The 72,089-nt window shown below is 43.3% G+C and overlaps 1 protein-coding gene across 1 annotated transcript; it reads left to right on the top strand.

The window, feature by feature from the left end:
* Positions 1–5,498: 5,498 nt before the first annotated feature.
* Positions 5,499–41,655, top strand: LOC311107818 (ankyrin repeat domain-containing protein 50-like). Its single transcript, XM_084150375.1, has 4 exons — positions 5,499–6,149; positions 25,548–25,783; positions 37,366–40,910; positions 41,445–41,655. Exons 1-3 carry the CDS (start codon positions 5,647–5,649, stop codon positions 40,905–40,907), a joined length of 4,281 nt encoding a protein of 1,426 aa, XP_084006501.1. The 5' UTR covers positions 5,499–5,646; the 3' UTR covers positions 40,908–40,910; positions 41,445–41,655.
* The last annotated feature ends 30,434 nt before the right edge of the window (positions 41,656–72,089 follow it).

Below are 72,089 nucleotides of genomic sequence, written 5' to 3' on the forward strand. Positions count from 1 at the left end.
GGGTCACCTAGAAATGTCCTTTATTTCCATGAAAACATACATGAAATGAGTTTGAATAGGAAATATAGCAAAATGAATAGGAAATGTAGTCATTGACAAGGTTAGAAATAATGTAATTATTGTGTCCTTCATACTTTTCTTTCATCAAAGAATCCTCCATTTGCAGCAATTACAGCCTTGCAGACCTTTGGCATTCTAGTTGTCAAGTTGTTGAGGTAATCTGAAGAGATTTCACCCCATGCTTCCTGAAGCACCTCCCACAAGTTGGATTGGCTTGATGGGCACTTCTTATGTACCATACAGTCAAGCTGCTCCCACAACAGCTCACTAGGGTTGAGATCCGGTGACTGTGCTGGCCACTCCATTATAGACAGAATACCAGCGTACTGCTTCTTCCCTAAATAGTTATTGCATAGTTTGGAGCTTTGCTTTGGGTCATTGTCCTGTTGTAGGAGGAAATTGACTCCAATCAAGTGCCGTCCACAGGGTATGGCATGGCGTTGCAAAATGGAGTGATAGCCTTCCTTCTTCAAGATCCCTTTTACCCTGTACAAATTTCCCACTTTACCACCACCAAAGCACCCCCAGACCATCACATTGCCTCCACCATGCTTGACAGATGGCATCAAGCATTCCTCCAGCATCTTTTCATTTGGTCTGCGTCTCACAAATGTTCTTCTTTGTGGTCCGAACACCTCAAACTTCGATTCGTCTGTCCATAACACTTTTTTTTTATTTTGCCCATCTTAATCTTTTATTTTTATTGGCCAGTCTGAGATATGGCTTTTCCTTTGCAACTCTGCCTAGAAGGTCAGCATCCCGGAGTCGCCTCTTCACTGTTGACATTGAGACTGGTGTTTTGCGGGTACTATTTAATGAAGCTGCCAGTTGAGGACCTGTGAGGCGTCTGTTTCTCAAACTAGACACTCTAATGTATTTGTCCTCTTGCTCAGTTGTGCACCGGGGCCTCCCACTCCTCTTTCTATTCTGGTTAGAGACAGTTTGCGCTGTTCTGTGAAGGGAGTAGTACACAGCGTTGTACGAGATCTTCAGTTTCTTGAACATTTCTCGCATGGAATAGCCTTCATTTCTCAAAACAACAATAGACTGATGAGTTTCAGAAGAAAGTTATTTGTTTCTGCCCATTTTGAGCCTGTAATCGAACCCACAATTGCTGATGCTCCAGATACTCAACTAGTCTCAAGAAGGCCAGTTGTATTGCTTCTTTAATCAGCACAACAGATTTCAGCTGTGCTAACATAATTGGAAAAGGGTTATCTAATGATCAATTAGCCTTTTAAAATGATAAACTTGGATTAGCAAACACAACGTGCCATTGGAACACAGGACAGATGGTTGCTGATAATGTCCCTCTGTACACCTATGTAGATATTCCATTATAAATCAGCAGTTTCCAGCTACAATAGCCATTTACAACATTAACAATGTCTACACTGTATTTCTGATCAATTTGATGTTATTTTAATGGAAAAAACAAGGAGATTTCTAAGTGACCCCAAACTTTTGAACGGTAGTGTATATATATATATATATATATATATATATATATATATATATATATATATATATATATATATATATATATATATATATATATATATATTTGCGAGAGAAAATAAAACATATAGGGGATTGGAAGTGATGCAGACAATTACATTGATGGAAGTTACAATCTATCTGCAATTTTAAAGCTGACACGCTCCCCCAAAAAAACAAAAACAAATGTGTTACACTGTTAATGCCAAATTGAGGTGGAATATATTTGACATATTTACAAACGAGAATCATTATTATGGCACACAATGACCCCCCTTGCCTGTGTCTTGGTCTGAAATTAACCAGTTGGTATTTAACTGGCAAAGAGAGCATAAATTGCTGCACATACCAACATTCCGCAGATTGGCTTTACTGCATTGTTGGATATACCTATTGAGCAGTTTGTGCATGGAATAAACAGCAACCTGCAGCTTTACCACAGCTTAAGGGAATGAGCTCATAACACACAAACTCCAGCTGACATTAGAATAGGGTGCAGTGCACATTAAGAAAAACTCTCTTCTCACAAGAGTGCCATGCAAATGTTGACTGTATGAAGTGAATAGTATGTTGGAGGTGATTGTGTTTTGTTATTTTTGTGTGAACAGCCAGATGAAACGTAGATTCATACTTCTCTGCAGAGACCCTGCATGGCATATTGTATTAATGAGAGGTTGACAGCACTGTAGGAGTAGACAGAGAGGGGAGATTAGTGTGTATGTGTGTGTGATTACAGGAGAAAGGCTGGGTTCAATATATAGATTTGTTTATCTCTCTCTGTCGTGTCCACTGGGGGCAGCTCTATAAGCATACCTTCCCCAGACGGTAAGGGTCAGACAACACTTTTACAATAAGGAAAGGTATTTACTTAGAAATTAAAACACTAATTTACTCTGTGTGATCTGTACCACACTCTAAAGAATAGGGGTTCAACAAGGGTTCTTCTAAGATCCACAAAGTTCTTCGAAGAACCTTAGGGTTCTTGGCACTGAAAACTGCCCCCAAAAGGTTCTTCCAAGAACCCCATTGGAGGTGGGGTTCATCGAGGAACCGCCTTAGTTGGTGGGGGTTCTTGCAGTAACTGACCTCCCCAACTGAAACATTTGGATTTGAATTTGAAGGGACAGCAGGTGCAGGCACTTAACTGAAAAATGTAAAGATCTCAATTTAAGGTAATGTTTGTCCCTTGTATGATCTAAATTGATATTGTTTTATGATGATACCATCTATCTTTTCATATTTGTGCAAATCTTCCTAAAACGGTAAATGGACACAATTCAATGAATACCAATCAACAAAGAGGTAAGAATATGTAGGCAATAAGAATATGTTGAGTATGTTATGCAGATCACATTTACCATCCTCCTCCCTTACTTCTGCAATGAATATCCCATAGGCCTCTACATTATGGACAAGGTGTGTGTATGAAAACCATGATCAAAACAGTTTTTTTTTTCATTCACATTTACCACAAAAACCAAGGTATGAATACTGTCATGTGCATGTTTTGTTAATCATCTGCTAAATTAATATTTTTGGGATTCACAGACTTCACCCTCCCTACACCTGTGATGAATATAACAGGAAACCTGTTCGATCACCATGCACTGCAAAATCATTCTGGCTATGGATACGGAGAACATTAACACATTAACATCAACATGCCAGAGGATATACCCATTGGACTTGGGGCTCTGCTGGGAGTTTACCTCATATTTTGATTTTTTTATTCTGCTTTGCCACTAAAATCATACAACACTCAACACTGACAACTAAAATATTGTGTTATTGTTGTTATTGTTATGCGTATTATTAATAGGAACCTTTTATTTTTAGAGTTCAGGCACAAGCAACACTGTTTTTAATCACAACGTGTTGGAACTGCAACGCCATTCTTATCATTCTATCATAAAATAGTCAGTGATTTTAGGCAGTTATGCTGGTAATTCCTATATTCTGGTCTGAAAACACCGACATGATCAACCAATTGGAAAACAATGTTTTACACAATAGTGCCTTGAATGATTAAATCGGTACCTCAATGTTCAAGCTTGATCTGTGATTACAAATTGTCTGGGATTTATTTTACTGTCACTTTTTCCTCTATGCAACATTGTCGTAATAACATTAGGCCTGTATTAGCATTGATATACATCTATATAGAGAAGGAAACTGCTGCGATGTGGTTTTAACTCTAACACTTTTCACTAATTACTATTCTATAATGCAGAAATTAAGTGTTTATTAGGCCGTTATAATGGCGGTTTGGGGAGCCAAAACCCCAATTCCCATCAGACTTTGCGTCCATCCTGCGTGTGTGCTCTGTATGCAAGGAGGGATATAATTTTGGAGAGCGTTTGGAGGAAGATAATTGTTTACTGGCTACAGCGCTGTGTTGGAAAGCAGGAGGTGCCGCTGCTGAAAGAAAGAATCATGCAAAGACGCGGATGGACGAAGTGGAAGATTGGGCTTGGAAATCGATTAAGAAAATCAAATATTGCTTTTAAAGCATAGCATTTGGTTAGACGACAGAGGGTTTTACCACGGACACAGAAACCAAAAGAAAAGGGGATTCAGCAAGAGGTGAGAAGCGGTAGGCTATAGGAGACATTTTAAACTGTAACATTGAAAAACGTTCCACATTTGCTTGAAGTTAAAAAAATAGTTGCATTGTATTTTACAAGATTAAGGGCAGCATTCAGTTAATTGACCTATTTGCTGTTTATGGGCATGACATTATCTTTATATAGTGTAGGTTTGTAGGTTGACTAAAGGTGTTCAATTCTATCCCATTTGAAATGGGTGAGGTTTTTTTGTCATACAAAAGACGGTGTAGCCTAACCAGTCTATGATCCACGTTTCAGCGACACCTATGACAGTTTACCCCTAATAGCCGTTGTGTCTACCTATTCGTATGGTTTTTCTTGCCGTTGCATTTCGGTAACGAGTTAAAACTACCTCTGTCATTTATTTATAAAATGAGAGCGTTGTAGCGGGCATAATGGTTACGCGATGAAGTGTGTTCCTAGAAAACCGGAGAAAGGTGAATAATAACATTTACCGGACATAATACACGTGTTTTAAAGTGATAGACCTATTATGCAGTATAGCGCCCACCTGTATTGCCGATCTGAATAGAAACTGACACTTTAAGATGATTGCTTTTAGTCATGATTGCATTGTGGGATAGGGAACATCGATGTCGCTGTAGGAGGAGAAAGGGGGTCCTCTCATTTGGAGTTTTTCCCCGTTCAGGACGGATGTGAATTATTTGTGACATAGCCACATAGGAAGGAAGAGGGGTCAGTGAGTAGGCTAGAGAAACAGAACGAAACCATGCCAAAAACCCAAGTGTGAGGACCATCTGCAATGTCTTGTTAGTTACTGTGTTATAAACAAACTCCCCATTCAGCAAAGCAATGCTATGCATTTTCGAAATGAGAGTGAACTGTGTAGTTGTATAGGCTAGATAGGAGTTGAACCTGTAATCTGAATTTTGTACACCAAATGTATGTTTATTCCAGGAAAGTGACCAGGCGCTCAATGTTTATGGAGAGACCAACGCATCTCTGGCAAATGTAATGGAAACAATATCTCTGCTTCAGTTTCCCTATGAAATGTATCAAGGGAAGCAAATAACTGACTCTCAGGGCTAATTTGTATCAAGCAGTGGTTGAGTTTGAAAGTGGATGCACTCAAAGCACTGTGCCCTGTCATGCACAACACCATGTTAAAGCAACAAACCTGGAATAACACTGAGCATTCAGTCCAGCCAATGAGAAAGCCATGGAAAAAGTTTGTGGGAAATGTACAGTATAAGCCTCAATTGTGACTCTTTTTTGCCCCATATATTAAGCGACGTCCCAAAAACTGCTTTTCTTGCCCACAGCCAATCTGTGTTTTCTCAGAAGGGAGCCTCAGTTGAACTCTGGCTTTATCACAACACTAAGGACAGCTGCAATCAACTTGGAAAGGCACATGTGGAGCCAACAAAATGGATATTCGAATTTACAGCAGGCCTACTCTGGGTTGAAAATGTGAGGGCAAGGAAAGCCCTATGAGGAATAGCCGGAATAGCAATATCTCAAAATGGCCCAAACCAGTTTGCTGCAGGGGAAGCGTTTTTACTGCAGGGAGTGGGTCTTCCACAAGATCCAGCACTGCATCCGGGAAAAAACTAATGGCCTGAGTGGTGTGACCACCACTCCCAGCAAGCAGTCCTCTGCCCCCGGTACTGGCGCATCCAACCCCAGCGGCAGTTCCACAGCAGGCTCTGCGAAGGCCACCTCCTGGGGGGTGTTGCTGGTGGGGGGGCCTGGGAGTGGGAAGACGGCCCTGTGCACGGAGCTCCTGTGGCCCACCTCAGTCCAGGGCACTCATCGGGGGCTGCAGCAGCAGAGTCTGGCCTTCCATTTCTGCCGTGCGGACGACTCGGACACACTCTGCCTGGGCGGCTTCATCCGAGGCCTGGTGGCCCAGATCTGCCGGAGCGGCCTGGTGCCGGATTACGAGGAGAAGGTGCATGAACCGGCGGTGCAGAGCGCCCTGCAGCCCGGGGAGTGTGAGAGAAACCCCACTGAGGCTTTCAAGAGGTAAGTGAAACCTGCTACCCCACCCCCTTCCCTCCTCTCGCCTCCCCTCCTGTCCTTACCCCACCCCTCCCCTTTTCACTGCTCAAACACTTCCCTTAACCCCACCCGTCCTCAGTCCCCCTACCCATAGATTTTTTTGGGGACATTTTAGTCATTTAGCAGACGCTCTTATCCAGAGTTAAGGGTGAGTGCATACATTTTTCATACTGGCCCCCCGTGGGATTGATGTAGTGTTTGTGTTGTTATGTTCCCCTTGTGTAGCATGCTGTGGGACTGTCCCCGCTAGCCCTTGGTTGAGGAAAGGTCAGTTATTTTGGCCAAAGGGAAGAACATACATCTTTACATCACACACTGGTAAAGTAGGTCAAACGTTCAGCGAGGTAAATCATTTTTAAATGGTCAACAGACTCATTGATTTCCCTGGGGTTTTACATCTTTCCCAACGGAAGTTGAGGAAGTAGCCCTGTGTCAGTTAGTATAATGATAAGGCCACTATTGATGCCTGGAACTTGACTGTGAACTTTGAGATAGAAGACAGGTTAAAATGGGGACATGGACAACCAGTGGAAAGACAGAGGTCCAGTTCTGGTCAGTGTCAAGGGAATGGAAAGCTTCTCACAGACCGCATCACCAACCAAGCCTGGCCTAAACAAGGGCATTTCTTTACCGCTTGAGGTTTGGTTCAGACTCGGTGGACAACAGACAGAATTGTTATCCAATGAAGATCACAGCCTTTTGTTTTGTGGAGTAAATATGAACTCTGAAGAATGTCTTATCACCATCTCAGATGTAAAAGTGTTGTGGATGCTGTTGTACACAAATAATCTCACTGCCCCTTGGCAATCTACTAGATGTTGTCAGGTTGCAGAACGTTGGCCAAGCCAAGATCCTCCACTCTATCTTTGTGGACTGGAATTTGCAATAGGCAAAGCAAGCAATGGAGGAATATAAAAAAGTTTGTTATTCTTCCAAAATTATGGTTCCCCTAATTGACTTTAGGGATATAATTTCACAGGGGGTGGCAATCTCATCTCAGGTGAACGTGTTCCAACAACTAGGCTATATTCTCGCTCAATAAAGGAAAAATAGTGTGATAATGTGTTAAATTTTTGTCATTTAACAGATGCTCTTATCCAGAGCGACTTACAGGAGCAATTAGGGTTAAGTGCCTTGCTCAAGGGCACGTCAACAGATTTTTCACCTAGTCGGCTCTGGGATTTAAACCAGCAACCTTTTGGTTACTGTCCCAGCGCTCTTAACCGCTAGGCTACCTGCCGCCTCCAGGTAAAGGTTTGTTGCTAAACAAGACTGGTGGAGCCTTTGGCCCCCGACTGTTTTAAAACCTTACCAGCATGTGAATGCCAGAGGGGTTAACCAAATTCTTTGGCCTCGTCAAAGCCAAACAAGCATGTACAGTTGAAGTCGGAAGTTTACATACACCTTAGCCAAATACATTTAAACTCAGTTTTTCATATTCCTGACATTTAATCCTAGTAAAAATTCCCCTGTCTTAGGTCAGTTAGGATCACCACTTTATTTTAAGAATGTCAAATGTCAGAATAATAGTAGAGAGAATGATTTATTTCAGCTTTTATTTCTTTCATCACATTCCCAGTGGGTCAGAAGTTTACATAGACTCAATTAGTATTTGGTAGCATTGCCTTTAAATTGTTTAACTTGGGTCAAACGTTTCAAGTAGCCTTCCACAAGCTTCCCACAATAAGTTATGTGAATTTTGGCCCATTCCTCCTGACAGAGCTGGTGTAACTGAGTCAGGTTTGTAGACCTCCTTGCTCGCACACGCTTTTTCAGTTCTGCCCACACATTTTGAGGTCAGGGCTTTGTGATGGCCACTCCAATACCTTGACTTTGTTGTCATCAAGCCATTTTGCCACAACTTTGGAAGTATGCTTGGGGTCATTGTCCATTTGGAAGACCCCATTTGCGACCAAGCTTTAACTTCCTGACTGATGTCTTGAGATGTTGCTTCAATATATCCACAATTTTCCTTCCTCATGATGCCATCTATTTTGTGAAGTGCACCAGTCCCTCCTGCAGCAAAGCACCCCCACGGCATGATGCTGCACCCCCGTGCTTCACGGTTAGGATGGTGTTCTTAGGCTTGCAAGGAACCCCCTTTTTCCTCCAAACATAACGATGGTCATTATGGCCAAACAGTTATATTTTTGTTTAATCAGACCAGAGGACATTTCTCCAAAAAGTACGATCTTTGTCCCCATGTGCAGTTGCAAACCGTAGTCTGGCTTTTTAATAGCGGTTTTGGAGCGGTGGCTTCTTCCTTGCTGAGTGGCCTTTCAGGTTATGTCGATATAGGACTTGTTTTACTGTGGATATATATACTTTTGTACCTGTTTCCTCCAGCATCTTCACAAGGTCCTTTGCTGTTGTTCTGGGATTGATTTGCACTTTTCGCACCAAAGTACGTTCATCTCTAGGAGACAGAACACATCACCTTCCTGAGCGGTATGACGGCTGCGTGGTCCCATGGTGTTTATACTTGCATACTATTGTTTGTACAGATGAACGTGGTACCTTCAGGCGTTTGGAATTTGCTCCCAAGGATGAACCAGACTTGTGAAGGTCTACAATTATTTTTCTGATTTCTTTTGATTTTCCGATGATGTCAAGCGAAGAGGCACTGAGTTTGAAGGTAGGCCTTGAAATACATCCACAGGTACACCTCCAATTGACTCAAATGATGTCAGTTAGCCTATCAGAAGCTTCTAAAGCCATGACATCATTTTCTGGAATTTTCCAAGCTGTTTAAAGGAACAGTCAACTTAGTGTTTGTAAACTTATGACCCACTGGAATTGTGATACAGTGAATTATAAGTGAAATAATCTGTCTGTAAACAATTGTTGGAAAAATTACTTCTGTCATACACAAAGTAGATGTCCTAACCGACTTGCCAAAACTATAGTTTGTTAACAAGAAATGTATGTAGGAAAATGTATGCACTCACCAACTGTAAGTCTCTCTGGATAAGAGCGTCTGCTAAATGACTAAAATGTAAATGTATAGTGGTTGAAAAACGAGTTTTAATGACTCCAACCTAAGTGTATGTAAACTTCCGACTTCAACTGTATGTTGATCGTAATCTCCGGTTGTGTGTCAATACATTAAACCTTGTGCAGACATTAGTTGACGTCTCCATCCGATGCACTGCCATCCTCTCCATTCACCATTGTGTGCTGTTCTAGTCACCAGAATAAGCTATCTTGAATAGGATATATCTTGGATAGGAACAACAACAACGTGAAAAGCTGTGAGGAAGGGGGGTGGTGGAGGACTAAACAACTGTATAAGACTATTGATAACCAACAAAACTGAAAGTATACACTGAACAAAAATATAAAACGCAACATGTAAAGTGTTGGTCCCATGTTTCATTGAGCTGAAATAAAATATTCCAGGAATTTTCCATACGCACAAAAAGCTTATTTCTCTTACATTTTGTGCACAAATTTGTTTACATCCCTGTTAGTGAGCATTTGTCCTTTGCCAAGATAATCCATCCACCTGACCGGTGTGGCATATCAAGAAGATGATTAAACAGCATGATCATTACACAGGTGCACCTTGTGCTGGGGACAATAAAAGGCCACTCTAAAATGTGCAGTTTTGTCACACAACACAATGCTACAGATGTCTCATGTTTTGAGGGAGCGTGCAATTGGCATGCTGACTGCAGGAATGTCTACCAGAGCTGTTGGCAGGGAATCTAATGTTAATGTCTCTAGCATAAGCCACCTCCAACGTTGTTTTAGAGAATTTGGCAGTACGTCCAACCGGCCACACAACCGCAGACCACGTGTATGGCGTTGTGTGGGCGAGCGGTTTGCTGATGTCAACGTTGTGAACAGAGTGCCCCATGGTGGCGGTGGGGTTATGGTATGAGCAGGCATAAGCTATAGACAACAAACACTATTGCATTTTATTGATGGCAATTTGAATGCACGAAAATAGTGACGAGATCCTGAGACCCATTGTGAGGCCCATTTTTTTAAGGTAGCTGTGACCAACAGATGCATATCTGTATTCCCAGGCATGTGACATCCATAGATTAGGGCTTAATTAATGTATTTCAATTGACTGATTTCCTCATATGAACTGTAACTCAGTAAAATCAATGAAATTGTTGCATGTTGCGTTTATATTTTTGTTCAGTATATTAAAAGGAACCTCCCTAATTTTCCTGATGGGATCTAACTACAATATGCTTTCCCTCAATCAATGGCCTTTACCATGTTTTGACTAGAGCACTAGCAGTGGAATTAAATGTGGCCTTGTTTGAAACTATCCAACAACAGTCTCTCTCCCCAACATGTCTAGCTTTATTTCCTCAGGACAAAAGAGAACACATAAATAGGTGGAATTAACTCAGTCATGTGGGCACTCTAAAAGCTGAAGGCACTGGGAAATGTGCTGAGAGGGCATGTTACTTTTTTGTTTAGGTGAGAGCTTTTGGGGTTTGTTTGTAAGTCAGATTTTCAAATGAGCGTGCAGTAGTTTGAATAACTGCCAGGAAAATCTGTACGTGGTAGCAAAGGGAACTTGTAAATGTTCATGGCTTGAATCTGAAAACCAGGTTTGAGTTTCTTAGCAGAATTTTGTCCGTGTACTTGCCTTTATGACCTTTTTGTTTCGAAAGTTTATCGAGGTTTTTCCAAAAGTTATATTTTGCTCCAAATCAACATTAGCCACTTAATTGTATTGACTCATGAATCAAAATCAAAACATTGTTAAATACATAGGTCTACAGCTAGCATAAGGTAATATTCTCAAGCTTTTTACATGCAAGGGCTGAAGACGATGACAAGTTTGTTGCTAACCTTTACAAATCACATTTGACAGCAATATGCTCCTTTTCGTCTACTGTATTTGGAGCTTCGGATGTTATTAATAACATAAACATTCAGAAACTCCATAAATTATGGATAGTGATCTGGATGTATTGAAACTCTGCTGACATTGATGTTCATGGCATATGATTGTCCTAATCTCACAAACCTGTGTCATGATCATCTGATTCAATTCACCATAACATCACTGGTATCCTGAAAATGCATCTCAACTCTGAGCTTATTTGCATGCCACAAACAGGTGCAACTCTGTATCTGCCTACCATGCAAATACATTATTATTAGGGACAATTCTTGTAAAGTTGGACCAGTACCTATACTCTGTTCTTGTACTTTGTAGTACTTATTGTACTTTGTAGTACTTTGTGTACTTTGTAGAACTTCTTGTACTTTGTAGTACTTATTGTACTGTTGCTAGAAGGTTGGGGACTGCAGAGCGGCAGTAGGGGGGGAAAGAAGAGGATGCTAATCGAAGATGAAAGTGCCGCGCGCCCTTCATGTGGTGCACGGCTGCGGAAGACTCACTGCAGATTAGGCCACTTTTTAAAGGATGCCGCTGTGGCGCGTCAGCCTCAGCCCCGGACAGCCAGAGAGACGGTCTCAGTGGCTGGAGCTATGACTCAGCATTCTGGAGCAAGCCCCTCTGTCCACGTCGCTTTGACTTGGCATACAGGGGCGGTGGGTATGGGAGGGCGTGTTATGACACCAAATAGCCCAAACACGTTCATCGGATCCCCTTTGCGTGTTTGCATGATGAACGTATTAAATGTTAACTGAGCTATTGGCTGCGCACGTTAGGAAACGGGGAGGTCGCTAAGTGATGTGAAATGAAAGCCCCGGCTGCGGTTGATCTTTTGTGCTCTCAGTGGATGTCAATTCTGCAATGCCGTGTGGGATATGCCTTCTTCTGTCTCGCGCTGACTGTAGTGAATGGGAGGGGAGGCAGTTGCGTATGGCAGATGATGTCTTCTTGTGTGTCCTCATCAGGATGAAATACAGGAAACCCTCTCATTGTCCCAACAGGCTGCTTCGTCAGACATCTACCATGCTGTGTGTGTACTGTGTAGCGTGTCCCAGAGTCCAATTTTAACAGGAGTATATAAATAGGGGTAGGAGGTTAAGAAACTAAGATTTAAAGTGGGCTTTTTTTTTTACAGGAACAGATCTGGTCTCTCTCTAGTCAGCAGGAAGCAGATTGTGCAGTCAACCTTTCTATCTGTTCTTGGTTATGGTGATACTATTTATCAAAGTGCAGCTACTTCTACTATTAAACGTTTTTCATAGAACCCTTTGTTTTATCACTGGAGACAGTTTTACTACTCATCACTGTATTCTTTACCACAAGATTTGCTGGACCTCTTTGAAGTCACGTAGATCACATCATTATGCTCTTTTTGTTTACAAAGGCTTGCTCCACAAACTTCCGACTTCCCTAACATCACTGTTGACAGGGTTGGTTAACTCTGGAGACTCCTTTGGCGTCTAGAGAGTTAGGTAGATCAGGCTTTGGTTTCCTTTACGCCTTGCGTGTGGCATTTCAGACGGTTCTTATGGAACCTTTTTACTGAAGAATGTGTCTGTTTTTTGGGGATTGTGTTTAGCTTTTCGTGTATTGTTGTGTATAATAACGTCTAGTTTAATGTGTATATGAATGTGTAGTTTAATGTGTTTATTGTATTTTGATGTGTATTGTGGTGGGCTCATCTGGAAAAGAGACCTTGGTCTCAGCATTGACTCCCTGTCAAAATAAAGGTTCAATAAAATAAAACAAATAGGTCTGGGAGTTGGAGGGATGACATTTCAGATCCCACTGACATTGTTGAATAACTGGCAGCCTGGCCGGGAATGCACACCTTAGAAAGTTCTATCATTTCAGGAGTTACTGTAGGGAATAAACCTGTTTGTGTTCACTCAACTATCTTAAATAGCTTAAAAGCACATGGACTCATGTTTAGTTTTTTTGCTTTGTTTGAAATAGATGAATTCCAAAGCACAAAATCAGTTGTTTTTGTGTAGGTTTTGAATTGTATAGGCTAACCACTCCTGTCTTTACCTTGTATTGAATGAACTGTCTATAGAGCACTGTTTATGACAGCTCTAGAGCTCTACCTTTTCTAGGATGCCTGCAGAAAATAGATTTTGCAGCATCCATTAACTCATTACCAGATTCCCCTTTTGTTTGTCTGTAAGCAAACTAATTAGCCGTTTTCACCTTGAATCAAGTTACTGCTAAGTTGGAGTAGCCATTTATACATACATTTAGTCTTCTTTCCTGAGAAAAATGCTTTGTTTAAAAGCACACATTCAGTAAATCCAGTCAACCAATCCATTACTCCTTGCTACTGCAGGGAGGAGGGGGGAAGCCCATGGAGATATGAATTGTGGGCTGAATAGCTTTATGCCAAAAGAGATCTTGATAAACTGTGCAGTTTATCAGAAAATGTCAGAAATGGTTTTCTACTTGCAGAGACTTGTGGGTTGTGGAGATGCAGTTGTTTGAGCTTTAGAAATGTTTTGACTTTGTTCTGCAGCAGCAGTTGACATGTCTGAGAGCCCCATTGCTTTATACTGTAAATGCTTTGATGTACTTTACTCCTCTTTGACCAAATGCTAGTATTGTTCATTCCAGCATAGTTGGCATGTTACCAATTCACCTCTGTATACATACAGCGTGAAAAGTCCTTCATTTGTCATGAAGCATTCAGCTGAAGTCTCAGAAAGCAATAGTAATTGGGTCTTTTTGTAGGCACTAACGGTGGCTAACTCCGCTATGGCTCGTTGGCCAAAGCCTATCGGGGAAATTTTTTGACGATAAATGTAGAAAATAAGGTCTGCGGTAAACACAGGCTTAGGAAATCTTATACGTTTTGTTCTATGAAATCATCTTCATCAGCTAACGTCACTTTTTTCTGACTTTTTAAGCATAATTCATAAAGCTCATGGTAACTGACTGATATTATCTCATAGAACAAAACGTATAACATCTCCTAAGCCTGTGTTTACCACATATCTTATTTTCTGAACTACTTGCATAATAGATTCTTGTTGGTTTTGTTTTGTAGTCTTTGACCAATGACAAACTGAGAAAACATGTACCGCGTCTCAGCACATCTTGTAATCTTGGGTAGTAAGATCTCACCACGAAGATGTACACAAAAACAGAAATCACTAATTCCTTTCCTTTCTGATTTTGGATGAAATGAGAGAATGGCTAAAGTAATGGGCTGAACAGAGCTAGTTCTGGCAATTACTGCCATTTTGCTAAATTCTCAGAATCCATATTTCTCCCTACAGAACCCCGACATTGTCTCTATTAGCTTGATTCATTTTTTTTTGTATTTGTATTTATTATGGATCCCCATTAGCTGCTGCCAAGGCAGCAGCTACTCTTCCTGGGGTCCAGCAAAATTAAGGCAGGTATACATTTAAAAAAAACATTACAATACATTCATAACAGATTTCACAGCACACCAAGTGTGTGCCCTCAGGCCCCTACTCCACTATCACATATCTACAACACAAAATCCATGTGTACGTGTCTGTATAGAGTGTATGTTATCATGTGTGTGTATGCATGTGTCTGTGCCTATGTTTTGTGTTGCTTCATAGTCCCCGCTGTTCCATAAGGTGTATTTGTATCTGTTTTTAAAATCTGATTCTACTGCTTGCATCAGTTACCTGATGTGGAATAGAGTTCCATGTAGTCATGGCTCTATGTAGTACTGTGCGCCTCCCATAGTCTGTTCTGGACTTGGGGACTGTGAAGAGACCTCTGGTGGCATGTCTTGTGGGGTATGCATGGTTGTCGTTCAAACAGACAGCTCAGTGCTTTCAACATGTCAACACCTCTCACAAACACAAGCAGTGATGAAGTCAATCTCTCCTCCACTTTGAGCCAGAAGAGATTGACATGCATATTATTAATGTTTGCTCTCTGTGTACATCCAAGGGCCAGCCGTGCTGCACTGTTTTGAGCCAATTGCAATTTTCCTAAGTCTGTCTATGTGGCATCTGACCACATGACTGAACAGTACTCCAGGTGCGATAAAACTAGAGCCTGTAGGACCTGCCTTGTTGATAAAGCAGTGCTTTATTATGGACAGACTTCTCCCCATCTTTGATACTGTTGTATCAATATGTTTTGACCATGACAGTTTACAATCCAGGGTTACTCCAAGCAGTTTAGTCACCTCAACTTGCTCAATCTCCACTTTATTTATTACAAGATTTAATTGAGGTTTGGAGTTTAGTGAATGATTTGTTTGTTCCAAATACAATGCATTTAGTTTTAGAAATATTTAGGACTAACGTATTCCTTGCCATCCACTCTGAAACTAACTGCAACTCTTTGTTAAGTGTTACAGTCATTTCAGTCACTGTAGTAGCTGATATGTATAGTGTTGAGTCATCCGCATACATAGACACTCTGGCTTTACTCAAAGCCAGTGTCATGTCATTAGTAAAGATTGAAAAAAGTAATGGGCCTAGACAGCTGCCCTGGGGAATTCCTGATTCTACCTGGATTACGTATGGGTGGTCCCGGGGATCAAACCCACTACCCTGTGTTACAAGCGCCATGCTCTACCAATTGAGCTACAGAGGACCACCAATCATCAGTCATTTGTGTAAGTGCTGTGCTTGTTGAATGTCCTTTTCTATAAGCATGCTGAAAGTTTGTTGTCAATTTGTTTACTGTAAAATAGCATTGTATCTGGTCAAACACCATTTTTTCCAATAGTTTCCTAAGGGTTGGTAACAGGCTAATTGGTCGGCTATTTGAGCCAGTAAATGGGGCTTTACTATTCTTAGGTAGTGGAATTACTTTTGCTTCCCTCCAAGCCTGGGGGCACACACATTCTAGTAGGTTTAAATTGAAAATATGGCAAATAGGAGTGGCAATATCGTCCCATATTATCCTCAGTAATTTTCCATCCAAGTTGTCAGACCCCGGTGGCTTGTCATTGTTGATAGACAACAATCATTTTTTCACCTCTTCCACACTCACTTTACGTAATTCGAAATTACAACATTTGTCTTTCATAATTTGGTCATTCTTTATGTCATTTATCTTTGTTTCATAGTGTAGTTTCTTCTTCTTTTTATTCAGTTTAGTCACATGATTTCTCAATTTGCAATACGTTTGCCAATCGGTTGTGCAGCCAGACTAATTTGCCATTCCTTTTGCCTCGTCCCTGTCAACCATACCATTTTTCAATTCCTCATCAATCCACGGGGATTTAACCGTTTTTACAGTCATTTTCTTAATGGGTGCATGCTATTAGTAACTGGAATAAGCAATTTCATAAATGTGTCAAGTGCAGTGTCTGTTTGCTCCTCCTTACACACCACGGACCAACATATATTCTTTACATCAACAACATAGGAATCACTACAAAACATATTGTATGACCTCTTATACACAATATTAGGCCCTGCCTTTGGAACTTTGGTTTTCCTAGATATGGCTACTATATTGTGATCACTACATCCAATGAATGTGGATACTGCTTTCAAACAAATCTCTGCAGCATTAGTAAAGATATGATCAATACATGTTGATTATTTAATTCCTGTTGTAACTATCCTGGTAGGTTGACTGATAACCTGAACCAGGTTGCAGGCACTGGTTACAGTTTGAAGCTTTCTCTTGAGTGGGCAGCCTGATGAAAGCCAGTCAATATTTAAATCACCCAGAAAGTATACCTCTCTATTGATATCACATACATGATCAAGCATTTCACACATGTTATCCAGATACTGACTGTTAGCACTTGGTGGTCTATAGCAGCTTCCCACCAGAATGGGCTTTAGGTGAGGCAGATGAACCTATAGCCATATTACTTCAACAGTATTTAACATGACATCCTCTCTAATCTTCACAGGAATGTGGTTCTGAATATAAACAGCAACACCTCCACCATTGGCATTTCTATATTTTCTGTACATGTTATAACCTTGTATTGCTACCACTGTATCATCAAAGGTATTATCTAAGTGAGTTTCAGAGATAGTCAGAATATGAATGTCATTTGTTACTAGCAAATTATTGAGTTCATGAACCTTGTTTCTTAAGCTACATATGTTAACGTGGGCTATTTTGAGAACTTTTCTTCTGGGATGCTTACTTGTTTTTATTGCTTTACTGGGAAGCTTAGCAGCAGTAGATGTGTTCATGTTCTTTATGTTAGTGCAGGGTTAGCTGCACACAGTGGACTTACTCCTCGGGCACACCGGCTCAGTGTTAACAGTATAAATCTGGTTCTTAGGCACATGATTACTGCATACAATAGCTGTAGGATCAGCAGAGTCAATCAGGGCAGTTAGAGGGACATAAATTAGGTCAGTTATTATGAGAAGATGATTGGAATTACACCATGCATAAAGTGGAACTGATAGTTTTAGCAACATGAACTCTTATTAAAATATGTTCATATACACCCCTAGGAAGAATATGACACCTTTTTTCTTTACATTTTCTGACAAGCGATATGGTCGTTTTCACATTTCCATACTTTCATAGAATGTATGGGAATGACGGTAGAGTAAGGCATTTGTGAAAAATCTATAGTGGGAAAGCGGCCATGCATTTGGACAATTAATAGACACTGCAGTAAAGAAAACTTAATAAAAACATTGTCTCGTCTTGGGCTGCCCCAGATGGAGAAAAAAATCTTGGTCGACCGAAAGTCGTCTGTTCTTTCGACCAATCGATTGGTTGAAATTTTAAAATGTGTATTTTTCCATATATAGACATATGTTTTAATAAAATCAACTATATAATGTGCTTGTCTGATGCTTTAAGCACACTATTTTATTAAATAAGACACAAATGACTCAAGAGGGAGCCAGAGATCAAGATAACCAGTAGAAAAAACCTTAACCTGACCCTACCATCCTCCTCCAGCTCCTACTGGCTTTCGCAGATTCCGGCCTTACTCTCCTGAAGTAGGTGGTAATAGTCTACATGAGGAGTCAGCAACCTTTCTCATGTGCAATGCCAATTTATCTTACAATTTCTACAGATATGCTTGCCAGTTATGGTTCATATGCACATTTTCGTGGAGCAGTTTCATTTAATTTATAATAATGTCTTTGTATCACAAAATCATTGTCATGTGGTTAATAAAAATTATATCCAAATCTAAATGAAAGTAGTAAACCTAAGAAGGAACTTGCAGACACTGCAGCAGGGATTTTGGCCCACTCCTCCATACAGACCTTCTCTAGATCCTTCAGGTTTCGGGGCTGTCGCTGGGCAATACGGACTTTCAGCTCCCTCCAAAGATTTTCTATTGGGTTCAGGTCTGGAGACTGGCTAGGCCACTCCAGGACCTTGAGATGCTTCTTACGGAGCCACTCCTTAGTTGCCCTGGCTGTGTGTTTCGGGTCGTTGTCATGCTGGAAGACCCAGCCACGACCCATCTTCAATGCTCTTACTGAGGGAAGGAGGTTGTTGGCCAAGATCTCGCAATACATGGCCCCATCCATCCTCCCCTCAATACGGTGCAGTCGTCCTGTCCCCTTTGCAGAAAAGCATCCCTAAAGAATGATGTTTCCACCTCCATGCTTCACGGTTGGGATGGTGTTCTTGGGGTTGTACTCATCCTTCTTCTTCCTCCAAACACGGCGAGTGGAGTTTAGACCAAAAAGCTATATTTTTGTCTCATCAGACCACATGACCTTCTCCCATTCCTCCTCTGGATCATCCAGATGGTCATTGGCAAACTTCAGACGGGCCTGGACATGCGCTGGCTTGAGCAGGGGGACCTTGCGTACGCTGCAGGATTTTAATCCATGACGGCGTAGTGTGTTACTAATGGTTTTCTTTGAGACTGTGGTCCCAGCTCTCTTCAGGTCATTGACCAGGTCCTGCCGTGTAGTGATCCCTCACCTTCCTCATGATCATTGATGCCCCACGAGGTGAGATCTTGCATGGAGCCCCAGACCGAGGGTGATTGACCCTCATCTTGAGCTTCTTCCATTTTCTAATAATTGCGCCAACAGTTGTTGCCTTCTCACCAAGCTGCTTGCCTATTGTCCTGTAGCCCATCCCAGCCTTGTGCAGGTCTACAATTTTATCCCTGATGTCCTTACACAGCTCTCTGGTCTTGGCCATTGTGGAGAGGTTGGAGTCTGTTTGATTGAGTGTGTGGACAGGTGTCTTTTATACAGGTAATGAGTTCAAACAGGTGCCGTTAATACAGGTAATGAGTGGAGAACAGGAGGGCTTCTTAAAGAAAAACTAACAGGTCTGTGAGAGCCGGAATTCTTACTGGTTGGTAGGTGATCAAATAAATGCAAATTAATTACTTAAAAATCATACAATGTGATTTTCTGGATTTTTGTTTTAGATTCCGTCTCTCACAGTTGAAGTGTACCTATGATAAAAATGACAGACCTCTACATGCTTTGTAAGTAGGAAAACCTGCAAATTCGGCAGTGTATCAAATACTTTTAACTTGTGTCCGGCCCGAAGCTTGCGCAAGCAAACTTGCAACATTGTATAAAATATTCTGGGCCCTCAGAGTTTCCCACTCCAGTGAGCTCGGGACAGACAAAGCTGTAGGCTATTTTTGCAAGGGATAAGAAGTAATCAGGTAGGCCTATTTTATTTTATTATTTCCAGCGCATAAGAGCATGACATTTTTCCCTTTCACGCTTTGTGGTTATCAAAAGATAGAAAGATGTTTCAAATACATTGAGGAACTATTGTAATTCTCAATGGATGTTAAAACAGACTTTGTTTGCTTGCTGTTTGAGGTGAAGGAAACATTACTTTGAGAAGCTCCACAGCTCATTAGTGGCGGTGTGTTATGCCAAATCAGAAATACTATCAGATCCCCAAATGGGCACATAAATGCCTACATTTGCGCGCAGGCCAGGTAGCCTATAGGCCTACTTCTATCTGTAATCAGGTGCGCGTCCTTACTCAACATTGACAGGAGCGCATTAATATGGAGTTAGTCCCCCTTTACTGCTATAATTGCCTCCACTCTTTTTGGAAAGCTTTCCACTAGATGTTGGAATATTGCTGCAGGGACATGCTTCCATTCAGCCACAAGAGCATTAGTGAGGTCGGCACTGATGTTGGGCAAGTAGGCCTGGCTCGCAGTCGCCATTCCAATTAATCCCAAAGGTGTTTGATGGGGTTGAGGTCAGGGCTCTGTGCAGGCCAGTCAAGTTCTTGCACATCGATCTCGACAAACCATTTCTGTATGGACCTCGCTTTGTGCACAGGGGCATTGTCATGCTGAAACAGGAAAGGGCCTTCCCCAAACTGTTGCCACGAAGTTGGAAGCACAGAATCACCTAGAATGTAATTGTATGCTGTAGCATTAAGGTTTCCCTTCACTAGAACTAAGGGGCCTGAACCATGAAAAACAGCCCCAGACCATTATTCCTCCTCCACCAAACTTTACATCCGCCAATCCCAGATTCATCCGTCGGACTGCTAGATGGTGAAGCGTGATTCATCACTCCAGAGAACGCGTTGACGTTGCTTCCAGAGGCAGTTTGGAACTCGGTAGTGAGTGTTGCATCCAAGGACAGACGATTTTTACGTGCTACGCGCTTCAGCACTCGGAAGTCCCGTTCTGTGAGCCACTTCGCAGCTGAGCCGTTGTTGCTCCTAGACGTTTCCACTTCACAATAACAGCACTTACAGTTGACCGGGGCAGCTCTAGCAGGGCAGAAATTTGATGAACTGACTTGTTGGAAAGGTGCTCTTCAGTACGGGCCATTCTACTGCCAATGTTTGTCTATGGAGATTGCATGGCTGTGTGCTCGATTTTATACACCTGTCAGCAACGGGTGTGGCTGAATCCACTAATTTGAAGGGGTGTCAACATACTTTTGTATATAGTGTATGTAATGGGGAATTGATAGACACTAACAACGCAAACAATTCACACAATGAATTAATGAAACAATAAATGTGCACAAATTGGCGGGAGAGAGTGCATTCTGGAGAGAGACCTGCATTGTGCATCTTAGCCACACTCCCCTTCTTCTTGCACTGGAGCAGGTTTTCATCAAGGATCTCTCTGTACTTTGCTCCATTCATCTTTCCCTCGATCCTGACTAGTCTCCCAGTCCCTGCCACTGAAAAACATCCCCACAGCATGATGCTGCCACCACCATGCTTCACCGTGGTGTTTCCAGACGTGACGCTTGCCATTCAGGCCAAAGAGTTCAGTCTTGGTTTCATCAGACCAGAGAATCTTGTTTCTCATGGTCTGAGAGTCCTTCAGGTGCCTTTTGGCAAACTCCAAACGGGCTGTCATTGAGGCAGGCTTTTACTGAGGAGTGGCTTCCATCTGGCCACTCTACCATAAAGGCCTGATTGGTGGAGGGCTGCAGAGATGGTTGTCCTTCTGGAAGGTTCTCCCATCTCCACAGAGGAACTCTAGAGCTCTGTCAGAGTGACCATCGGGTGCTTGGTCACCTCCCTGACCAAGGCCCTTCTCCCCCGATTCCTCAGTTTGGCCGGGCGGCCAGCTCTAGGAAGAGTCTTGGTGGTTCCAAACTTATTCCATTTAAGAATGATGGAGGCCATTGTGTTCTTGGGGACCTTCAATGCTGCCAAAATTTGTTGATACCACAGGTGGACTCCAATCAAGTTGTAGAAACATCTCAAGGATGATCAATGGAAACAGGATGCACCTGAGCTCAATTTCTAGTCTCATAGCAAAGGGTCTAAATACCTATGTAAGGAAGTTTATTTGTATTTTTAATAAATTTGCAAACATTTCTAAAAACTTTTCGCTTAGTCATTATGGGGTATTGTGTGTAGATTGAGGATTTTTATTTATTTAATCAAAACTTAGAATAAGGCTGTAATGTAACATAATGTGGAAAAAGTCAAGGGGTCTGAATACTTTCCGAAGGCACTGTATATAACTGCTACTGCTCGCCCAAAAAAAATATTGGTCGATCAACAGCCTATCGACCAAACAATCGACCAGTTGACTAATTGGGGTCAGCCCTAGTCTTGTCCAGGACTGGAGTCTACACAGACCGGTGTGCCATAGCTAAATCAGAGCTACAGTAGGCCTATATGTAAATAAGCCATTTGTCACACGGGCCTGCCATCATTCACTTTGAACTGGACTGTGTGTTTACAGGCAGTAGCAGATGCACGACTTTAGATCATTAGAACGCATTCGCCAAAAGCCACAAAATACACCTGAATGGATTTCTACAAATATGTAAATACCACAGGAGTCTCTTACATTTGGGAACTTTACAGTTGTATTGATCAAACAACCATGAAAAGGTAGGCTCTCTCCCTCCCTATGCACATCAACAACAGGATCAACAACTAATGTTAGCCAGAGCGAGATTAACTAAAATCTAACTTTTTCAGCTTGTAGTTGGCCGTCAAAATTGCACTGATAAACGATGGGGAATAGTCGCAAGCTTGTCCTTTTGCAGTTTGCCAACTGACGTTTTAATAATGAATGGGAAGTTGCCTGCCTCCCCATCCATTTGATCAATGCCAAATACATTGGATTGACAACTAAGAGATATGCTAACTGTGGATAAGTCGTTCAAGTTCAACATAGCTAGCTAGCAAAGTGATTCACATTTCTTGCTAGCTAACCAACATGCATCTCTAGCTGTAGCCACAGAAAAACTATATGGGGGGGGGGGGGAAGTCGGCCACTCACCCAACGACATGACATCCTCCCAGCAGCTAGCTAGTTAGCTAGTCTAGCTAATGTTAGGCTCTGTGTTTTTAGCTCGCTAAATAAATAGCTACATAAATAGATAACCTAGCCTATTAGCCACATTATGACTGACTTGTGATCATTGTCCTTGCTAGTTTGATTGTATTGACATTCGTTCGGTTTATTTCCAAAATATTGAGTCATTGAAACTGAATCCTGAATGGCTGGAGGCAGCAAACAATATACCAGACCAGCTGTTCCACTTTAAGGTATACATGAGTAATGTGCATTTTCCAAACTGGGGGCTGGTTGCTTTTTCTCTGTCTATCCCCTGATGGGGCATGAGTCAGCTGTTGTCATGCAGTATTTTTCTGCTAAGCTCTCCTGACTATGGAAAGAAGCTGAGCAGGCTAAATGGAGTCTCTAAATTAAGAAATCCAGGTGCGCCATTCAAATGTATTCTCCTAACGAAGAGTCTCGTTCGGTTTCCACTGAGCCCTGTGGAATGCTAGTAGCTATTGCTTTTCAATGGGGTCTCTGCAGTGAGTCGTTGACTCATCTGCAGCTCTATGCCATTAATAGAATGGTGTCATGGCCGGACATGTATATTGGACTTGAGCCAGTCTCCCTGCGCCATTGTATGACGGGGGAAATTTCAGGCTCAGCGCCCACTCCATAAAAGCAGCTCAGTACATTTGTAAGACGCGGGCACTGTGCCCAGTGCTGCCTTTCGGCCCAGACATCTTCACTAAACATCGCAGTGAAACACACTTTGCACAATGTGGCCGGGCCGTGAAAGACGGGGACCGCAGCACAACAGATGGCGGGTGCATTAGGCACGTTTCACATTCTCTTTCTTTCTCAAAATGAAAATTGGCCTCAGCTATTGGCAAATGTCGAGGACAGAATAGGAAAACCCCAAATAGTTGGTGTTAAGGTCTGAGGAACAGGATGCGTCACAAATACACTCCTCATTGGCTGAGGTACTTAGGAAGTTAGTCTGGCACCCAGCCCATTGTTGTGTTCATTTCAAGCCCCTGTCCCCTTCCTGCAGGAAAGTCAGTTGTCAACAGTTCTGAAAGCAGTTGATTTTTAGGGAAAGAATGGCTCTTTGTCTCGTAACAAGGCCCGCATTGCTGTCACTGTGAATTTGTTTGTCTCTGCAGTAGTTTGGAGCACACAAACTCTGCAGATTGACATTCCTCTTGGCTGGTTTCCCTGCCTGTACTGCAGATTCGACGTGGGGCTGCAGTCGTCAGAAAGAGTAATCAGCCATTTTTCTCTGAGATGGTGCGATGTAATGATGGAGCTTGCAGGTTGATGACTGCGCATTGCCCTCCCTTTCTTGCACTTCAGAAAATGAGCTGCTGGAAAATAGAGGTTTGGAGGGCAGGTTTGGCTGGAAAGTGTTTGCTAAGCCCTTGGAATTGCAGTCTGACTTAAAGTAACATTTAAAAGGCTCTAATTTGGGGATCAGCGAGGGCATGCATAACTAAGGGCTGTTTTAGCGGTGGTGGGAATTTACAACAGCAAAATAACAGTTTCAAGACAGGAATCAGGCTGGGATAGCAGCTCTGTACACAGGCACTAAAGTCTTGCCAGCACAAACATGTGGTTGGAAAATAACGGGAACAAATACAGGGCTGGCATCATAGCATTTATGCACACAGTCATACTATGCATTATCATTCCAGCAAATGGGATCTTCACTTTCCCCTTTGGCTCGCACGCTTATGTTATTTCAAGGTCAATGCAGCATTTAAACCCTTGGGTTTGTGAGTATAGCTGAGGGTTGATGTGGTTTAATGCTGTACATTATTCACAGTGCATCCAGGCTGTTTTAATGGGTGGGTGTACAGTCGTGGTCAAAAGTTTTGAGAATGACACAAATACTAATTTTCACAAAGTCTGCTGCCTCAGTTTTGATGATGACAATTTGCATATACTCCAGAATGTCATGAAGAGTGATCAGATGAATTGCAATTAATTGCAAAGTCCCTCTTTGCCATGAAAATGAACTTAATCAAAAAAAAACATTTCCACTGCATTTCAGCCCTGCCACAAAAGGACCAGCTGCCATCATGTCAGTGATTCTCTCGTTAACACAGGTGAAAGTGTTGATGAGGACAAGGCTGGAGATCACTCTGTCATGCTGATTGAGTTAGAATAACAGACTGGAAGCTTTAAAAGGAGGGTGGTGCTTGAAATCATTGTTCTTTCTCTGTTAACCAAGGAAACACGTGCCGTCATCATTGCTTTGCAAAAAATATCTCATAACACTGAAGCAGCGAACTTTGTGAAGACCAATACTTGTGTCATTCTCAAAACTTTTGACCATGACTGTAGGCTCAAACACTGACAGGGAGTTTTAACGACTCTCTAAGTATTCCCCTGGCTATTCCAGACAGTTGTCGGCCATGTAAGCGTGGCTTGTCTTCATTTGATTCATGTGAACCTGTCTGTCTGTTTTCAAGTTCAAATTCAGATGAAATTCAGTTATTTTCTCTCACATTTTCTCTCAGCAGCCGGCTAATAAAAAATCTAGAGGATCGAGTCTATATGCACTGTTATACAGTCTATATGCAGTGTTATCTGTACTGCAGGTTTCAGTTTTGGGGAATGCATTTGCACTGTGAAGGCCTGTCAAGGGCCTGAAAGCTAAACTGTGGATTGAGAGACAGTTTCTAAGATACAGTCAAACGTTTGATACAGACTGACATTAAATCTATTTTTGTTGTAGGTAGGCAATCATCCTCACCTCTCCTCAACAGTATCAGCATGCTGTGGGAAATGTTAGGTGCACAGAGAGATTTCTAAATCTTTCCTCTTCTCTTTTGCCCTACAGGTGTGTTCTCCTCCCACTCTTGAGCGCCAAGCCACCTCAGCAGGCCCTCTTCCTCCTGGTAGACTCTATCGACGAAGGATGTCAGCTGGGTGAGGGGGAACAGAGCTCTTCAGGTTCAGGCACACCCAGGACCATTGCTGAGCTCCTGGCCAACCACCACGAGTTCCTCCCGCCCTGGCTCCTCCTCATCTGCTCAGCACGCCGACAGAACAAGGCCATCACCAAACTGTTCACAGGTCTGAGTAAATTTGTTTGGGTACCTTTCGGGTCGGGGGATAGGGTTTTCATCAGATTTTGAAATACTTTGTTTTCTATTTATTTTGGGATCCATATGGTGAGGCTTATATACAGCATTTGGGATGTGTTGTTTAGTATATTCACTACGTAATGAGTCGTTTTTCACAGAATAATGGAAAATGTATCGCAGAACACATTTTTGTTCCCTTTAGACAGCACACATGGCCACACAAACAAACAATTAACGGGGATTTGGCATCTTGTATTGACACTAGTCTTGAAGAAGAAAACAGCCTTTTAACTGCTTTTGTTTGCATACATTAAGCTGATGTTTCTCAAGAGATATATGGATTTCCCTTGGGTCTTCTGCAAGGCAATCCTAGCAAAATGCCTTTTCAGTTATATTTAAACTCTTACTGAGCAGGTTATGCCATTTTCTTCTGGAATACAGATTATTCTATTACGTGTCGTGATAAATGTCAGCCTTTTCGGCAGCTATTAAACAAAGCACATGTCATGCTGTGCTTCCTGCCTCGTCGGCTCAGCGAATGCTAATTCGCTATAGATTTGAGCATCATGAAATGCTAAAAAGATTAGGTCCTGCCACAGAATACCTAAATATCACGTTGTCTTGCGAAAACGACTACTGCTCTATGTGCTATGACAAGCCGAACTAGCGGCCATTATCTATTTGTCAGAATACCAGCCCTCTATTGGGTGATGAGCAGAGAGGTTGGCGTAACATTAATCAAGCCAGAGAGAGAGTGTGGGTGTAATACCCTCCACAGAGCCTGCACTGTTATGTGTCCCCTTTAGCTCTCCAAACACAACATGTGGGGGATTCGGATGCCCTCCTGTTGCTGCTTGAAACATTATGTAAAACCCAATTTAAAACAGCCCTGTTTATTCTGTGCTCTGTTCAGAAAGTGGTTGCCAATAACAATTAGGGTTTCTGCTGAATTGAATTCCTATGCTATGCTAGTTTAGGTATGTATTACTGGCTGTGGGCAGGATTAACGCAGGGAAGCTGGCACTTTTGAACAAGAAGATTCATAAGTACTGATTCATATTCTGCCAAATAACTGCAAATATTAATAAGCTGGGCAAACAACTCAAGAAACGTCTAGAGAGATTCAATCATATTTACATACGCTGTATGAAAACACAAACTTAGAGCACGGTAAAGGACTTTTGCAATCGTGAAGGGATAGGGTTTTGGAAGCCTGCCTGAAGCTCCTCTATGGCAGTGTTATGTTTTGTACGTCGATAACATGAGCAGGAATTTGAGAGAGGATTCTTAAATCAATATTTTGACCCTTGTGTGGACCAGCCATGCCAATTCCGATGGACATAAAATAGATATGAAATTGAAATGTAAGCATTGCATTGAGACAATCAAATGTAACAGTTGCTGGAAGGTCTGCAGAGGCATTAATTTCCCATTACACTAGTGACCTGGACCCCCTGCCTAACAGTATTGATCTAACCGAACATAGCAGCCGATGAATCATAGCTCTGTCATGTCTCCTTTCCGTACTGTTCTTAGCCCACAGAACACACAGATACATTGCACACATTGACATGAGTGGAAGGCTTTGTCGGTTATTCAATTCATCATGAGCGGAAAGTTATCAGAAAGTTGTGATTGCCCCCAACCATAGATCCGTATCAGTGGATTTCATGAGACAACAAAGGTTGGTGATGGAATTACTGCTGGTATATGCCACCAATGTAAATCCCACATGATAATCCTTATCAGGAAGCATTATCAGGAAGTTGCTTCCTGATATAATTAATAGTGATATTAATAATTACATGCTTCTCTCTGCTTAAACAGACAGCCCTGTCTTTTGGTTGTTTTGATATGGTTTTATTGAGAGGAAGATTCACCATGGAACAATCTGATAAACAACAGTTATCTCGTGTTTTCTGTTTGACTTCCCTTCTCTCTTTCCCTTTTGTTGTCTCTTTGATAAGGGCCAAGCCCATGTCATAGCCTACTGTCACTTTAAACGCCTGACATAATAATAAAAACAGGGAGATACGTTTTACCCGTCTGTTGCAGATGGAAAATGAACATGTCAATATGTGTTTTGAAATGCTCCTAGCTATTGTATCAGTCACAGAATCAGTCTACACCCGATAGTGGCTTGTGCTTCTGAGTTTCACCGCTGTAATAGGTGTAGCATTCACAGAACTACACAGAAAGCAAACTCAGAGTTTCTTGATGTAGTCAAGCAATTCGTTTTTGTTTAGTCTGTGTTCAGTGTTGTGCGTTTTCCACACCATCAGCAACCATTCAGCTCTGCAGCCCCCCACACACATGCACGCTTACTTGATCTTCCATTAGACACACCCACTTATTTTAACAGCTGTGCGAATACTCACAATTCCTGTAGAGCTTGATGAGGCCAAGCGCACACTAAAAATAGTCCTCCATATTGTTTACAAGGCCAGTTTGTGTTGGCAGAGTACTGCCAGAGTGCAGCGTCACGCTCTCTGCAAAGCGACCGCATGCGCCTATTGGAAATAACCCTTTTGTCCTGAGCGGAGGAGGTGTTTGTAGCCCAGTACACACTGTTTTGTGGTTGTGGGAACTTTGCGGTCTCATGAATATAGTGAAGATTAAGTTTGGGGAACGACTTCTGACTGTAAGGTCATTTCAAAGCTAAAGGTCATTGGGTAGGCCACCATTCAGCTCAAATAATCCTAGAGAATATTTTGGATGGTATCCCTAAAAATGTTGAAACTTGGGTTACCATAGAAATTGACTCATTTTATAAGGGGAAACACACTTTTTCATGGCTCTGAAGTATCTCAAAGGATTTCCGTTATTAAGGATTCTTTATTTTTTTATTTTTTTGAGGTGCAAACTTGGATCTCTCTCCTATTTTTTATTTTTTATTAAGGCGCATAAGGTTGTACAGGCTGCTTTTCTAAAGTGTTTGTGTGTGTCAGAAGGCCTGTGGTAGAAAGGTTGACTTCCCCCCCTGTGTTCTCTGTGCTACTGCCATTGTTGGAGAAGTGAAGTGGAAACTCTTAGGCAGCAATTCTGGTTGTGAGCCGGGTGGAATCTGTGCCAATTTAACTGGGCCTCCGGCAAAAGGAGACCAGAGAGAGGGGGACCTGGAAAGGCCTTTTAAACAGAAACAGCCACTTGTTTTTTAATTGCGGATATCTTCATCACTTTAACAACTCTCTCGCTGAACATCTCTGCAATAGATTTGGCTTGAAGGTTAACATGATCAGGGTTTAAGATGGAAGCTGAAAGAGCTTCTTCCCGGACTGTCCGATTGCCTTACTATATTTGCACTGCACTCTTTGGAAACAGCGGGCATCCTGTTGATGCTGAAACATTTTAGTCTTGACTGATCATGTGAAAACTGATTGAGAATGCATGATGCAGCCCTGTCTGGTCTCCCTGTCAGAGTACAGTAGAACTGTAATGATGGATACCATCTGCCCAATAAAGTTCTCAGTAGAGTATTGGCTGACACACACACACACAGTATGGTATTCTCTTTTTGGCTATGTATAGCAACTGGATTTTGAGACAGGCATATTTCAGTTTTTTCACCCAGGAGTGGTGGCTGAAAGCCTAAACCCTTCCAGGGGACATTCTTCTGCCCTCCATAGGGAAATAATATGCTCCACTTGTTCATTTCTTTATCGAGGTAACATTTATCCATTGGGCTATTGAGCACCAATCTTTCCCATAACAAATGTCTACCACATACATACTTGTTACTCCCCCCACACGTGTGTCACCATTTATGCAGCATCCGTTCTCTGAAACTGTGGTTTTAATCAGCAGCTTTTGTTTCCTTCTCACGTCTCTTCAGAGAGAGACTGTAGCCCACCCTAGTGAGGAGCTGTAGGCCACCCTAGTGAGGAGCTGTAGGCCACCCTAGTGAGGAGCTGTAGCCCACCCTAGTGAGGAGCTGTAGGCCACCCTAGTGAGGAGCTGTAGGCCACCCTAGTGAAGGGCTGTAGGCCACCCTAGTGAAGAGCTGTAGCCCACCCTAGTGAAGAGCTGTAGCCCACCCTAGTGAGGAGCTGTAGCCCACCCTAGTGAGGAGCTGTAGGCCACCCTAGTGAGGAGCTGTAGCCCACCCTAGTGAGGAGCTTTAGGCCACCCTAGTGAGGAGCTGTAGGCCACCCTAGTGAGGAGCTGTAGCCCACCCTAGTGAGGAGCTGTAGGCCACCCTAGTGAGGAGCTGTAGGCCACCCTAGTGAGGAGCTGTAGGCCACCCTAGTGAGGAGCTGTAGGCCACCCTAGTGAGGAGCTGTAGGCCACCCTAGTGAGGAGCTGTAGGCCACCCTAGTGAGGAGCTGTGCCTCCTCCTCCTCTGCTCCGGCCGTGAATGGACCATTCTCTGCACCAAGGCCAGGTGACAGGCCTGATTTACCACCACTGACCAGAAATGAAAATAGCAGGCCCCTCCAGCCCCCACCATAGCTCTCAGACCAGCACTTGTCTGCAGACCCAAGCTTGGTTACGAGGGGCTGCAGAGCATAGGACCCCTCCACAAGAAGGTCACCATGCTGGGAGTTGTTTTCTTCTTTTTCAGGCAAATGGGAGGCCTCACTATATTCTGGCCTGCTGACAACACAAATACGGCTATAAAGCATCGAGGACTGTTTATTTATTCTACACCAGGAGTGGAATGCTCCCCAAAGAGGGATGAAGATGGTGTTTGGACGGCCTATCATTAACCAGCAGGCTCCACTTTCATTACATATTGTCATAGATGTAGGAAGCTCGGATGTAGTACGGATTATGTAAAATAATTAGAAATGGGAGGGATGTCAGTGGAAGTGACCATTCAAATAACTTAGTGCTAGATATGTGGACCACTTATTTGTCAGGAAGGTATTGCTTACAGGATGCATAGCCTCAATGGACTAAAATATACTTAAAATGATAACATCAAGTTGTTCTATGACTATTTAGATATGTTTGTTTTGGTTGCACAGTCTAATACCTTTGAGGCCATCAAATTGTTAACCATAATAAGATATAGGTTATAATTATCTACTAACTTCAGAGTGGCCGTTAACTTAATAGTTGCTGAGTTGGTGTTTACAGATTGTGCATCAGGTTTGTATGCTGGTTAGTCTCTGGGTCTGCGTGTTGAGCGCTACTTGGCTGCGCTGAAGATAACCATAATCCCTCTGAATGCTGTATTTACCACGAGCAGTCTGACAGCCAAGCAAATTACAGGTCTTCTGTGTCTGTGTATCTATAAGACCTTTGGTGCTGCACCGCAGAAACATGACTCGAGACATGGTTGAAGAACTCTCTTTTCCTTCTAGGTGATGGCCTTTGGTATGCAGCATGGCCCTGCCAACGATCCCAGTTTCATATAACAAGATTAGTATTATTTTTAGGTTTCTGTATAGAGAGGCATGTCGGTTCTCGTTTCGATACAGGGATCTTTAATTAGGTCTTAATTTGATTTGAGGAAAATAAATGCCCTATAATTCCCGGCACGCCAATAGTTTGCCTTGCAACGGGGGGTAATGTGTGCTAAAGACAGGGTGGTATGCCAGACTGCCTCCGACTCTCATGCCAAGAATAACTTTGCAAGTACCTGATTTTACAGCGAGCTCTGTGAACATTCCATGGGCTGAGCTTTAAATCTGGTGTGTGGACATGCTGAACAAAATGGTTCCAGACTCCCTGCTTCACGCCGATAGCAGATACAGGTTTATTTGAAGTGACTTGATGGCTAATAAAACATGATTGGCATCCAAGACTGGACACATTACTCTGTGCAGGAGAGCAGAAAATCATGAGGATGGGTCAAAAAGGGCGGAAGATAGTCTAGCGGTTAAGAGCATTGGGCCAGTAACTGAAAGGTCGCTGGTGCGAATCCCCGAGCCGACTAGGTGAAAAATCTGTTGATGTGCCCTTGAGCAAGGCACTTAACCGTAATTGCTCCTGTAAGTCACTCTACATAAGCGCGTCTGCTAAATGACAATAAAAAAATACAAAATATGTAAATGAGGTTATTAAGAGTTCAATCATGGCAAGATGTAACCAAAACAATACTGTTCTTTCTGGTAACAATTTTTTTACTGGTTATGTCATGTGGTCAGGAAAAGTGTCTGGCCCTAGTTGTGAAACATGGTAGTATCTCCATAAATGTAATGCAGGCTTTCAAAATGTAATCTGGAGAAAAAGGCTAGTCATTGGTGCAGCTGCATGCAATAAGGAGGCTTCATGTCACAGAGAAACCCAGCTGTAGATATAGTGACCCGTTGTATGAATTCATCTCATACCACTATCCTGTAGTTCGCTTCATTCAAAGTATCTGGATTACAGCGTTTAATTATCTCCCCTAATCAGTCTGTAGGCTCTACAGTGTTTCACATAAATCATCCTTGATGGTGTGATGCGATTTCATACAGGTGGCTTGATAGGACCATTAGATTGTAGACTAATACTAGGCTGTACTAAAGGGCCTTACGTGTATACCTATCAGTGTGCCCCAGTCCATTCAGTTACCACAACAGGTCTAACTGGAAGGTCTCCTCTCGCGTTTGAAATTCAGGAGAGGACACGTTCGGACAAGACCCTTTCATGCTTGTGCCGCCAGGATTACGCTCTGCAAATTCATTGTTTTAATGTTTATGTAGTCGTTTTCCAGTGGCACGTTTAATGCTGCTTCTCATGTCAGGATACCGCGTAAGGACAAAAATGGCACAGAAATAATTTACATAGTTCTGTTTCTCCCAACAAATAAACCTGACTACATTTACAGTTTGCGTTTCTTACTTCTTTTAAATGAGACTTAATATGAGACTTATTCTCATAAATACCAACTTCCATCTATATTTCGTTTCTCAATAACAAATAGACTATGGCATCTTTCCACAGTTTACTAACGTTTATCTAATGTAATCAATGTTGGAGCGTGCAGCAAACATTTTTCAAAATGAAAAGGCAACTGGAGCTTTTTTAAGACTTATTTGTCTACAGATGGTTTGAGCAGAGTCTCGTCCCACATACTTGTGTTTGGGAGGCTGCCGTGTTCAGTTTTGGAGCTAAGAACTCTGCAGCTGTTGGACAGCCATTTGTCGAGTGGGGGTTTACGGCAGGCTAGAGGAGAAGAGCTAGGGTTTCTGTTTACCTTTTGGATCTTATGACTTAAGATGGTGGCTCGCGAAGAACGTGACAAATTTGAGACGCAGTCGGTCAGAACCAGGTCCATGGGTCAAAACCTGTAACCACATCCCACTCCAAACACACATACACACACACACACACACACACACACACACACACACCCTACCTCATTTGTCATCTGAAAACAGTTCCTCGTTGTGCATAGGGCTGTCTCTCTCGTGGCTAATATACAGTTCTGTAACGAGCAGCAGCTAGCTCAGAGGCCTGTACTCAGAGCTGCATCCCTTGCCTGATAAATGTGTCAGTTGTTGGTTGGTTAGCGGTCCCTCTCTATTCAGACCCCTGCCATCCATGCTCGTACTGTTGCACCCCCCCAGTTAGAATTGACTGTGGTCCAGTTGACCTGGAAAAGTGTAAAGGCCTGGCATCATGTCCTTGCCTGCAGTTAAAAGAAAACACGCTTCTTGGAAGGCCTGTGCAACATGAGTCATGCAGACTTCTGATAGCAGTTAATTGTGTAGCTAGTGACTACATCTGCTACTGCAATGAGCCGAAGTTGTTGCCTCAAGTTCCTCTTGTGCTCATCTGTGCCACACGAGGAGAACAGTGATATTGCCATGACTGCACAGCAGTTTCAGGCCATATGAAGTGATGTCTGTGATGACTCAAGTGGAAATTTTAGGTCAGCTTCCTCCATTTATAGTAATTTAATGAAAAGGCCTCTGGTGTGTTCAGACTGTAGGCCCATGCTTGTTCATTTCTCTCTTTTCCTTTCTCTGGGCCTCGGGAAATGTTTTTAAAGGTTTTTTTGGGATAATGCTCTATTTCAAGATGGCTGTGGTTAACTTGCTGTCTCTCTTTTCCTCCCCTTGAGTTTTCCACATCACCAGTGTTCATAATGTACATATGAACTACTATGTAGGAACTGGGGGAGGACACTAATCTCAAAACAGTAGGAGAGAAGGAGTGTATTTGTTGTCTAGAGAAATAAAAATAACTGCTACAATTTGCCATGCAGCGCAGTCTGATTCACTGATATTCTGATGGCGGGTTACACACATCTAAATCAAACATTAAGACAACCTTTGAAAGACAACATGCTGAGGCAAAGTCTCCCGGCTGGCTAAAATAGACTTTTAGGTAATCTGTCCTAGATATCGTTCAGTCCACCCTCTTAATGGCCTCTTCCTCCTATCGGCCAGTGGGTTTCCTGTCTCCGCAGAAGGGTTCCCGGATGCTTAGTGGAGAATGAGGCTGAGGTGGAGCAGGAGGCCACAGGTCATGGGAGAGGCAGCGGAAAATACTCTGTTGCTAAAAACATTGACTGACACACAGAGGCTTTGGATCATTGGGTTCTAAGTAATATTATGATGATCCTACTGTACTCTGTTATGAGTGACGACATTATGTAGGACAGATTAGCTGCATTGTTTTTTGTCGTTTCCGTTAAAGCATGGAATGGTAATGTACCACAGATAACCATCTGTTATCACAGTGTTTGTATTAATTAGGAATGGAATTTTATCATGTCGAACATTGTTAGCCATAACTTGTATGAAACATTGTTTATATTCCTCAAGGATTGGTTTTTATCGTATCTGTATGAGTACTGCCAGTTTCATGTATCGAAAGCTACAATGGCAATGATTAGAGGGGTGTGCCTCATTTCGCTACAGGTGTGGCTCCATTGCCTCTGTGTGGGATAAGATTTCATAGTCTTCTTTCTGCATAGAATTATTAATGGAGGGAACAACGCCACAGGCTTTGCGACAGTGTGTGATACTTGTACACAGAGAAACGTTGATTATGTAATCAAAGCAACCCAGTTTGTAGTATTAATGGCACTGATTGATTCTGAGCATGTAAATTGTGTCTAAATGTTGTCATTAGTCTCTGTCTAGAACCCTCTCAGATCCCTACTTTGGAAAGCTTGTTTTATTTATCATGTGGGTGTGTTTAAGGTACCTACATTTAAATAACCCGGTTACCCTAACCCAGACAGCAGGAAATGAGCCCATGTCTTCAGGAAACATTTAGAAGCGGCTTGTTTTTGATGATCTAGACAATTAGATAAAACAAAGGAATGTAACACCCGTTTCCCACAGCAGGAGGCTAGTTTAGAATCGAGAAATATGTCATTGAACGAGTTGCTGTCAAGTCTCTTGTTTCCCCTCTGCCCCAGAAGGTCTGAGACCATGGGAACAGTAAATACATCTATGCGTAAATGCTTCCCCTGCCCTTGGGTGTGTAGCCTGAGCTGACTGCTTCAACATGGAGAAAGTTCCCCCTACATGTCTGTTAGCAGTCTGGCATGGAGCTATTTTCCACTATCTGGGAAAGGATTGCTACTACACATTAGTGGGGTCATTAATTAAAACCCATGGTGATTTATTTATAAAGGTCTTGTCTGTGTATGTAGTCTGTTAATGAGTGAAGCAATAGTGTTGTCTTATGGCCATTGGTGTACTATGAAATGGAAATCGCTCTTCCAGGGGTTACCTGCTTTGTGGCTTTTCTCTCAAATATATTACAGTACAGGTCTCAATGCATGTTTCTATGGTATGTGAGGAGAGGTCATTTAATGAATTAGTTGGGCCCTGAGCTTTAATGAATTAGTTGGGCCCTGAGCTTTAATGAATTAGTTGAGCCCTGAGCTTTAAGGATGTTGATATGTACTGTATAAGAAAGTCTTTCTTGCATACTTTATTTTCCAAAACTACTAACATTGAACAAAAATATAAATGCAACATATAAAGTGTTGGTCCCATGTTTCATGAGCTGAAATAAAAGATCCAAGAAATGTTCTATACACACAAAAATCGTATTTCTTTCAAATTTTGTGCACAAATTTGTTTACATCCCTGTTAGTGAGCATTTCTCCATTGCCAAGATAATCCATCCACCTGACAGGTGTGGCATATCAAGAAGCTGGTTAAACAGCATGATCATGACACAGGTGTACCTTGTGCTGGGGAAAATAAAAGGCCACTCTAAAATGTGCAGTTTTGTCACACAACACAATGCCACAGATGTCTCAAGTTTTGAGTGAGCATACAATTGGCATGCTGACTGCAGGAATGTCCACCAGAGCTGTTGCCAGATTATTTCATGTTCATTTCTCTACCATAAGGCACCTCCAACATTGTTTTAGATAATTTGGTAGTACGTCCAACCGGCATCACAACCGCAGACCACTTGTATGGCGTTGTGTGGGCGAGAGGTTTGCTGATGTCAACATTGTGAACAGAGTGCCCCATGGTGGCGATGGGGTTATGGTATGGGCAGGCATAAGCTACGGACAACGAACACAATGGCAATTTGAATTCATAGAGATACCGTGACAAGATCCTGAAGCCCATCGTCGTGCCATTCTTCCACTGCTATCACCTCATGTTTCAGCATGATAATGCACAGCCCCATGTCGCAAGGATCTGTGCACAATTCCTGGAAGCTGAAAATGTCCCAGTTCTTCCATGGCCTGCAAACTCACCAGACATGTCACCCATTGAGCATGTTTGGGATGCTCTGGATCAACGTGTACAACAGCGTGTTCCAGTTCCCGCCAATATCCAGCAACTTTGCACAGCTATTAAAGAGGACTGGGACAACATTCCACAGGCCACAATCAACTCTATGCGAAGGAGATGTGTCGCGCTGCATGAGGCAAATGATGGTCACACCAGATACTGACTGGTTTTCTGATCCACGCCCCTACCTTTTTTAAAGGTATCTGTGACCAACAGATGCATATCTGTATTCCCAGTCATGTGAAATCCATAGATTAGGGCCTAATGAACTTATTTCAATTGACTGATTTCCTTAAATGAACTGTAAGTCAGTAAAATCGTTGAAATTGTTGCATGTTGCGTTTATATTTTTGTTCAGTATATTTTGCAATCATATCGATATATCTTTAGTTAAATGTATTGGAATGATAAAGTATTGTGTTTTCTTAGGAGAATCAAAGGCCCTCTGCATCAAGTACCCTTTTATAGCATCAATTACAGCGGCTTTGTTTTCCATAGTCCTTCACAAAAGATCTGCCATACTGATGCTGAACTCTTACTGATTACTCAGCCAGAGACCAGGGTCATGCTCTCAATTCCTTTTGAAAGGTTTTATTTCAACAACATGGCTTTACCACTAATTAGTCTGTGCCTTAGGAAATTAAAGGTTGGTGTAATAGAATTCTCCAAAGGTAAAATATCCATATTCTGGTCAGACCTCTATCTGAGAATTTAGGGTCACCATGGGAAAATGTATTAGTTATCTTCATATGAGTGCTGAAATTCAGTGGAAAGACTAATTATACCCTCTTTGTATTACTCTGATATACTGTAACACTGCCATATTAATATTGGAAATGTGTGGAAAGAAGTTGGAGTGGAAATGTATGTTTAATATATTGCTTTTGATGTGGTAAACTAAGTAATTTTTTCTATTTTCTAGGATTCCGTAAAATCAGCCTGGATGACCTTCGCAAAGCCTACATCGTCAAGGACGTGCAGCAGTACATCCTCCACAGGCTCGACCAGGAGGAGGCCCTTCGCCAGCACCTTACCAAGGAGACGGCCGAGATGCTCAACCAGTTGCACATCAAAAGCAGCGGCTGCTTCCTCTACCTGGAGCGCGTGCTGGATGGGGTGGTGGAGAACTTCATCATGCTGCGAGAGATCCGCGACATCCCCGGCACGCTCAATGGCCTCTACTTGTGGCTCTGCCAAAGGCTGTTTGTCCGGAAGCAGTTTGCCAAAGTCCAGCCCATCCTCAATGTGATCCTCGCAACTTGCAGGCCGCTTACTCTCAAGGAGCTTTACTATGCTGTCTGGACCAAAAACATGGCTCTCACCATGGAGGACTTTCAGAAGAAGATGGACATCCTCTCCAAGTTGTTGGTCGATGGCCTCAGAAGTACTAAGATCCTCTTTCACTACAGTTTTGCAGAGTGGCTCCTGGATGTTAAGCATTGTACCCAAAAGTACTTGTGTAATGAAGCAGAGGGACATAGAATGATGGCAATGAGTTACACTTGCAGGGCCAAGCAGCTCAAACCACTGGAGGTGCAGGAGTTTGCCCTGCATCTGATCAAATCCAACCTGCAGATAGAGACTTTCAACCTGGCTCTTTGGATGGTGTGGAATGGCACACCCACTAAAGACTCTCTTTCCACCTCTATACCTAAAGAGCAGGAGGTACTGCAGCTTCTGGTCAAAGCTGGAGCTCACGTCAACAACGAGGACGACCATGCCTCTTGCATAGTGCAGCAGGCACTGGAGAGAGAGGATTCGATTCGGACATTGCTAGACAATGGGGCCTCTGTGAACCAATGTGACTCTAGTGGGAGAACTTTGCTGGCCAATGCTGCGTACAGTGGAAACCTGGACGTGGTGAACTTTCTCATATCCAGAAGAGCCAACATGGAGCTGGAGGACAACCATGGACAAACTGCAGTTACTCTTGCTGCAAGACAAGGGCACACGAAGGTGGTCAACTGCCTCATTGGCTGTGAGGCAAACATCAATCACACAGACCATGATGGGTGGACCGCCCTTAGGTCTGCAGCCTGGGGAGGGCATTCGGAGGTGGTGTCTGCTCTCCTCTACGCTGGTGCCAAAGTTGACTGTGCTGATGCCGACAGCAGAACTGCCTTGAGAGCCGCAGCTTGGGGAGGCCATGAAGACATCGTGCTGAACCTCCTCCAACACGGGGCAGAAGTCAACAAAGCAGACAATGAAGGAAGGACAGCTCTCATTGCAGCGGCATACATGGGGCACAGAGAAATTGTAGAGCACCTCTTGGAACATGGGGCAGAGGTGAACCATGAAGATGTGGACGGAAGGACAGCCCTCTCAGTTGCAGCTCTCTGTGTGCCTGCCAGTAAAGGCCATGCCTCTGTCGTAAGCCTCCTCATTGACAGGGGTGCAGAGGTCGACCACTGCGACAAAGACTGCATGACACCCCTCCTCGTGGCTGCCTATGAAGGACATGTGGACGTAGTTGATCTGCTGCTGGAAGGTGGAGCTGATGTGGATCACACTGACAACAATGGCCGAACGCCTCTTCTTGCAGCAGCATCCATGGGCCATGCCTCCGTTGTCAATACCCTGCTTTTCTGGGGTGCAGCTGTAGACAGCATTGACAGTGAAGGAAGAACTGTTCTGAGCATAGCATCTGCTCAAGGGAACGTAGAGGTGGTCCGAACTCTGCTGGACAGAGGGCTGGATGAAAATCACAGAGATGACTCAGGCTGGACCCCACTGCACATGGCCTCATTCGAGGGTCACCGGCAAGTATGCGATGCCCTCATTGAGCAAGGTGCCCGATGCACAGAGGTGGATAACGATGGTCGAATACCCCTGATATTGTCTGCGCAAGAGGGCCACTATGACTGTGTCCACATTCTTCTGGAAAACAAGTCTTGCATCGACCAGAGAGGTTACGATGGGAGGAATTCTCTCAGGGTGGCTGCACTGGAAGGCCACAGGGATATTGTTGAACTGTTGCTGAGTCATGGTGCTGATATAGATTATAAAGACGCAGACGGACGCCCAACATTATACATATTGGCACTTGAGAATCAGCTAGCAATGGCAGAGTACTTCCTGGAAAATGTGGCAAATGTGGAAGTCAGCGACACAGAGGGAAGGACAGCCCTCCACGTGTCCTGCTGGCAAGGGCATGTAGAAATGGTCAGGATGCTGATCAACTATCATGCCGACGTGAACTCTTGTGACAACGAGAAGCGATCCGCCCTCCAGTCAGCAGCTTGGCAAGGCCACGCAAAGGTTGTGCAGTTCTTGATTGACAATGGCACTCACGTGGATCATACATGTAATCAGGGGGCAACAGCGCTTGGCATTGCTGCCCAAGAGGGGCACAGAGATGTAGTGCAGATCCTTCTAGAGCATGGCGCTGACCCCAACCACGCAGACCAGTTTGGACGCACAGCCATGCGAGTGGCTGCAAAAGGGGGGCATTCAATGATAATTAAACTTCTTGAGAAGTATGGGGCCTCAAGTCTTAATGGCTGTAGTCCTTCACCAGTACACACAATGGAACAGAAAACCCCACTCTCTGTATCTGGGAAAATGCAGTCCCTCACAATCAAATCCAACAGCTCTGGCAGCACGGGAGCTGGAGATATGCAGTCATCTGGACGTGGTTTACAGAACGGTCCTCTCCACGCCTTCAGCTCCCCTTCGGAATCTCCTGACTCTACCGTGGACAGACAGAAGTCGTCTCTCTCAAATAATTCCCTCAAAAGTTCTAAGAACTCCTCACTGAGAACCACCTCGTCCACAGCGACTGCACAGACTGTGCCGATAGATAGTTTCCACGGAATGACCTTCACAGAGCAAATCCAGCAACACTCTCTTCCTCGCAGTCGTAGCCGACAATCCATCGTGTCACCTTCCTCCACCACCAAGTCCATTGGACATCAGCCGGGGTCTCCATCAAGTGAATTTGACTGGGCTCAGGTTAAGCCAGGTCTCAAGTCGACCAAAGGGACTAAGACCAGAAATGACACATCCAACAGCAAAGGGGGGTCCGGAGACAAGAAAAGGCTCAAGAGCATTGGCTCAACCCAGAGTCAGGTGTTAGAATATGAGATGACCCAGTTTGATAAGAGGATTGCGCTCAACAAGCCTGTAGCGAACATTGCGGTGAAGGATCCTCATTGTAAGATTATGGTTGGTGGCTCCACCCAGCCAGAAGGGGGGCTAACCCAAGAGCAGTTATTCATCCAACAGCAGAGCATTGCAGAGAAGAAGCGAAATGGCATTATGACCAACCCCAACTACCATCTTCAGGGCAATCAGGTTTTCCTCGGGAGGGTTTCTGTCCATAGGACTGTACAGAATAGAGGACACCAGGATGTGCTGGAGAACTACCCTATAGGGGAGACTGAATTAAGCCTTAAACAAGTCCTGAAACTGCAGATAGAAGGATCTGACCCTGGGTTTAATTACAAAAAGGAGACACCGTTATAGCTGGTAAGTGTTCAAACTAATCTGATGTAATGCTTTTTTCTAAGCATTAAACACCGACTAGAGTTCTTCTTGTGTTCAACAGTTGTTTTATTAATTATATAATGTTATGATGAGTTTCTAGGGTATCAAGTGATTACATATAATAAGTAGATCAATTCTGACGTGCTTTATTTTCAGTACGATTTCAAATGGTTTCATTACATCTTGAAGATAGAAGTACAAGTTAAGAACATGCAGGGATGGGATGTAGGCTGAAGATCAGAATCCCTGTATACTATTATACATGTCTGTGTATTACTTGTATGATTGATAGCCACGTTGTTGATACAGTATGTTGTTATTAAAATACAATCTAATGACTCACTCACCACTACTGGAAACACTGTATGGAAATTTCCAGTCAATATTTTATTATCGTTAGTAGAACTTAAACTTTAACATGACTGATGCATTTCAAAGAATGCCCTTTTCTGGCCAAGAAGACTACTATGTTTTCCAACTCAGCACTAACCCAAATCATTTCCATTACCGTTTCAGATGTCTTGAATGCCATTCGTCATGCAGACATCGGAGGGAATGTGCCAAAGCAACTATTTTCATCTGAAAACCTAGGGAAGAATGTTGATCGCTGCACAAGGCTTACATGAACTGATACTTCAATGTGCCTATATCTGTTACAGCCTTGTCAATGTAATCATGCACACTATCATTTAATTTAATGTATTGATATTTAATATGCAGTGTATGCACTTTTTAAAAAGAGAAAATGACAAACATGCATTTGTTCAGCCTCCCCTTTATGCTCTGTGTTTCAAACTAATTGTTCAAAATAATCATATATTGTTTTTGTGTTTGTTTTATATATGTGTTGTTTTGTCTTGCAATCATACACACCAACAGCAATTTACAGCTGAGTACATTGTCACATCTGATCAGAGGACATCAAGATAAATCGATGACATGGGATAATGTTACGCGCATTGATACTCTGTCTTTCTGAAGACCCCAAATAATCGGTGTTAACCTTGTTCAATGTGCTAAACATACACTATACTATATATACAAAAGTATGTGGACACCCCTTCAAATGAGTGGATTTGCCTATTTCAGCCACACCGTTGCTGACGGGTATAAAATTGAGCACACAGCCATGCAATCTCAATAGACAAACATTGTCAGTAGAATGGCCTTACTGAAGAGCTCAGTGACTTTCAATGTGGCACGGTTATAGGATGCCACCTTTCCAACAAGTCAGTTTGTCAAATTTCTGCCCTGCTAGAGCTTCCCCGGTCAACTGTAAGTGCTGTTATTGTGAAGTGGAAACGTATAGGAGTAAGAACGGCTCAGTTGCGAAGTGGTAGGCCACACAAGCTCAGAGAACGGGAACACCGAGTGCTGAAGCATGTAAAAATCGTCTCTCCTCGGTTGCAACACTCACTACCGAGTTCCAAACTGCCTCTGGAAGCAACGTCGGGAGCTTAATGAAATGGGTTTCCATGGCTGACCAGCCACACACAAGCCTAAGATCACCATGTGCAATGCCAATCGTTGGTTGGAGTGGTGTAAAGCTCGCCGCCATTGGACTCTGGAGCCGTGGAAACGCGTTCTTTGCAGTGATGAATCACGCTTCCCCATCTGGCAATACGACGGACGAATCTGGGTTTGGCGGATGCCAGGAGAACGCTACCTGCCCCAATGCATAGTGCCAACTGTAAAGTTTGGTGAAGGAGGAATAATGGTCTGGGGCTGTTTTTCATGATTCGGGCTAGGCCCCTTAGTTCCAGTGAAGGGAAATCTTAATGCTACAGCATACAATGACATTCTAGACAATTCTGTGCTTCCAACTTTGTGGCAACAGTTTGAGGAAGGCCCTTTCCTGTTTCAGCATGACAATCTCCCCGTGCACAAATTGAGGTCCATACAGAAATGGTTGGTCAAGATCGGTGTGGATAAACTTGACTGGCCTGCACAGAGCCCTGACCTCAACCCCATCGAACACCTTTGGGATTAATTGGAACACCGACTACATGCCAGGCCTAATCGTCCATCAGTAGTGCCCGACCTCACTAATGCTTGGGACTGAATGGAAGCAAGTCCCCGGAGCAATGTTCCAACATCTATTGGAAAGCCTTCCCAGAAGAGTGGAGGCTGTTATAGCAGCAAAAGGGAGGACCAACTCCATATAAATGCCCATGATTTTGGAATGAGATGCTCGACGAGCAAGTGTCCACATACTTTTGGTAATGTAGACTATGTTGTGTGTAATATGATAATAGTTAAGGCAATTTACTATACAAGTATAATCAAGCATATTTATTTTGGAAAAAGTCACTTTCATTTGTATTGTAAGCTCTATCATGGTGCTGTGTTCAAAAGTTTCCTGCAGTTATTTTGGACTCCATTTTGGTCGTCTTGATACTATTTTGTTTGCTATGTGTATGGTAGGACTACAGATACAGTACCTAAGGGGGAGAGTTTTTTGAAAACATTAAACCAATGTGATTTCATTTTGTCCCCGTGGGACTTTTCATTTGTTTTTGTGTGCATTTAAATTGATTAAAATAACCATTAGTATACTGTCAACTACAGAGTTTGGTGCTAAATGCAAATGTCTCAAGCTTAAGCCGTGATGAATGCATTCGTTGACAGAAGTCTATATATAACCTGCAATGCAAGAAACTAAATTCAAGCTTTGTTTCCCCTATTGTAGTGTGGCTATGTTTTGATAATTGCAGTTTATTTTGGGGCAAGACACAAAAAAGGCTTACAGTTCACTTGTCACGACTTCACTGAGTAGTAGACTTCAATAATATTATGTTTTTTAAGCATTGTTTGAAATGTATACTTGTCAAGCCAAAGTTGAAACAGCTTTTTCTTCTTCTCCGAGCGGCTGCATATCAGTTATCCCTCTAGCTCCAATGGCGAGGGAGGGGGAGGGTCTTGGAGATGGTGCTTTCGGATTGGAAACATCTGTTTCTCATGGGCTATGTTGTGCTGTGTGCGCATTTGCGTGTCATATTTTTTGCAGGCTTTTCACAATGTTAACAGTGAGCAATTTTGTTCCAAGAGAAAAAAAGCGGAAAGCTGTCGCATGCACAAACACAAACACATGCGGTATAAACCCAAGTCAAAGCCCTCCGCTCTACAGTACAGCTTGAAGGTGTGCTATGAAGGTATAAAGCAAGGTCTCATTCTAGGATCAATTCTGGACAGTATTCAAACTTGTTTCGCCATCTGTCAAACTGTCATTATTTGTCTTGCCTGTGTCTGTAATATTGTTTCGAATTTACTCTAAACAATTAGATTGTAAATAGCTTAACATGTACATTGAACTTTTCATTTAAAAAATGTATTTCCTGTACTCTATTAAGCAGAATTTTCTGATGTATATTAAAGTGCTTAATAAACATATTTGCTTTACTGCTGGAAAATTACAGATTCTCTATTGTTACATTATTGTAATTTAATTATCACAACATTCTCAATTTCTCCTTTTAACCACTGTACCAGACACTTAACAGAAATGCATACTATGCTATGTCTGTTCCCTGTTGGCTAACCTTACATGTCGAAGGCCATTACATGCATCCCTAAGCATTGAGCAACCATTTCTTTTTTTGTCAAATAATTGCCTGTTTTGGCATTGTTGCCTTCCTTAATGCTTTGAATCTCATGAGGCCTACATATACACACAGATTGACATGATTACTGTATCCACTCGAAGTATGTCACCTTCTGGGATAGTCATTTCCCAATTAACCTTGTGTCAATTGTGTTATCTATTAATAATACATGGCTTTCTACTGTTTACTTCGGCAAAGACACGTAGGTCAGCTATATGATGCAACATACAAAGGTAATCTGTCTATTACTGACAAATTGACACTGAAATTGATCCAACTCCCATTTTTCTCCAAAGTGGATATCTGACTCAAATTAAAGATTGCATTGCAACCGTAATTATTTATAGCCAACTTATCTGAGCATAGATGAAGTCAAATAAAGGCCTGATTCAGTAGCCCCCAGCGGGGTGGACATTTGGTCGGAATCCAGAAGGTAGATATAGAATAGGGTCTGATTTTCCTGTTATTAAAGCTACATAACCACAGGCTACACTGTCAATCTTTCCCCACCGTGCAGTTGATGGTGGAGGGTCTAACCAGGACACTGCATGCATCGCAGCACTTGGATCAAACTGATGTGGAATAGAGGGCTGTGCCAAGCTACATCACAGCTCTGCTTCACTCAGTTCACCACATAGGAATTGATGCATGAGCTGTGCCAAGCTACATCACAGCTCTGGTTCACTCAGTTCACATCATAGGAAGAGATGCATGAGGTCTGATCACAGGGATTGTATCATTTGTTACAATGGCGATTAACTGTTTAATCTAATTCCAAATAAATAAAAAAGTGTTTAAATTATGCTTGATTTTGAAGCAGATTGAAGCAAACATTTGTAATTAAAACATAGTTATTAGGAGTTTATTTGTATAGGTTTGCGATTATGATGATTATATCTCTTTTCTAATATCATGCAGTAAATAACTTCGATCGTTGCACACTTTTCATCCAGCCATTGATTGAACAGGAAAAGTGTGTTATTTTGTGGTTTTGAATATACAAATATAATTGCTATATGTTTTGTTGTTGTGGGTTGAGGGGGTGGAGTAGTGCTTTCGCTAAAGTTTTCAGGCTGTTTTGTAATACAGAAATGAGCACATCAAAATAAAGGGATGGCTCTATTGACTTCAGAGCTTCCAACTACAAACAAGGGGGACATGGTCTTTGATATCTCTACCCTGCCATATAGACCAGTAATAAATAAGCTCTGTTGTAGGCCCTCACATAAAGAATGTGTTAAGGGGATTCAACCAGGGTAATAATGAGCAAACCAGCTGGTGATGACATCATCATGCACTGTAAAAAGGAGTGTCCATGGTTGGGTCTTTCTCTTGGACTCTGCCAGTGACCACATCGGTTTCTCCTCCTTTTGGATCCACACAATACAACCTCTGAACAGAGCGCAATTGTTTTCCGTAGACCAATTCCAAGTAATATTGCAGTCAAATGACTTGGTAATGGACGGATCTGGCATGTTCATGAGTGATCTTTAGACATGATGATGGGACAATATGCTGCTGTGGTGTTTCAAAACAAGTGCAATTAGTGGATGAGCTGGATTGGAGTAAGGACGTATACATCCTGTCAGCCCAGACAGAATCCTTTTCAAATGTTAATTACTGTTATAGGAAATGGGAGTCCGCAAAAGCATAGTTAAATACTCCAGTGAAATGCATCAATGTAGGAGCTGGTGAGGAGCAGTAAATTAGGGGCCATGAAGAAATCTCTCAATGGGAAATATAAGTCCACTCATCCATTTATTTTATGACAAAAGTGCCGTGAGTCATAACCCTTTATTGGTCTGGTTTTCAAATTAAAATCGTCAGAGGTTGCCATTGCTAGGCTTTTCTTAATAACCATAAATTGTGGAAAAAATATTTTGAATTTTGCTGAACGTTCCTGCAATGAGATGATAATTCACTAGAGGAAAAGGTTATGATTTGCGCATGCTGGATGGAGATTTATTATGTTGCAGATGGAGGCGGCAAATGAACTTCAGAGCAGCATTAAATACATGCCCTGCTGCATATCTCATTACCTTGGGAGCTGGTGCTGCACTCTCCTGAATTATAAGTTGGTGAAAGGGAACATTTCTCTTCATATGAGGCAACGTTTTAAGGCAGAGGACGTGACCGAAAAGATACTAAAAGAAGACGTTATATGGCCATTTGTTAAGACTGCAATCATAAAAGCAAAGTGGAAAGTAGACTTGTGTTCTAAGATGATACCCTTCAAAGGAATGAATGAATGGGCCCTCATGAGTAACAAAGTACAAAATAAACTATTGTCAAAGACTTGTAAGATGTGTTTTTCACTTGCTGCCCTCCTTTTTGAACAAAGGTAGCGTCAAACCAAATATTGATATACAATGCTAAAAACATGGCTTGTTCAATAAAGGTAGCTTGCTATATGACTATACTTTGAAGGCAGGTGACTCAAGACAGATAATGCTAATATTTCACATAAAATAATAACAGAATATGCATATTCCGTATGCCTTTGTTGCTTAAGGTTACCTAATCCCTATGATTTATCAAAGGACGTGGATAAAAAGCCTTAAAGGACTCTCCAAAGAAAACCTGTTCTCTTTGATGCTGAAAGCGATGGCCCAATATGCACACAGGTGTCCTAGTTTCACTGTAGTCTGAATACCCCTCATGACTGAACATCCATATCTGGCATTTCTTCACAACAGTTTTAGAATGTATAGTCACTGAGGAGACAGTCATTTTGAAAGGCTGGCCTTTAGTATGTGAATAGCCCATATACAGTACCATTGTACCACACAGACGTCATTACTCATTACAGATGAAGCCAAGGAAAATAAACAGCATTGCATTACAGCCTAAACATCCCAGTGGCCAAGATAGAGGACTACATTTAACTGCTGTTCGCAGCATTTGATACTGTAGCTTGTGATATCTTCTCTTTTTCATGTCTGGGGGACACAAGGGCACTGGAATCTTGCAGAGACAGCTGGGAATAATCATCAACAGATTCGCCTTCCCCCTTTCAGCTATAAACATTGTGCACAACGGAATGAGATTGAGTCTCTATCAAACACGTCATTCGCTTTCAAACCGCGAAACAGAGGAATACCTAAGCGCACACATTTATGCATATTGATCAGCTGCATTAACAGCTTATTGCGGCGACTTTTTGTCCCTGGTGTTCTGTCAGCAAATAGTCCTCGCTTACTGCTGCTTGGTTCAACTCAGGACACCGGTGCTCTTCTCTTCTCCGCTTTCCACTGTGTCGAGTGAATAAAAGCATTGGCTGTGAAAGGGCCCTGGGACAGATGGAGAATTCTGGAGAAGAAACATAAAACGGTTACTGTGTATGAGGGAACTGAGAATGAGTATGGAAGGAGCCTGGAAATCAACATAGTGAAATGACAAGCAAGGCTAGATGTGAGTGCCAGACGAGAGCATGAACTCCAGAGGGCATTGTTGAATACAGTGTGGAGTAAGGGCCTGAAGACACCGGGGGAACACGAGATGGTTAGCTGCTTGACACCAATAAGAGTTATTTTAACCAAACAACTATGGCCATGACTCCAGGGCTAAGTCAAACTGGCGAGACAGAAAGGGCTAACTCATGAGCAGCCAAAGTGTGCAGACTGACATGTTGCCTTACTAACTGACCACCCCGTCAAAACCGGCTGTCCCATCCGGCCGTGCATGAACCACCGTCAAAATCATTGACCGACCCTTTGTGTTCGGGTGACCCTCAATGTTGACCGCAATTCAGCACAATCAGTGCATGACCTTCCGACTCAGCGCTCCCCAAATGCGCATTCTCACTGGCCCCGTGGCCCCTCACATACACCTCAACCCCTATTCCAGGTCAGTACCTTTGGCTCCTCGTAAATGGGCCCCTTTCTGCTGCCCTGGCCAGTCAAGCAGCGCATAGAGTCTGAACTCATTAGCCACAGAGGCTGGGATGTGGAAGAGGTAAGGGGCTCTCAAGTGTCTGGGTTTATGTGACCAACGGACTGTGTGTACACATACATGTGCCACAAATAGACTTTGGATATTTGCAGTGGACATAAATACATGTAGATCATGTAGCCTTGGGTTGTAGTTACTGTAACCTAGAATGCGCCACTCTGGCTACGTCTGTGTACTTTTCTTGATAGGCGTGTGAAACAATTTCTTTTTGGCCCTTTGGTAGTGTCTGAAATTTCTTTAAAAACGGATAATTTCACACTGGAATGAGTAACTCAGACAAATATGCTGGGTATGACGTTTCAAGCATCTGGTATTGTGGGCTACATGGAGTTTAGAAGGGATTTCAAATCAAAGTTTATTGGTCACGTACACAGATTTGTTGACTCCAATGCTTCCCACAGTTGTGTCAAGTTGTCTGGATGTCGTTTGGGTGGTGGACCATTCTTGATAAACACAGGAAACTGTTGTGTGAAAAACACAGCAGCATTGCAGTTCTTGAGACACTCAAACCGGTGTGCCTGGAACCTATTACCATACCCTGTTCAAAGGCACTTAAATCTTTTGTTTTGCCAATTCACCCTCTGAAAGGAACACATACACAATCCATGTCTCAATTGTCTCTGGGTTTAAAATCCTGCTTTAACCTGTCTCCTCCCGTTCATCTACACTGATTGAAGTGGATTTAACAGGTGACATCAATAAGGGATCTTAGCTTTCACCTGGATTCACATGGTCAGTCTATGTCATGGAAAGAGCAAGGGTTTCTAATGTTTTGTACACTGTGTGTGTGTGTGTGTGTGTGTGTGTGTGTGTGTGTGTGTGTGTGTGTGTGTGTGTGTGTGTGTGTGTGTGAGTGTGTGTATATATATATATATATATATACAGTGGGGGAAAAAAGTATTTAGTCAGCCACCAATTGTGCAAGTTCTCCCACTTAAAAAGATGAGAGATGCCTGTAATTTTCATCATAGGTACACGTCAACTATGACAGACAAAATGAGAAAGTAAATCCAGAAAGATCACATTGTAGGATTTTTTATGAATTTATTTGCTAATTATGGTGGAAAATAAGTATTTGGTCAATAACAAAAGTTTCTCAATACTTTGTTATATACCCTTTGTTGGCAATGACACAGGTCAAACATTTTCTGTAAGTCTTCACAAGGTTTTCACACACTGTTGCTGGTATTTTGGCCCATTCCTCCATGCAGATCTCCTCTAGAGCAGTGATGTTTTGGGGCTGTCGCTGGGCAACACGGACTTTCAACTCCCTCCAAAGATTTTCTATTGGGTTCAGGTCTGGAGACTGGCTAGGCCACTCCAGGACCTTGAAATGCTTCTTACGAAGCCACTCCTTCGTTGCCCGGGCAGTGTGTTTGGGATCATTGTCATGCTGAAAGACCCAGCCACGTTTCATCTTCAGGTTTTCACTCAAAATCTCACGATACATGGCCCCATTCATTCTTTCCTTTACACGGATCAGTCGTCCTGGTCCCTTTGCAGCAAAACAGCACCAAAGCATGATGTTTCCACCCCCATGCTTCACAGTAGGTATGGTGTTCTTTGGATGCAACTCAGCATTCTTTGTCCTCCAAACACAACGAGTTGAGTTTTTACCAAAAAGTTCTATTTTGGTTTCATCTGACCATATGACATTCTCCCAATCCTCTTCTGGATCATCCAAATGGACTCTAGCAAACTTCAGACGGGCCTGGACATGTACTGGCTTAAGCAGGGGGACACGTCTAGCACTGCAGGATTTGAGTCCCTGGCGGCGTAGTGTGTTACTGATGGTAGGCTTTGTTACTTTGGTCCCAGCTCTCTGCAAGTCATTCACTAGGTCCCCCCGTGTGGTTCTGGGATTTTTGCTCACCGTTCTTGTGATCATTTTGACCCCACGGGGTGAGATCTTGCATGGAGCCCCAGATCGAGGGAGATTATCAGTGGTCTTGTATGTCTTCCATTTCCTAATAATTGCTCCCACAGTTGATTTCTTCAAACCAAGCTGCTTACCTATTGCAGATTCAGTCTTCCCAGCCTGGTGCAGGTCTACAATTTTGTTTCTGGTGTCCTTTGACAGCTCTTTGGTCTTGGCCATAGTGGAGTTTGGAGTGTGACTGTTTGAGGTTGTGGACAGGTGTCTTTTATACTGATAACAAGTTCAAACAGGTGCCATTAATACAGGTAACGAGTGGAGGACAGAGGAGCCACTTAAAGAAGTTACAGGTCTGTGAGAGCCAGAAATCTTGCTTGTTTGTAGGTGACCAAATACTTATTTTCCACCATAATTTGCAAATAAATTCATTAAAAATCCTACAATGTGATTTTCTGGATTTTCTTTTCTCAGTTTGTCTGTCATAGTTGACGTGTACCTATGATGAAAATTACAGGCCTCTCTCATCTTTTTAAGTGGGAGAACTTGCACAATTGGTGGCTGACTAAATACTTTTTTCCCCCACTGTATATATACATATATATACATACATACATACATACATACATACATACATACATACATACAGTGAGGGAAAAAAGTATTTGATCCCCTGCTGATTTTGTACGTTTTCCCACTGACAAAGAAATTATCAGTCTATAATTTTAATGGTAGGTTTATTTGAACAGTGAGAGACAGAAAACAACAACAAAATCCTGAAAAACGCATGCCGAAAATGTTATACATTGATTTGTATTTTAATGAGGGAAATAAGTATTTGACCCCCTCTCAATCAGAAAGATGTCTGGCTCCCAGGTGTATTTTATACAGGTAACGAGCTGAGATTAGGAGCACACTCTTAAAGGGAGTGCTCCTAATCTCAGCTTGTTACCTGTATAAAAGACACCTGTCCACAGAAGCAATCAATCTATCAGATTCCAAACTCTCCACCATGGCCAAGACCAAAGAGCTCTCCAAGGATGTCAGGGACAAGATTGTAGACCTACACAAGGCTGGAATGGGCTACAAGACCATCGGCAAGCAACTTGGTGAGAAGGTGACAACAGTTGGTGCGATTATTCGCAAATGGAAGAAACACAAAAGACCTGTCAATCTCCCTCGGCCTGGGGCTCCATGCAAGATCTCACCTCGTCGAGTTGCAATGATCATGAGAACGGTGAGGAATCAGCCCAGAACTACACAGGAGGATCTTGTCAATGATCTCAAGGCAGCTGGGACCATAGTCACCAAGAAAACAATTGGTAACACACTACGCCGTGAAGGACTGAAATCCTGCAGTGCCCGCAAGGTCCCCCTGCTCAAGAAAGCACATATACAGGGCCGTCTGAAGTTTGCCAATGAACATCTGAATGATTCAAAGGAGAACTGGGTGAAAGTGTTGTGGTCAGATGAGACCAAAGTCGAGCTCTTTGGCATCAACTCAAACTCGCCGTGTTTGGAGGAGGAGGAATGCTGCCTATGACCCCAAGAACACCATCCCCACCGTCAAACATGGAGGTGGAAACATTATGCTTTGGGGGTTTTTTTCTGCTAAGGGGACAGGACAACTTCATCGCATCAAAGGGACGATGGACGGGGCCATGTACCGTCAAATCTTGGGTGAGAACCTCCTTCCCTCAGCCAGGGCATTGAAAATGGGTCGTGGATGGGTATTCCAGCATGGCAATGACCCAAAACACACGGCCAAGGCAACAAAGGAGTGGCTCAAGAAGAAGCACATTAAGGTCTTGGAGTGGCCTAGCCAGTCTCCAGACCTTAATCCCATGGAAAATCTGTGGAGGGAGCTGAAGGTTCGAGTGGAACAAAATCCCTCCTGAGATGTGTGCAAACCTGATGGCCAACTACAAGAAACGTCTGACCTCTGTGATTGCCAACAAGGGTTTTGCCACCAAGTACTAAGTCATGTTTTGCAGAGGGGTCAAATACTTATGTCCCTCATTAAAATGCAAATCAATTTATAACATTTTTGACATGCGTTTTTATGGATTTTTTTGTTGTTATTCTGTCTCTCACTGTTCAAATAAACCTACCATTAAAATTATAGACTGATCATGTCTTTGTCAGTGGGCAAATGTACAAAATCAGCAGGGGATCAAATACTTTTTTCCCTCACTGTATATATACATACAGTGCCTTGCAAAAGTATTCATCCCCCTTGGCGTTTTTCCTATTTTGTTGCATTACAACCTGTAATTTAAATGGATTTCTATTTGGATTTCATATAATGGACATACACAGAATAGTCCAAATTGGTGAAGTGAAATGAAAAAATAACTGTTAAAATAAGTGTTGTGTGCATATGTGATGAGTGTGATGAAAGGAGTCGGGCGCAGGAGGGTAATCACCAAATACAGAGTTTTTTTCCTTTGTTGACACACAAATGCGCTCAAATAGCGATCAACGAAACAGGCACAGGGGAAAATCTACCCTGGCAACAAAATGTACGAGTGGCTCCAGCGAGCTATACTACTCTCACAACTAACAATCACCCACAAGGACAAGGGGGCAGAGGGAACACTTATACACGGATGCCGAAGCCTGCCCGAACAAGGAGGGGAGGCAGCCTCGGCCGAAGTCGTGACAGCATATGTATTCACCCCCTTTGCTATGAAGCCCCTAAATAAAATCTGGTGCAACCAATTACCTTCAGAAGTCACATAATTAGTTAAATACATTCCACCTGTGTGCAATCTAAGTGTCATATGATATGTCACATGATCTCAGTATATATACACCTGTTCTGAAAGGCCCCAGAGTCTGCAACACCACTAAGCAAGCGGCACCACCAAGCAAGCAGCACCATGAAGACCAAGGAGCTCTCCAAACAGGTGAGGGACAAAGTTGTGGAGAAGTACAGATCAGGTTTGGGTTATAAAAAAATATCAGAAACTTTCAACATCCCACGGAGCACCATTAAATCCATTATAAAAAAATTGAAAGAATATGGCACCACAACAAGCCTGCCAAAAGAGGGCCGCCCACCAACACTCACGGACCCGGCAAGGAGGGAATTAATCAGAGAGGCAACAAAGAGACCAAAGATAACCCTGAAGGAGCTGCAAATCTCCACAGCGGAGATTGGAGTATCTGTCCATAGGACCACTTTGTGAACAGCGAGTGAACAGCGCCGGAGAAGATGGCTGCCGTTTTACAGCCCTCTAACCAATTGTCCTATTATGTGTGTTTTTCCGCGTTATTTGTAATTTATTTTGTACATAATGTTTCTGCCATCGTCTCTTATAACCAAAAAGAGCTTCTGGATATCAGGACAGCGATTACTCACCTCGTATTGGACGAATATTTTTTCTTCAACGAGGCGGCCGCGAAGGATATCATACAGACATCCGACAAGGCCCAAATCCCCGTCATTCGCGTGAGGAAGAGACAGAGATATCAGGGACGGAGATCGGGGTGCCTTGTAAGGATCCGACGGCGAGCGAGTAAACTGCCTCTTCCATCAATCCTATTAGCCAACGTTCAATCTTTTGAAAATAAAGTGGACGATTTAAGATTACGGTTATCCTACCAACGGGACATTAAAAACTGTAATATATTATGTTTCACCGAGTCGTGGCTGAACGACGACAATGATAACATTCAGCTAGCAGGCTATACGCTACATCGGCAGGACAGAACGGCTGACTCCGGTAAGACAAGGGGTGGCGGTCTGTGTATATTTGTAAACAACAGCTGGTGCACAAAATCAAATACTAAGGAAGTCTCGAGGTTTTGCTCGCCTGAGGTAGAGTATCTTATGATAAGCTGTAGACCACACTATTTACCAAGAGAGTTTTCATCTATATTTTTCATAACTGTATATTTACCACCACAAACCAATGCTGGCATTAAGATTGCACTGAATGAGTTGTACAAGGCCATTAATCAACAGGAAAACGCTAATCCAGATGCAGCGCTCCTAGTGGCCTGGGACTTTAATGCAGGGAAACTTAAATCCGTTCTACCTAATTTCTACCAGCATGTTAAATGTGCAACCAGAGGGAAAAAAACTCTAGACCACCTTTACTCCACACACAGAGACGCATACAAAGCTCTCCCTCGCCCTCCATTTGGCAAATCTGACCATAACTCTATCCTCCTGATTCCTGCTTATAAGCAAAAACTAAAGCAGGAAGCACCAGTGACTCGGTTAATAAAAAAGTGGTCAGATGACGCAGATGCTAAGCTACAGGACTGTTTTGCTAGCACAGACTGGAACATGTTCCGGGATTCTTCAGACAGCATTGAGGAGTACACCACATCAGTCACTGGCTTCATCAATAAGTGCATCGATGATGTCGTCCCCACAGTGACCGTACGTACATACCCCAACCAGAAGCCATGGATTACAGGAAACATCCGCACTGAGCTAAAGGGTAGAGCTGCCGATTTCAAGGAACGGGACTCTAACCCGGACGCTTATAAGAAATCCCGCTATGACCTCCGACGAACCATCAAACAGGCAAAGAGTCAATACAGGTCTAAGATTGAATCGTACTACACTGGCTCTGATGCTCGTCGGATGTGGCAGGGCTTGAAAACTATTACAGACTACAAAGGGAAGCACAGCCGCGAGCTGCCCAGTGACACAAGCCTACCAGACGAGCTAAACCACTTCTATGCTCGCTTCAAGGCAAGCAACACTGAAGCATGCATGAGAGCACCAGCTGTTCCGGATGACTATGTGATCACGCTCTCCGTAGCCGATGTGAGTAAGACTTTTAAGCAGGTCAACATTCACAAGGCCGCAGGGCCAGACGGATTACAAGGACGTGTACTCCGAGCATGTGCTGACCAACTGGCAAGTGTCTTCACTGACATTTTCAACATGTCCCTGACTGAGTCTGTAATACCAACATGTTTCAAGCAGACCACCATAGTCCCCGTGCCCAAGGATTCTAAGATAACCTGCCTAAATGACTACCGACCCGTAGCACTGACGTCTGTAGCCATGAAGTGCTTTGAAAGGCTGGTCATGGCTCACATCAACAACATTATCCCAAAAACCCTAGACCCACTCCAATTTGCATACCGCCCCAACAGATCCACAGATGATGCAATCTCTATTGCATTCCACACTGCCCTTTCCCACCTGGACAAGAGGAAAACCTACGTGAGAATGCTATTCATTGACTACAGCTCAGCATTCAACACCATAGTGCCCTCTAAGCTCATCACTAAGCTAAGGATCCTGGGACTAAACACCTCCCTCTGCAACTGGATCCTGGACTTCCTGACGGGCCGCCCCCAGGTGGTAAGGGTAGGTAACAACACATCTGCCACACTGATCCTCAACACGGGGGCCCCTTAGGGGTGCGTGCTCAGTCCCCTCCTGTACTCCCTGTTCACCCATGACTGCATGGCCAGGCACGACTCCAACACCATCATTACGTTTGCCGACGACACAACAGTGGTAGGCCTGATCACCGACAACGATGAGACAGCCTATAGGGAGGAGGTCAGAGATCTGGCCGTGTGGTGCCAGGACAACAACCTCTCCCTCAACGTGACCAAGACAAAGGAGATGATTGTGGACTACAGGAAAAAAAAGAGGACTGAGCACGCCCCCATTCTCATCGACGGGGCTGGAGTGGAACAGGTTGAGAGCTTCAAGTTCATTGGTGTCCACATCACCAACGAACTATCATGGTCCAAACACACCAAGACAGTCGTGAAGAGGGCACGACAAAGCCTATTCCCCCTCAGGAGACTAAAAAGATTTGGCATGGGTCCTCAGATCCTCAAAAAATTCTACAGCTGCACCATCGAGAGCATCCTGACTGGTTGCATCACCGCCTGGTATGGCAACTGCTTGGCCTCCGACCGCAAGGCACTACAGAGGGTAGTGCGTACGGCCCTGTACATCACTGGGGCAAAGCTTCCTGCCATCCAGGACCTCTATACCATGCGGTGTCAGAGGAAGGCCCTCAAAATTGTCAAAGACTCCAGCCACCCTAGTCATAGACTGTTCTCTCTGCTACCGCACGGCAAGCGGTACCGGAGTGCCAAGTCTAGGTCCAAAAGACTTCTCAACAGCTTCTACCCCCAAGCCATAAGACTCCTGAACAGCTAATCATGGCTACCCGCACTGCCCCCCCACCCCATCCTTTTTACGCTGCTGCTACTCTGTTAAGTATTTATGCATAGTCACTTTAACTCTACCCACATGTACATATTACCTCAACTACCTCAACTAGCCGGTGCCCCCGCACATTGACTCTGCAACGGTACCCCCCTGTATATATAGCCTCCCTACTGTCACTTTATTTTACTTCTGCTCTTTTTTTTCTCAACACTTTTTTTGTTGTTGTTGTTTTATTTTTTTTGTTTAAAATAAATGCACTGTTGGTTAAGGGCTGTAAGTAAGCATTTCACTGTAATGTCTGCACCTGTTGTATTCGGCGCATGTGACCAATACAATTTGATTTGATTTGATTTGATTTAAGCCTTACACTCCACAGAGCTGGGCTTTACGCAAGAGTGGCCAGAAAAAAGCCATTGCTTAAAGAAAAAAATAAGCAAACACGTTTGGTGTTCGTCAAAAGGCATGTGGGAGACTCCCCAAACATATGGAAGAAGGTACTCTGGTCAGATGAGACTAAAATTGAGCTTTTTGGCCATCAAGGAAAACGCTATGTCTGGTGCAAACCCAACACCTCTCATCACCCTGAGAACACCATCCCCACAGTGAAGCATGGTGGTGGCAGCATCATGCTGTGGGGATGTTTTTCATCGGCAGGGACTGGGAAACTGGTCAGAATTGGATAGAACTTAAAGATTGCTGTACACCAGTTGAACCCATCAAACTTGAAGGAGCTGGAGCAGTTTTGCCTTGAAGAATGGGCAAAAATCCCAGTGGCTAGATGTGCCAAGTTTATAGAGACATACCCCAAGAGACTTGCAGCTGTAATTGCTGCAAAAGATGGCTCTACAAAGTATTGACTTTGGGGGGGGGTGAATAGATATGCACGCTCAAGTTTTCTGTTTTTTTGTCTTATTTCTTGTTTGATTCACAATAAAAATCTTCAAGTGGTAGGCAAGAAACTTTTTTGGAGAAATGTCCTCTGGTCTGATGAAACAAAAATAGAACTGTTTGGCCATAATGACCATCGTTATTTTTGGAGGAAAAAGGGGGATACTTGCAAGCCGAAGAACACCATCCCAACCGTGAAGCACGGGGGTGGCAGCATCATGCTATGGGGGTGCTTTGCTGCAGGAGGGACTGGTGCACTTCACAAAATAGATGGCATCACGAGGAAGGAAAATTATGTGGATATATTGAAGCAACATCTCAAGACATCAGTCAGGAAGTTAAAGCTTGGTCGCAAATGGGTCTTCCAAATGGACAATGACCCCAAGCATACTTCCAAAGTTGTGGCAAAATGGCTTAAGGACAACAAAGTCAAGGTATTGGAGTGGCCATTACAAAGCCCTGACCTCAATCCTATAGAAAATGTGTGGGCAGAATTGAAAAAGCATGTGCGAGCAAGGAGGCCTACAAACCTGACTCAGTTACACCAGCTCTGTCAGGAGGAATGGGCCAAAATTCACCCAACTTATTGTGGGAAGCTTGTGGCAGGCTAACCAAAACGTTTGACCCAAGTTAAACAATTTAAAGGCAATGCTACCAAATACTAATTGAGTGTATGTAAACTTCTGACCCACTGGGAATGTGATGAAAGAAATAAAAGCTGAAATAAATAATTCTCTCTACTATTATTCTGACATTTCACATTCTTAAAATAAAGTGGTGATTCTAACCTACCCAAGACAGGGAATTTTTACTAGGATTAAATGTCAGGAATAGTGAAAAACTGTGTTTAAATGTATTTGGCTAAGGTGTATGTAAACTTCCGACTTCAACTGTATATACATATATATATATACATATATATATATATATATATATATATATATATATATATATATATATATATATATATATATATATATATATATATATATATACACACACACACACACACACACACAAAAACACACACACACACATACATACATACATATATATATATATATACACACACACACACACACAGTGCCATTAGAAAGTATTCACACACCTTGACTTTTTCCATATTTTCTTTTTACAAAGTGGGATTAAAATGGATATACAGTGGGGAAAAAAAGTATTTAGTCAGCCACCAATTGTGCAAGTTCTCCCACTTAAAAAGATGAGAGAGGGCTGTAATTTTCATCATAGGTACACGTCAACTATGACAGACAAAATGAGGGAAAAAATCCAGAAAATCACATTGTAGGATTTTTAATGAATTTATTTGCAAATTATGGTGGAAAATAAGTATTTGGTCAATAACAAAAGTTTCTCAATACTTTGTTATATACCCATTGTTGGCAATGACACAGGTCAAACATTTTCTGTAAGTCTTCACAAGGTTTTCACACACTGTTGCTGGTATTTTGGCCCATTCCTCCATGCAGATCTCCTCTAGAGCAGTGATGTTTTGGGGCTGTCGCTGGGCAACACAGACTTTCAACTCCCTCCAAAGATTTTCTATGGGGTTGAGATCTGGAGACTGGCTAGGCCACTCCAGGACCTTGAAATGCTTCTTACGAAGCCACTCCTTCGTTGCCCGGGCGGTGTGTTTGGGATCATTGTCATGCTGAAAGTCCCAGCCACGTTTCATCTTCAATGCCCTTGCTGATGGAAGGAGGTTTTCACTCAAAATCTCATGATACATGGCCCCATTCATTCTTTCCTTTACACGGATCAGTCGTCCTGGTCCCTTTGCAGAAAAACAGCCCCAAAGCATGATGTTTCCATCCCCATGCTTCACAGTAGGTATGGTGTTCTTTGGATGCAACTCAGCATTCTTTGTCCTCCAAATACAACCAGTTGAGTTTTTACCAAAAAGTTCTATTTTGGTTTCATCTGACCATTTGACATTCTCCCAATCCTCTTCTGGATCATCCAAATGCACTTTAGCAAACTTCAGACGGGCCTAGAAATGTACTGGCTTAAGCAGGGGGACACGTCTCGCACTGCAGGATTTGAGTCCCTGGCGGCGTAGTGTGTTACTGATGGCAGGCTTTGTTACTTTGGTCCCAGCTCTCTGCAGGTCTTTCACTAGGTCCCCCCGTGTGGTTCTGGGATTTTTGCTCACCGTTCTTGTGATCATTTTGACCCCACGGGGTGAGAACTTGCGTGGAGCCCCAGATCGAGGGAGATTATCAGTGGTCTTGTATGTCTTCCATTTCCTAATAATAATTCCCACAGTTGATTTCTTCAAACCAAGCTGCTTACCTATTGCAGATTCAGTCTTCCCAGCCTGGTGCAGGTCTACCATTTTGTTTCTGGTGTCCTTTGACAGCTCTTTGGTCTTGGCCATAGTGGAGTTTGGAGTGTGACTGTTTGAGGTTGTGGACAGGTGTCTTTTATACTGATAACAAGTTCAAACAGGTGCCATTAATACAGGTAACGAGTGGAGGACAGAGGAGCCTCTTAAAGAAGAAATTACAGGTCTGTGAGAGCCAGAAATCTTGCTTGTTTGTAGGTGACCAAATACTTATTTTCCACCATAATTTGCAAATAAATTCATTAAAAATCCTACAATGTGATTTTCTGGATTTTCTTTTCTCATTTTGTCTGTCATAGTTGACGTGTACCTATGATGAAAATTACAGGCCTCTCTCATCTTTTTAAGTGGGAGAACTTGCACAATTGGTGGCTGACTAAATACTTTTTTTCCCCACTGTAATTGTCATTTTTTGTCAATGACCTACACAAAATACTCTGCAATGTAAAAATGAAAGAAAAATTAGAATCTTTGTAAAAGATTAATGAAAAACAAAACACTGATATATCTTGATTAGATAAGTATTCAACCCCCTGAGTCAATACATGTTAGAATCACCTTTGGCAGCGATCACGGCTGTAAGTCTTTATGGGTAAGTCTCTAAGAGCTTTCCACACCTGGATTGTCCAACATTTGCACATTTATTTTTTCAAAATTCTTCAGACTCTGTCAAATTGGTTGTTGATCATTGCTAGACAACCATTTTCAGGTCTTGCCAGGTCTAGTTCCATTCAATTAATTTTTTATCCTTAAAAACTCCCCAGTCCTTAATGATTACAAGCATACCAATAACTTGATGCAGCCACCACTATGCTTGAAAATATGGAGAGTGGTACTCAGTAATATGTTGTATTGCATTTGCCCCAAACATAACACTTTGTATTTAGGACAAAAAGTTAATTGCTTTGCCACATGTTTTGCAGAATTACTTTAGTGCCTTGTTGCAACAGGATGCCTGTTTTGGAATATTTGTATTCTGTACAGGCATCCTTCGTTTCACTCTGTCAATTAGGTTAGTATTGTGGAGTAACTACAATGTTGTTGATCCATCCTCAGGTACTCCTATCACAGCCATTAAACTCTGGAATTGTTTTAAAGTCACCATTTGCCTCATACTGAAATCCCTGAGCGGTTTCCTTCCTCTCCGGCAACTGAGTTAGGAAGGACGCCTGTATCTTTGTAGTGACTGGGTGTATTGATACTGCCATGTATACGCCGGGAGTAAGGAAGCAGGTGCAGAAGGTGAGTTTACTAATGAAGAATGGAGAGAAACAAAACATGAGATGGAAACAATACTGCCTGATGACTAAGGCCACAGAGGGCTAAATAAAGAGAGAGTAATAAAGGGGATAATGAAGTCCAGGTGTGCTTAATGATGGGAAGCAGGTGTGCGTAATGATGGGGAGCAGGTGTGCGTAATGATGGGGAGCAGGTGTGCTTAATGATGGGAAGCAGGTGTGCGTAAGGATGGGGAGCAGGTGTGCGTAATGATGGGGAGCAGGTGTGCGCAACGAGATTGCCAGGGCCGGTGGTTAGTAGACTGGTAACGTCGAGTGCCAGAGCGGGAGTAGGCGTGACAGTACACCCCCCCGACATGCGGCTCCAGCCGCAGGATGATGCCGGCCAGGGGGACGGCCCCGAGGGCGAGGAGAGGGCCGGTCCGGATGGCGGAGATGGAAATCCCGGATGATGTTGGGTTCCAGGATGTCGGCCGCCGGGACACAACAGCGCTCCTCTGGGCCGTACCCCTCCCAGTCCACCAAGTACTGGAGCTGACCCCCACGACGTCTGGAGTCCAGGAAGGACCTGACGGCATAGGCAGGAGTCCCATCGATGTCCAGTGGAGGTGGAAGGGTGGCACAGGGACAGCACCAGCCAGGGGACCAGGAACCACTGGCATGAGGAGGGAGACATGAAAAGAGGGTGAGATCTGGTAGTTGGTGGGGAGTTGTAAGCGATACGTTACCTCATTAACCCTCCGGAAGACCTTGAATGGCCTGACAAACCGGGGCTCAGGTTCCAGCAGGGCATGCAGAGTGGGAGGTTCCTGGAGGAGAGCCAGATTCTATTACCAGGATGGAACACTGGAGCATCACTGTGGTGGCGATCCACCTGCTCCTTCTAGCGGTGGACGACGTGCTGGAGCCTCACGTGGGCAGCATTCCAAACCTCCTCTGCACGCCCAAACCACTCGTCCACCACAGGGGCTTCGGTCTTGCTCGGGGTCCATGGGGCCAGGGCCGGCTGATACCCCAGGACGCACTGGAAGGGAGTCAGCCCAGTGGAGGAGTGACGAATTGAGTTCTGGGCGCACTCCCCCTGCCGGTCCTGGCAGTGACTCCTAAGGAACCCCCCCCCCCCCCCAGCTCCTGGTTGGTCCTCTCCACCTGCCCGTTGGACTGAGGCCGGTACCTGGATGTGAGGCTGGCCGTGGCCCCCAGGTTCTTCATGAAGGCTTTCCATACCCGTGAAGTGAATTGGGGGCCACGGTTGGAGACTATGTCCTCCGGAAGGCCAGACCTGCTGTAACAGTGCCTCAGCGACCTGGAGAGCAGTAGGGAGACCAGGGAGAGGGATAAAATGGCAGGATTTTGAGAATCTGCCCACATCAACCCTAATAGTGGTGAAACCATCAGACGGAGGGAGATCAGTAACGAAATCTATGGACAGATGGGACCAAGGCCGCTGAGGCACAGGAAGGGGAAGGAGTTTCCCTGCTACAGCGTGCCGGGGAGATTTTGTTTAGGCACATACGGAGCATGAATTGACATAGCGGGCGATGTCCTGTGCCAAGGCGGGCCACCAGTACTTCGCGGACATGGATTGAATAGTGCGGGTGATACCTGGATGTCCAGCGGCAAGAATGTGTGCACCCAGGTCAAGAGCCGATCCCTCACCTCCGTGGGGACGTAGATGCGCTCAGGGGGGCAGGTAAGCAGGCACGGATTCCCTCTCCAGAGCCTGGCAGATGTCCACATCTACGTCCCAAAACACGGGGCCAACGATACGGGAGGACGGAATGATGGGCTGGAGGGCACTCACAGGACTCTCAACCGACGTGGAACCACAAGGTAAGGGAAAGCAGGTCTTCTGACATCCGGGTGCCCATGCGGTGATTTTCATCCTCGACCAGGAGATAGTGGGGTTATGACGTTGGAGCCACGCGAGGCCAAGGGAATCCATGCCTGCTTACCTGCCCTCCTGAATGCATCTATGGGAGCAGTGATGATGAGGGAGGAGACGAGGGCCTGGTCGATCAAATTCCCTGTGGCACCGGAGTCCACTAGAGCTGTGGAGACAACACCTGAGGGACAGCCAGCGAAATGGAAACCAGGAAGGGTTTGGCGGAAAATGATGATGAAGGAACACTCATGCCTACCCCGGGAGATGGATGATCACGGGGCCGTCCCTCTGTATCAGTGGACTTCGGGTTGGGACACATCGGACACCGCCCTGAACAGAGACATAAACCCCTCGTAGGAACCCAGCTCTTCCTCTCCTCTCTCCCAGACAGCCGTAGCCCACTCAAACGCCCGCCCGGTCAGCAGGGAAATGACCGTGGCAACCTTGGACCTCTCCATGGTGGGGGCTCCCATCTGATGGGCGAAATAGAGCGAGCACTGGAGTAGGAAGCCACAGCATTTGGATGGAGTCACGTCATACTTGTCCAGGAGGGACAGTTGGGCATCGCTGACCTGGGTGGACTGCTGGGTAGGCTGGGGGACTGGCTCGCTGGGACGAGTCGTGGTAGAAGGCCCTCCGCTATTTGGAGGTGAATCCTCTCGGGTGGTGTCGAGGCGGTGGAGGACGCAGAGGACCTCATCCATAGCCGCACCCAGTTGCGCCAGCTGATTGTGGTGTTGGCGGAGTAGGTGTCCCTTTTCGCCGACCATCTGGGAGATGTCTTTCTCTTCTGCTGCTTCCATATTTTGAGGCAGTATTCTGTCACGTATACACCGGGAGTCAGGAAGAAGGTGCAGAAGGTGAGTTTAATAATGAAGAATGCTTAGAAACAAAACATGAGATGCATACAGAACGTGAATGGAAAGAATACTGCCTGATGACTAAATAAAGGGAGCGTAATAAACATGATAATAATGAAGTCCAGGTGTGCGTAATGATGGGGAGCAGGTGTGTGTAATGATGGGGAGCAGGTGTGTGTAATGATGGGGAGCAGGTGTGTGTAATGATGGGGAGCAGGTGTGTGTAATGATGGGGAGCAGGTGTGTGTAATGATGGGGAGCAGGTGTGCGTAATGATGGGGAGCAGGTGTGCTTAATGATGGGGAGCAGATGTGCGTAATGATGGGGAGCAGGTGTGCGTAATGATGGGGAGCATCATTTTGCAAATTAGCAAAATAAATAACAATATGGGGATGAGGTAGTTGGGTAGGCTAATTACAGATGGGCTGTGTACAGCTGCAGTGATCGGTAAGCTGCTTTGACAACTGATGGGTGGGTGCAAGTCGTGTTTGATTGAAGAGCATGCATTTAGTTTTACTAGCGTTTAAGAGCAATTGGAGGCTACGGAAGGAGTGTTGTATGGCATTGAAGCTCGTTTGGAGGTTTGTTAACACAGTGTCCAATGAAGGGCCAGATGTATACAAAATGGTGACGTCTGCGTAGAGGTGGATCTGAGAGTCACCAGCAGCAAGAGCGACATCATTGATATACACAGAGAATAGAGTCGGCCCGAGAATTTAACCATGTGGCACCCCCATAGAGACTGCCAGAGGTCCAGACAACAGGCCCTCCGATTTGACACATTGAACTCTATATGAGAAGTAGTTGGTGAACCTGGTGAGGCAGTCATTTGAGAAACCAAGGCTATTTAGTCTGCCAATAAGAATACGGTGATTGACAGAGTCGAAAGCCTTGGCCAGGTCGGAAACCAGATTGCATAGCGGAGAAGGTACGGTGGGATTCGAAATGGTCGGTGATCTGTTTGATAACTTGGCTTTCAAATACTTTCGAAAGGCAGGGCAGGATGGATTTAAGTCTGTAACAATTTGGATCTAGAGTGGGATGGGGGATGACCGCGGCAGCTTTCCAATCTCTGGGGATTTCAGACGATACCAAAGAGAGGTTGAACAGGCTAGTAATAAAAGGTGTGCTTAATGATGGGGAGCAGGTGTGTGTAATGATGGGGAGCAGGTGTGCGTAATGATGGGGAGCAGGTGTGCTTAATGATGGGGAGCAGGTGTGCGTAATGATGGAGAGCAGGTGTGCTTAATGATGGGGAGCAGGTGTGCGTAATGATGGGGAGCAGGTGTGCGTAATGATGGGGAGCAGGTGTGCTTAATGATGGGGAGCAGATGTGCGTAATGATGGAGAGCAGGTGTGCTTAATGATGGGGAGAAGGTGTGCGTAATGATGGGGAGCAGGTGTGCGTAACGAGATAGCCAGGGCTGGTGGTTAGTAGACCGGTGACGTCGAGCGCCGGAGTGGGAGTAGGCATGACAGTTACTGCATCCAAATTGTACTTAATAACTTCACCATGCTCAAAGGGATATTCTATGTCTGCCTTTTCTTCTTTTTTACCAATAGGTGCCCTCATTTGCGAGGCATTGGAAAACCTCCCTGGTCCTTGTGGTTGAATCTGTATTTGAAATTCACGGCTCGACTGAGGCCTTACAGATAATTGTATATGTGGGGTATAGAGATGAGGTTGTCAGTAACTTGTTAAGCAAATTCTTACTCCTGAACTTATTTAGGCTTGCCATAACAAAGGGGTTAAATACTTATTGACTCAAGACATTTCAGCTTACATTTTTTATTATTTAGTAAACATGTTGGAAAACAATTCCACTTTGACATTATGGGGTATTGTGTGTAGGCTAGTGACAAACAATCTCAATTTAATCCATTTTAAATTGTAACAACAAAATATGTACCAGGCGGTGATATAGCCTGACAGGATGCTCTCTCAATGGTGCATCTGTAGAAGTTTGTGAAGGTCTAGGGGCCAAGTCGAATTTCTTCAGCCTCCTGAGGTTGAAGAGGCGCTGCTGCTCCTTCTTCAACACACTGTCAATCACGCCGGCCACGGAGAACGAGAGCACACAATCCTCGGAAGCGGAGGGTGCCTGCGTCAGCGGCTTGATGTTGTTTTCCTCAAAGCGGGCGAAGAAGGTGTTTAGCTATCCGGGAGCGAGGCGTCGTGTCTGTGACGTGGCTGGCTTTCCATTTATAAACCATGATTGTCTGGAGTCCCTGCCACATATGTCTTGTGTCTGAGCCGTTTAACTGCGACTCCACTTTGTTCATGTACTGTCGTTTGGCCTCCGATTGCCTTATGGAGGTCATAGCTGGTCTGTTTGTACATGTCTATGTTCCCAGTCACCTTGCCATGTTAAAATGCGGTGGTTCGGCTTTCAGTTTTGCACGAATGTTTTTTTATCCACAGATTTTGGTTTGGATAAGTTCTAATCGTCACAGTGGGAACAACATTCTCTATGCACTTCCTGATGAACCAAGACATCGAGTTGGTGTATACGTTGATACTATTCTCAGAGGGGACGTGGAACATTTCCCAGTCCACGTGATCAAAACAATCTTGAAGCATAGATTCCAATTGGTCAGACCAACGTTGAACAGTCCTTACCACGGGTGCTTCCTGTTTAAGCTTCTTTCTATAGGTGGGGAGTAGCAGAATGGAGGCGTGATCTGATTTGCCGAAGGGAGGTCAGGGGAGGGCCTTGTAGCCGTACCAGAAGGGAGAGTAGTAATGATCCAGGGTACATCATGCGCGTGTAGCACAGGAGATGTGTTGATAGAATTTCGGTAGCGTTTTCCTCAGATTTCCTTTATTAAAGTCCCACCTACAATGAATGCGGCCTCATGATATGCAGTTTCCAGTAGTCCAGTTTGCACATAGTCCAGTGTAGTTCCTTGAGAGCCATCACGGTGTCTGCTTGGGGGGAGGAATATACATGGCAGTGATGATGACCGAAAATTATCTTGGGAGGTAATGCGGTCGGCATTTGATGGTGAGGTATTCCAGATTCGGAGACCAAAAGGACTTTACGTTAACACAATCACACAATGAGTTGTTAATCATGAAAAATAAAAATAGGCGCCTTTATTTTGCGGAGAGTTCTCTTCCTGTACGTGCGATGGATAGAGAACTCCGTTGGCTGATGGACGCGGACAATTTATCCAGAGAGCCATGATTCTGTAAAATTCGCCCCGAGCTCGTCTACTTTATTGTCCAGGGACTGAACATTAGCGAGTAATATATTTGGAAGCAGTGGATGGTATGCACGCCATACCATCCACAGAGTCTGACTAGGGCCCCACTTCTTCCTCTTCTCTGGCGTCTGTGTTTTGGTGCAGCCCCCGGGATGAATAGAGCTGCCTCAGGAAGTTCAAACAAAGGATCCAGTTCAGGGAAGTCGAATTTATGGCAGTGACCGCCGTTCTAATGTCCCAAAGTTATTTTCGGCTGTGTGTAATACAAGAAACGTTCTGAGCAAATAATGTAAGAAATAACACACAAAAAAAACAAAATACTGCAAAGTTGGCTAGGAGCTAGAAATAGGCGACCGTGTCTGTTGGCGCCATCTTGTCTTCACACACAGGTTGAAGAATTCATGTAATTACAGCCGAAATTCACAGGAGCGTTGAAATTCCTTTGATGTACTGTAGTGTTTGAGGGGGTGAAACAGTGCAGGTCCAATGCTCCTTCACTTTGACAAAGGTACAATCCATCATGCAAATGGAAGACTCAAGAGGTGAGTTTTAGTTAGTAGTCCATAAAGAATATCACTTCCCATTTCTTCTTCTTCTTCAGTGTTTGACAGAAATACAAATGTGCAGTTTATCCTTTGCACTGGACAAAAGGCAAATTGATATGTTTTGTCTTCTGGAGTTACGATTACGAATAACCATGGTTACAAAGCTGATTTATATACAACAGCCATTTCACTACAAAACAGTTATCTTCTAAATAAATGGGACAATTATGGAGGCTTGAACCTAATGCATTGCAGGACCTACATAATGATGGATTGCCTCCGAGTTAAAAGGATGTGTAGGCTCTACATGACTAAGTTTCAAGTTTTAATGTCACGTAGAGCAGAATATGTCCAGCTAAATTCATTACCTTGCCTTATACGAGAATCACTCAAAGCCCGAGACCAAGGCTGCAACAGATTAACATATAAATGGAACTACAGGCAAGATCTTGCCCCTCATTTCCTATCTGTTTATTTCGATTTTGTGAGGTCAGTGGGATTTAAAGGAGAGATGGGTGTCTTGTGAAATGGATTTACCACACAAGAGGAGACATATGTGGGTGGAAATGTTTTCTTCCCTTTTCCATCCCATAATGCATCCACTTTGTCAAGGTATCTTTGACGTAAGTTCTCCAATACATAAAGCTTTTTGTGTGACAAAATGTATAGGCCTAGGCACATGGTACATTCAATTAATGGCCTATATGTTTGGTATGTTGAATGAATATTTTACATAGCAAATATTGCATAAGTGGCAATAGTTGCAGAACACCACTCCAGTGGATAATAATAATAATTCAAAAGCCACACTAATTATGGAGTGTTGCCTCAACAACAGCTTCTGAGCATCAAACAGGTTTTAGCCAACCAGAGAGCGTTCCTAATTCGATCTTTGCTAAGGGTTTCCTCCTATGTTTATTTCAGCCCTCAAACATGCACTAAATTAAACTAAACCAAGACATGTAGCACTGTAATTGCATGTTATGCTAGCTTTGTTATTTTGAGAGGTGCAGCTAGTTTTTATGCGAGTGTGGGTTTGCGGTGTTTACAGCATTTGACAGAAAGGATATATACAATAACACAATATTTATATTTTGTAATATAGTATTTGTGAGCGATGAAGGGATGATTTCATAAAATTGCCCATTTTCAGTGAGGGTTGATTTGATAAGGGCATTTGATTGTCATAACCGGAGAATGTGATAAACAGAAGTGACCAACATATTTGACTACATTGTTAATAACTACCTTTAATATGTGCTGTACTGTAAAACACATAATAAAAAGTGGGCTTTGTGTTAACAGCACACTTTATCGCCTTGAAACAGTGAACAGAACAGGAAGAGAGAGAAACCTGTATGCAGGCCAGCGCTGAATGGCTGAGTCATAGGTAGATGCTACCACCCTCAGAGTGCAGACCACCCCCTCACATGCCCATTAGGGTGCTATGCAGTTCTCACGCATCAACGCCCCTGCAACAAATTACTGCTCAGGCACACAGAAAGCGACGGAACGGTGAAAGAAATTGAATTTTTAATGAGACATGGGTCAACTCTCAGTCGTACAAAGCAGAGACAAGGGGAAAACCGCTTTCTACTTTTGTACCTTGGTTTTGTTATTCTTTGGCTCATCATTTCGACTTTGGCCTCCAAAGATGTTTTTTGTTTTTCAAGATGTTGCTCATTAAATCTAAGCCTGTGGACTTTTTGGACTTTTATGGAAATATACACTACCATTCAAAAGTTTGGGGTCACTTAGAAATGTCCTTGTTTTCGAAAGAAAAACAATTTTTTACAACTCTGCCTAGGTCAGCATCCCGGAGTCGCCTCTTCACTGTTGACGTTGAGACTGGTATTTTGCGGGTACTATTTAATGAAGCTGCCACTTGAGGACCTGTGAGGCGTCTGTTTCTCAAACTAGACACTAATCTATTTGTCCTCTTGCTCAGTTTTGCACCGGGGCCTCCCACTCCTCTTTCTATTCTGGTTAGAGCCAGTTTGCGCTGTTCTGTGAAGGGAGTAGTACACAGCGTTGTACGAGATCTTCAGTTTCTTGGCAATTTCTCGCATGGAATAGCCTTCATTTCGCAGAATAAGAATAGACTGACGAGTTTCAGAAGAAAGTTCTTTGTTTCTGGCCATTTTTATCCTGTAATTGTACCCACAATTGCTGATGCTCCAGATATTCAACTAGTCTCAAGAACGCCAGTTTTCAGCTGTGCTAACATAATTGCAAAAGGGTTTTCTAATGATCAATTAGCCTTTTAAAATGATAAACTTGGATTAGCAAACACAACGTGCAATTGGAACACAGGACTGATGGTTGCTGATAATGGGCCTCTGCATGCCTATGTAGATATTCCATAGAAAATCTGCCGTTTCCAGCTACAATAGCCATTTACAACATTAACAATGTCTACACTGTATTTCTGATCAATTTGATGTTATTTTAAATGGACAAAACGATATATTTTCGAAAACAAGGACATTTCTAAGTGACCCCAAACTTTTGAACGGTAGTGTACATATTTAGTCAGCTTGTTCCAAACACAGTTTATACCCTGTTATGTAACTTTAGACCTGAATGTCGCCCAAAATCCTCTTCATAAATACACTTGTACAGATGAATGAGTTGGACTGTGTATCTCAGGGTCTGCTTTACAAGCTGTCAATGACACGTAGAATGACGTCAGCTCCAGTAAATCTGATTCAATATTTTTTTATAGAAACACAGAGATGCTACTCAGCTTCCTGTAATCATACTACTGTTTTTACACGCACTTGACATAAAAAACAGGCTCCATTAAATGAAATGTAACTCAACTATTTCCCTACGTTTGTCATGACATATTTCACCTGCCTGACCTGACACAAAAAGAAGTGGAAACCGCCGACGGCGGGAGGAAATGAGATGACATTAACAATGCGTCAAACATCCCACCAGCCTTGGTGTCCACAATGAAATTCAATTCAGCGTGTCATGGCCTTCTTCTGCTCAGGAAGCTATTATAAGATGGCTGCCTTGGGGCCTTTTCAGAATGGCACATCTTTGTATAGACACACCATTGAATGTCGAATATTCTATGAACTTTTGTAATCTATTTGAATCGTCATCCGGTTATATAAGCTTGGCGAAGTTCTTTAAAGTTAAAAGTTGTACTATTAAGGTGAAGTGTGTATACTTAGCCTACACATTCACACCTTTCCAATTCAATGACGTGGGAAACAAAGCTGAAACCTCCGGCTTTTTAAACCTCTTTTTTTTTCTTTCAGCGGGGAGATCAAAATGAGCGGAACGGATGCAGTTGGCGACGGCCTTCAATTGGAGGAATACCAATAAACGGAGGGATTCAAGGCCTGCAATCAATTTGTAATCAGACAGAGTTCAAGAGCATGCAGGCCGAATTTGACCAACGCAGCAGATGGAAACACACTGTCAACAGGGTAACCATTGTCCCATATCGTCAGAAACTATAAAAACAAATATGACAACAATTACACAGTAAAAAGAATATGACTGCTACGTGTTGATGAGGATAATACAATGATAGTATATCATCATAACCATTATACTGTAGTATACCGTGACGTATTATCTAGTGCTGAGCGATTATAACCAACTGATTCTGGGTTTTTTCTGTGAGCTCAATGCGCACATTGCGCAGTTTCTCTAGAGATAAATCAGATCAAGCCCAGACTGTGCGATGTAGTAGGGAGTTGTAGTTTTCAACAGGCCAATATTCTACATAGTTTAGCGCAGAAAACTTGGTAATTAACTACAATGACCATAATCCATTACGCTCCTACTTGTCCGGTCTGTGTTTCTTTTAAGACTGCTATGTAAAAGAGACAGAAGAATGCTTGATGAGAGGAATTGAGAGCAGTTGCTCCATGAGGGATCTCTACCTGAAAAAACATGATTTAAATGATTGATAGTTGGTATTCAGCAGTCATAAAAGTATGCCTTACTTTGAAGAACTACAGCACAGGCAGCATCTCTATAAAGATGAGATGACTTGGAATTTAATAATAAAGTCATCAAATAAAGCAAATATATTATACACAACTGAAATATTTTAGTAAAGTAATGTGAATAAATGATGGTTAAGTCACTGCCATCATGGGACTTTTATTAATTGTTTTATTCTGTGTTGTTACAGCATTCAACCCACATAATGCATAGCGCATTTAATGTTAAAAATTAATCGAAAACAAAATGCGTGATTATTTTTTAACAACCTAACTGAAACCGAGCCGACCTCAAAAAGCACTAATCGCTCAGCACTAGTATTATCATAACAGCCATAATGTCTATGAAGACATAGGTTTAGATTGATACTGATGGGAATTCTAGGGCAATAAACAGATGATTTTACCCCTATCCATGAATTCAATCACTGTGAAGGCAATCAATCTCTCAGTGGCTTTCCACCTTCTCTAAAAAGGCCTTCCAACCTACCACCCTCCATCCCTTCAAGGTGATTACTGCTCTGGAGTGACAGGCCTTGACAGATGACACTGTATAGATAAGGAATCATTGAGTGTGGGGGAATGGGTCTCAAACTCTCAAAATCCACAGCCCTGTCCA

This window comes from Coregonus lavaretus (assembly GCF_964263955.1).
Source record: "Coregonus lavaretus genome assembly, chromosome: 32".
In the NCBI taxonomy this organism is placed as follows: domain Eukaryota; kingdom Metazoa; phylum Chordata; class Actinopteri; order Salmoniformes; family Salmonidae; genus Coregonus; species Coregonus lavaretus.

Coding starts and splice junctions, on each gene's coding strand:
- LOC311107818 (XM_084150375.1), top strand. CDS start 5,647: ATGGCCCAAACCAGTTTGCTGCAGGGGAAGCGTTTTTACTGCAGGGAG. Junction 6,150..25,547: donor CCCACTGAGGCTTTCAAGAG/GTAAGTGAAACC, acceptor TTTGCCCTACAG/GTGTGTTCTCCTCCCACTCT. Junction 25,784..37,365: donor CATCACCAAACTGTTCACAG/GTCTGAGTAAAT, acceptor TCTATTTTCTAG/GATTCCGTAAAATCAGCCTG.